Raw genomic sequence first — 68,722 nt, 5'->3', positions numbered from 1 at the left:
ACTACTACAAGCAAGAGGACGAAAAAAAATTGAGAGAAAAGAGGGTTTCAAAGTTGTAAGAGTATAAAAGAATTAGGGCTCGACCAAGTTCTTCTCTCAGCAAGTTTCAGACCCAAATAAGCTTCCCTTCATCCTTGTGGGGATCTCAGGAGCACAACCATTGCTTTGGTGAAGTTCCATGCACCCAGAATCGCGTCCTTCATTCCACTACGGTTTGCATTAAGCTTTCAATCTCAAACTATCAATTCACGTGATATAGATCATTTTTGTGTATTCATTCATGATCATGAGGTTGTTTAGGGTCGATTTGACGTTTCGTTTTTGAGTTTTGACGCAGGGACGTGAATTTGCCATTACTAGGGCATTGAGGTCGGGAAGAGCGAAACTCGTACCTACATGGCTTGTCATGAAAAACTAATGCGCCCATTGATTTCGTAGCATATGTTTTAGGTGATCTGGGCTGTTTCCCGTTTCTTTTATGAGTGTTTTGCAGGTTCTGATGACCTTGGCTCGTCGGAGATGGTGATCGGAGGTCACTGTTCCGGTGGCCAGAGTTTTATTATTTTCTCTTGACCATTGCGTGGCACCATGAAGCGACAGGATTGGTTGGTCAGCGGAACTTGACTCTCTCCCTTCTTTCGATTGGCTCATTCACGAAACCGGGGGCCCACTGTTGACTTATTCGGTGCACAGCTCTTCATGTATATAAGATGGACTCTCGTATCTACGCCGCTAGATCTCTGTACACTCCAGATCAGAAAGACCAGGATTACGCGCCTACCGAAGGCTGCATGAAGCTCTACCACACTAGATTTTCGCCATGGGCACATTGTATTAGCTCTCTGGGTTTTCTCTTGTTGGGCCTGATTTTTTGTTCTTCACATCCTCTTTCAAAATTGCACTCCCAGGTTTGTTTGAATTTATTTATTTCATTTTTTTCTTTTTATTTTTCTTTTTATTAATTTGTTTAAAATTATTATTTTTTTAATTAAAATCAACCATTAAAAATACAAAAAAAAAATTATATTTAGGTATTAATTTAGTAATTAGGTTTTTATTTTAACTTTGATTTAATTTTAGGTATTAACTTAGTAATTAGGTTTTTATTTTGGTAATAATTTTTAAACTTAGATTTCCATCTCACTTATTTTCGAACATCAATTTGTTTCCAATCCCGATTCTCTTCTCATCTCAAAATCCATTGAATGTCGCATGTATGTTTGTCTAATTATTTAATTTCCGCCATTTAAATATTAGAAGGTGCATAGGTCGCAATTATTCATTTTTTTATGTAATAGTAATTAGGACCTTTTATTTTCCGCCTTTACTTTCCGCACCTCCCTGACAGGTTTTTATTGTAATCCCCTAATCCCGAAGCCCTGTAATAGCGTAGAATTTAATTTCCGCACTTTATTTTCCTGTAAATATATTAACTGCGTGGTTAGTAAAATAGGGAGTGACAACTAATAATTGAACGTAGCGCATAAACTGCAAAGATAAATATTCGAACTGAACTCACGTGATTGGTGCACACACACACCTTTAAGGTAACCACTCTTATGCTGCCTTCTCGATCAAATAGTCAAGTCCCTTCGAGTGTAGGGATACCTTAGCTTGTTGCCTTCGATTCAAAATCACCATGTCCCTCCGATAAAAGATCATAGTCCCTTTCGAGTTGCCTACGATAAATATGATCTCGTCCCTCGATTAAATGGTGATAGTTCCTTCGATTGCTAAGTTATCCTTACTGTTGCCTAAATGACTATTATATCCTTCCCTTAGACTACCTGCCCTCTTTATGGTAGGGACAGTCTTGTGGCGAACGATTATTCTCAATGAACCTTCGATGACCCGCATATCCAGTTGAAAGATTTCCTACCCTCTCATGGTATGGATAGACTATTTCACCTGAAAGACTCAAAGAACGAGAAAGACAATCTTAGGGTAGGTGTTCTTAAATGCTTGCTCACATTCAAACTTTCAAATTACTTTTCATACACCTCTTTTAAAAATACTTTCAAACAAGGCTACGCTTATTTACAAGCTAAAGTCCTTAAACAAAGTTTTTACTATTCACACACTACACTTCAAACATTTCAAACATACAAAGTGAGCTAAGAAATTAAGAGCACATAGATAACCATGGATACAAAGGGTGCTTACACCTCCCCTTTGTATAACCTACCCCCCGAACTCAATCTCTTTCAAAGGTCTTTCCTGTTTTTTTTGCCTTTCTTATTGGATAAAATAAAAGTCGGTGGCGACTCTTGCTTAACCGCGACATTTCAAAAAGTCAGTTCTCCCACCGTATTACAGAATTGGCGACTCTGCTGGGGATAAAATATGTATATATAAACTCTAGAATGGATCAAGAGCCATTGGATAAAATAGAGTTAGAGACAAGTATTCTCCCTAACCATTAGATCTCTCTCTCTCTCTCTCTCACGTGCAAAGTCATACATATGAAAATGATCTATGCGGAACTAAGTTTAATAAAACAGATTAAAAATGATCAAAATCTTAAATAAAATACCCGGTTAAACAGACTATGACAGGTAAAATATGATCGTAAATAGCGTAAAAAAAAAATAAAACGAGCTTACCGGCAAGATCTACCTGTAACATAGATTAATAAAATAGTCTGATACATGTTAAAACTCGAAATATTTTGCCTGCTAATTTTTTTGCACAATGTCGAATTTCTTCAACCAATTAGCCTAGTAAACTCATATTTAAATTTGGATAAAATAAGAATATTTTGCATAGATAGTTAGAATTATTAGAACATTGTGCCAATCTTACTAAAGTTCTGGTAGCACTCTGACATGGTCTCAATAACTCGTGTTATTTAAAAACAATTATTTGAGTTAGCAATTGAAGAACCTCTAACTCCCTTATTAATCCAAAACTCTGATACTTATAGTTACTTTAAAATTATAAGTCTTACATTACTACCCTCCTAAAAGAAGTTTCGTCCTCAAAACTTAAGGCAAGTGTAACAACTCAACTCGTTATTACTAACGTCGTTACTAACACGATTGTGCACCTATCACAACCCTCTTCAAAGTTGCAATGACTCAGACTCTATACGTAAGGCTAAACATCACACTATGTTCTAGACTCAAAATTAATCTTACAAGAGAACATTCACAAACGATAAGTCATCTTGAATCCTAGGTCTATGCTCAAACTTTCAAAGTCACATTCTCATCTCCACGTCACAACTAATTCCACTAGGGTTCACGTGAAGTGGTGACCGACTATCCTTCAGATAGAATTCCAGTTTTCTTTACATACTATAGAGCTGGCAAGATCTGTTTGTTCCATTCAACACGCTTCCGTCTACTATCAACAAGAGATTAAGGGTGATCAGTTCCTCAATTTGTCAATAGGTAGGCGACAACCATGGTGGTGGAATAAACTATCATTACCTAAATACAATAGTGTCCTTTGCAGCTTGTTCTCAAATTCACACGAGGCACCAAGGTATGATAATCCATTCAAGGTTTACTTAAATATTTCCTCTACTTGCTACTACTTTGATCTAGTTTATGAGACGCAATCGTCTAAAACACAATACATATACTCATTTACATTCACTTAGCACGGAACATATGTTGAGTATCGTCCAATCAATTAAACGCTAATACACGGAGTAAAATAAAAAAAATTAGCTCCAAATGAATCGGCCATCCATGTAGAGAACTTCACAACTTTGCCAACATCCATAAATCCAGAGTTATTCATTTCATCTCATAATTGTGGTGATCTGTATATGCTCACATTTGAATCTCCTTCCAAATGACAATCTTAATAATACCATTCCAACATCCGGTTGGTGATTGAAACTCCCCAAGTTTTCTCTCACATGCCAAAACTATGCCATCTACAAAACACAAATTCTCTTTACACAAGTCTTAAACTATTGCATCGCACTCTAACACAACTACCTTATTTCCAAATCATTACCTAGCTTATCTTTGAGTTCCTTAACATTAGATGTTCCTATTTGTTGAGCATCACTATTGGCACATCACGTCTTTCGTGTTATCCCAAACATGCTTTCAATCTCTATTAAGTTTCTTTCCTCTTACCATTAAATTCTCTTTTTCTCAAAAGAGCTTGTTGCCCTAACAATTCTTAACTAACATAAGTCACATCTCCTACACTTTTTCCCTTAGAAATTTACCATATTGATTTCGAATGTAAGTTTCCTTCTAGTCATAAATACAATACTCATTATCCTTGTGATAAAATATTTATAACTGCGAGATTAGTCTCTTTCCACTTATACCACTTCTTAAATATCGACGTTAAGTCCGAGCGCAACCACCTCATCATCTATAGCATACATTCTTGATGTAATGCTCATTCTCCTTCTCATTTCCTATTGAGGTATATCATTGTAGTCCTTCTCATAAATCCTTTTAACTTTGACCAATTAAACAAAGAGGTTGTCAACCTCTCTTATAAAATGTGAGTTACCTTCCCACTTCCTTGCATGTGCACCACTTCAACCTTCCTTTGTGACAGACTACCTTTTCGATATCTCAAACTCCAAAGACCCTTATACTAGATCGATCATCTTCGATCTTCTAGCAATTCGCAACTTCCAAATTTCATCGACCAACCACATAGAGTTGTTTCCCCAACATATCATGACCACTATCTTGTCAATTACAAACAACATCTTTAATTATCATGAGTATCCAAAGATCGTAATATTATTTTATAACACAACTCAATATTTTTCGCATAAGTTCTTGCTAATCATCTTGACACGTCTATTCACTTATTGGTTTTATTATTCATTTCTAACTTTTACTAAGGTACCAACCAACATATTTCTTGCGATCTAACACTCTAAAGAAATATTCCTCCAAATTCCTAGTAAATATCCAAACATTGTCGTTCATGACTTGAATAATTTAACCCTTGCTCATTTCAACTCTTATGATAACTTAAATTCATGGTGTTACTTGTACCTTCATCTCATATACCCCTTTTTACTCACTATAGCCCAAACTATGTATAAATCATCACTTATCCAGGTAATACTTTGTATCCTACCTTTAATCATCACATGATTCATCCTTAATACATTTAATTACATATCTAACATGAGAAACCAACTTTAACCTTTCAAGTACCTGCCAAAAGTATAACCGCTGTCTAACTTCCCTGGTTCGATCACTTTTAACGCTCAATTCCTATTTTCTTCCTAGAGAACACGCTCCATTGATATCCAAGTATTTTAATTATTTCCAAGACATCCATATCTGGTATTCAATTCCAAAGTGATAACATCTTCTTAATAGTCAATAAGCTTCATCTCATCTCATTCTGATCTCACTAGAATGAACATCCAATAACTTTTCTCAAAAGCCCCCCCACCCCCCAAATAAGGTTCTTACTCGTAATCATTTGTAATTTTAACTTCCACTTGTCTCCATTCAACATCTCTGAGTGACGAGAACAAACACGACTTCTAATCCATATAGTTACTAAAGAAATACCTTGTAGTTCTTACTCGATTCCATTTTGTCCCTTCTAAACCAACACATCCAAAGAATTTAGAGACACATATCGACCAAAGTCGATTGATGCTCTAGGGTTATAACTATCCTTCTTATTGAAGTACTATAAGGTACATTAACTTCAGTTAAGAAACAATCGATTACCTAAGCATATATCATGCTTGACTCAAGACACAAAGCACATAACACATAACATATAGGACTCCAAACATTTACTCCCACTAAACCCGACACTTGATCAACTTAGGACACCCGACTCACAGCCCCATGAAAATCTACCATCGAGCTCTGATACCACAGTGTAACACTTCGATTTTTAACAGCGAGAGTGTATTTTTTTTAAAAAAAAAATTAACAAAGTCTTTGAAATAAAACATCTATGATCATTTTTAAAATAAATCAGAGTAGAGTTTTTTTAAGACAATGATCATAACACAAGGCCTCTTTTATAAATTGTTTTCTGAATTAAAGGTTTAAGAACACAGATTAAACATATTGTCTAAAAGAACACAATGACAACCTGTCTATATCTTTTCCATAACTAGGACCAAAGAAATGCCCAAGATTATAAAATATTAGACCACTTGAATATACTTTCTTACAAAGTATTTGACAACAAGTGAAGGTCAATACCACTAAAACATTTAAGCATTCAGCTTGAACAACAAACTTCCCAATAACAAACCTGGACAACATTCTGAAACATAACTCTAAGCTGATTTTGAATTCCAAGCCAAGGATGACTTAGTACAAATGACTCACTATGACATTGAGTCTTGATGTTTTCAATCACCAAAGTCATTCACATCTTGCAAGTCTTCACCACACCTGGATACCCTAATTATCATGATTCCTAATAACCTGGGGGCGTTCAGCCCATTCAATAATAATAGTAGAGGGTCACGATCTAAAAATAGCATACATGAAAGAATACACACATGCAAGTAAAACATGATATACAACGGTCACGATATTTATTTTAACAAATAGAGTAATGCGCAAATATCCTAATGCAAACTCTACATGGGTGTGATCCCCCTAACCGGGTTCCTCACATGCATGAATTCCGGAATTTAACCTCTCCGCAGAGAGTCGTGGCCTCTTTCCACTAAAGGTGCAGTATTTTCCACTGACACCGACTCAATAAAATCCCGCAGGATTAGGTGGGCTCAATCCACTAGAGTCCTCACCTGGTGCAGTCCACTCGACATACACGTAACTATGATATGCATAAGTATACACTTTCTCTACATATAGTAATGCAACAACTTATATAATCTTCACATATGTAATCATAACCACAAGTCAATTCATGTATTCAATGAATCATATGAAAGTATGTTCACAAGTTTAGCATCACAGCATAAACACATATTCATAATTGGGCACACAACATTAAACATTCTCAGTCGGGCACACAATTGTCATAAAACCCCCTTATTGGGTACACCATCATTCATACCAACACATATGCATTCAATCACATATAATATCGTTAGAAAGTGCCCTTACCTTAGCAAGCTCTCCACACGTTGAACTTACGTTACGCGAGTTCAACCTGTCTCTCGACAAAGTCTCCTATCCGATTCATGCTTTCAACCTTTTAAAATACACCACTTATTTAAGTTAATACAAACCCGAATACATCAACAACTAGGGCTTTGTCTTGGCCACTTATCCAATAATTTAATGTTTGGTTTTCTCATAGTTTCACTAACCTGATTAGGTTCCTCAACTTGTGAAATTCTAGTTTAGACACTTAGGAAATAATGAACTTCAAAAAAAATCTTTTCAAAACTCCAAATACATTTAAAACAAGTTCTATCAATTTTAAAACAAAGTGTTTTAAGCAAAAACTCACAATAAATATTATTCAAGGAAAGTACCTTCGATAATCCATTTTAGTCGACAAAAAATATATTTTCAATTAAAGAAATGACCATAAAACAATTTAAAAATTAAAACGACTATAACACGTGAAATCTTTGTCTGGTCATAACGAACCATATGTCCATTTTGATCATTTCGAAAAAACAGATCTAGTGGTTCACTTCTAATGAAAAGTTATCAATTTTAAAATAACTTAAATACCCTTTTAAATTTCGGTTGGTGGGCAAAATTACTCTTACACAGTTTTTCCCCAAAAATCAACTTTAATTAAAATATTTATGACCAATTTCACATGTCAGGTTAATCTTAGAATTTAAGACTTGTTTATGAAATTAAAATGTCATAATTCAGATATGATATAAAGTGATTTTTATAATTTTAGAAAACTTTTCAACAGTAACTAACACGAAGGCCTATTTTTTTTATGTAGTTTAAAAGTAGTCATAATAAAATTTGAATCACAACATAAATATAAAAATTAATTGTAATTGTATAGAATATAACTTCTTATAAACACAACAATTTAACAATAGAAAGTTCAAATCTAAAAGTAGTTTTACATAGTATGTGTTTACACATGTCATTATGCATATATGTAAAGTGCTAAGTAGATCAATATCTACTTAGAAGTTTATTATGTTAAATCAAAGTGATTAACAATATCTTATTTTATAACCATTAATAACTATTAGTTTACACAAAGAATAAAATTTATTTATTTATTAGTAGCAATTTGGTTTCAAGGCTTGGTGTTTAGTCCAAATCTCCAAATTAGAAATTCTGTAAGAATATTATTTCTTATTGTAATTTAGATTAAATCATTATATTAATTGATACTTTTAAATAAATAATGTCAAAGTCTTGAGTAGTTCCAGGAAAGTTCAAAACTGTCTCAACATATAAGTTTCATCATTTTCTTGCAAGATCATAAGTGACAAACAAGAGTTTATATTACTAATAAATAGGAGGAAAAGAACACATACCTAAATAATTTGTGAGCTTTCAAACTGATTTAAATGGTATAAAAGAGAAGAGAGAATGTGAAAGAGTTTTATGTTGTTGTTCTGCCGAGAGAGAGTAAGAGTTGTGTGTGGTGTGAACTGTGGTTTATCTAATGATATGTATATATAAACTCTAGCATGGATCAAGAGCCATTGGATAAAATAGTGTTAGAGATAAGTATGCTCCCTAACCATTAGATCTCTCTCTCTCTCTCTCTCTCTCTCTCTCTCTCTCTCTCTTTCTCTCTCTCTCTCTCTCTCTCTCTGTCTCTCTCTCTCTCTCTCTCTCTCTCTCTCTCACACACACACACACACACACACACACGCAAAGTCATGATTACAAGAAAGAAATATCATGATATTTGTAGTTCCTAACAATTAAATGATTAATTAATCATTCTAATGCCAAACTTGCACAATTAAGTAACTTGGGCTTCAAGATGATAGAAGTATACTACATGAAATGAAAGGAAATACTATTTTACACGAATTTAATTATAGGAAAGGGAACCAAAACGAATAACAGTCGAGCGCGCATTTTATAAAAAAATAAAAATAAACATATGAAAATGATCTATGCGGAACTAAGTTTAATAAAACAGATTAAAAATGATCAAAATCTTAAATAAAATACCCGGTTAAACAAACTATGACAGGTAAAATATGATCGTAATTAGCGTCAAAAAAAATAAAACGAGCTTACCGACATGATCTACCTGTAACATAGATTAATAAAATAGTTTGATACATGTTAAAACTCGAAATATTTTGCCTGCTAATTTATTTGCACAGTGTCGAATTTCTTCGACCAGTTAGCCTAGTAAACTCATATTTAAATTTGGATAAAATAAGAATATTTTGCTTAGATAGTTAGAATTATTAGAACATTGTGCCAATCTTACTAAAGTTCTGGTAGCACTCTGACATGGTCTCAATAACTCATGTTATTTAAAAACAATTATTTGAGTTAGCAATTGAAGAACCTCTAACTCCCTTATTAATCCAAAACTCTGATACTTATAGTTACTTTAAAATTATGGGTCTTACATAACTCCTGTCCATTGACCGTATTGCTCGTCCTTTGATAAAAATATATATCATTAAAGAATGCCTATTATTGAAGAGTAATTCAATATTCAGAAGATGGACTGATCTTCTGATGGTTACTCAGAAGATAGTATTGACCAGAAGATGTTATCTGGGTCCCATTAGCTTAGCTGTTTAGTAGTAAGGGTACTTTAGTATTTTTGTAGTACTGTACTGTTTGTACCTTAGACTTGTTCACTAAGTTTACTGTTTTAGGGCTTATGTGGCAAGATTTTCTTTTCTTATAAATAGCCTTGTAATAGCTATCATTAATAGTAGAATACAACATTTATTCTCTCATCTCTTTTGCGCCGTTATTCTATTATTCTCTTTGCAACCATCTTTATTCAATGTGCACCAACAATTGGTATCTAGAGCTTCGGTTCCAAACACAGGGAAACACGAGTGAACGTGAGTTTGTGTGACTGTGTGATTGATTTTGTTTCTGGGAAACAAAGTTGTGTTGAATCACATTTTTCTTGATTGTTTGTGGGTTGGGAAACACTGTGTGAGTGTGAGTGAAATCTGTTTTTGTCTGTACAAGTTTAAAGATGAGTGGAAGCAACTTGAATACCAAACTTCTAGTTCTTGATGGTAAAAACTGGAATAGATGGATAATTCAAATGCGTGTATTATTTGGTGCTCAAGATGTTCTAGATCTTGTCACTGGAGGATATATTCCGGTTGCAGCGGATGCAACGGAAGAACAAAGAGAAGCGCAGAGAGAGACGAAGAAGAGAGACCAAAAGGCGTTGTTCTTCATCCATCAGTGTGTGGATGCGAATGTGTTTGAGAAGATTGCTGATTCTATGACGTCAAAGGAGGCGTGGGATATACTGGTCAGGTGTTACGGTGGTGACGTATCAGTGAAGAAGGTGAAGCTTCAATCCCTGAGAAAGCAATATGAGAATATCAACATGAAGAACAATGAGAAAGTCTCTGAGTATATCTCTAGAGTGATTGTGATCACTAATGAGATGAAGGCTTGTGGAGAAACTCTTTCTGAACAAGTAATCATAGAGAAGATATTGAGGTCACTTACTCCTCAATTTGATTATATTGTTGTATCCATTGAACATTCTAAAGATCTGGAAACCATGAGAATAGAAGAGTTACAAAGCAGTTTAGAAGCACAAGAGTTGCGTCTGACTGAGAGAACTTCTGAGAGAGAAGTTGAGCAAGCTCTGAAGGCTTCTTTTGTCAAGAAGGACCAGAAGCATAGACGTGGTGATAGATTCCAGAAGGAAGCCTCAACTTCTGATGAGAAGAGATATCAGAAGGGAAAGGATAAGAAGAAAGTTCAATGTTACTGTTGCAAACAGTTTGGCCATTTTGCTAGAGACTGTTTGGCAAACAAAGGAAGGAGATCAGAAGAAGCAAATATAGCCAGAGGAAGATCAGATGATGAACCTGTGCTATTGATGGCTTCAGAGTCGGACAAAAGATGTTCGTCAGAATGGTGGTATATGGACACTGGGTGTTCAAATCACTTGACTGGAAACAAACGATGGCTGATAGACTTTGACTCTGAAAGGAGGACAAAGATCAGATGTGCTGATGATAAGTACCTATATGCAGAAGGTATGGGAAATGTCAAAGCCAAAGTGAAGAATGGAAAGACTGTTCTGATCAAGGATGTTTGGTATGTTCCTGGAATCAGAAGCAATCTGATGAGTGTGGGTCAGCTCATTGAGAAAGGTTTCTCAGTTGTTATGAAGAACAACCTCTTGAAGTTGTATGATTCCAGAAGTTGATTATGCAATCTGAACAGGGAATCAACAGAACATTCAAGGTGAATGTAGAAACATCTGAAACAGAGTGTCTGAGTGCTAAAGGCTCAGAAGGTGATAGTAACCTGTGGCACAAGAGGTTGGGGCACTTGAACTATAGAAGTCTGGGGCATCTAAGTTCTAAGAAGCTCGTACATGGCATTCCTAAGATTGTAAAGCCTGAGAAGTCATGTGAGGTATGCATGAAAGGCAAACAACCCAGATTGCCATTTGTATCAAAAGTTGCTCCAAGAGCAAAGCATGCTCTGGGAGTAGTGCACTCTGATGTGTGTGGACCATTTCCAGAACCTTCACTTGGAGGAAATAGGTATTTTGTGTCTTTTGTGGATGAGTTCACAAGAATGACGTGGGTAACTCTCATTAAGTTTAAGAATGAGGTGTTTACAGAATTCCAGAAGTTCAAGGTGGAGGCTGAGAAGCAGAGTGGTCAGAAGATAAAGATTCTCAGAACGGATGGTGGAGGCGAGTATAACTCTACAGAATTCCAGAAGTTCTGTGATGATAATGGAATTGAGCATGAAGTTACTGCTCCTTATACTCCTCAACACAATGGTCTTGCTGAACGTAGAAACCGTACTTTGCTTGATATGACGAGAAGTATGCTTAAAGAGAAGAAGCTTCCTCATAATCTATGGGGAGAAGCTGTTGCTACTGCAGCATATATGCTCAACAGGTGTCCAACGAAGAGGCTGAAGGAAATTGTTCCTTTAGAGAAGTGGACTAAAGAGAAACAGAGTGTTAGTCATCTGAAGGTTTTTGCTTCTGTGTGTTACAAACACGTTCCAGAAGCTAGAAGGAAGAAGCTGGATGATAGAAGCAAAGTGATGTTATTGGTGGGGTACCACAGTACAGGTGCATACAAGCTCTATTGTCCAGAGACTAACAAAGTTGAAGTCAGCAGAGACGTCATTGTGAAGGAATCAGAAGTTTGGGATTGGAGAAAGTCTCAACCAACTTCTGATGTAGAGATAACTTTTGAAGAAAAGTTAGAGTCAGAAGATGAAGAATCTTCTGAAGACGAGTCAGAAGATGAAGCATCTTCTGAAGATGAGTCAGATGGAGAATCTGATTCTGATCCAGATTCTGATGATGATCCAGAGTCTGGTGGTAGTCATGATTCTGGAAGGGAAAACTCTGAAGACATAGGGTCTGGAGGACAAGCTTCTGGAGATGATCATGGAGGTGGTGACTCTGGAGTAGCTGACTCTGAAGTAGCTCAGCGACCACAAAGAGTCAGAACTATACCAAGAAGGTTTGAAGATTTTGACATGTTGCAAGACACAGAAGTTGACTCATAAGGAGAGGTCATTCAGTGCGCCATGTTAGTAGATTCTGAACCAGTGATTATAGAAGAAGCGCTCAAGAAGAAGGTCTGGCTGAATGCCATGAAAGAAGAACTTGAGGCTATAGAAAGAAACAAAACTTGGAAGCTGACAGAACTTCCAAAGAAGAAGAAAGCCATGAGTATAGAAGAAGCGTTCAAGAAGAAGGTCTGGCTGAATGCCATGAAAGAAGAACTTGAGGCTATAGAAAGAAACAAAACTTGGAAGCTGACAGAACTTCCAAAGAAGAAGAAAGCCATCAGCGTCAGATGGGTTTTCAAAGTAAAGCTGAAGCCAGATGGATCAGTTGGTAAACACAAAGCAAGGCTAGTGGCTAGAGGTTTTCTTCAGAAACCTGGACTAGATTACTTTGAGGTGTTTGCTCCTGTAGCTAGACATGAAACAATCAGACTGGTGATTGCGTTAGCTGCGAACAGAGGTTGGTCCTTGATGCATCTGGATGTAAAGTCTGCATTTCTGAACGGTCCATTATAAGAGGAGGTATACGTGTCACAACCCCCTGGCTTTGTGAAAAAGAATAAGGAAGGGATGGTGTACAAATTACACAAAGCTCTGTATGGATTGAAGCAAGCGCCCAGAGCTTGGAATTTGAAAATTGATTCATTTTTCAAGAAGCAAGGGTTTGAGAAGTGTGAGATGGAATATGGAGTTTATGTGCAACATTCTGGAAGCAATATGATTCTGTTGTGTCTTTATGTTGATGACATATTGCTTACGGGGAGTTGTCCAGAAGATCTGATGAAGTTCAAGAAGGTGCTGATGAATGAGTTTGAGATTACAGACCTTGGGAAAATGTCATATTTTCTAGGGATGGAGATTCTGTACTTAGAAGATGGTATCATTCTGCATCAGTTGAAGTATGAGTTAGAACTTCTGAAGAAATTCAAGTTGGAGAATTGCAAAGCTGCTGTTACACTGTCAGAAGTGAATCAGAAGTTGGACTCTGATTCTGAAGGTGAAGATGTTGATGCTACGGTATTCAAACAGCTGGTTGGTTCTCTAAGGTATTTGTGTAATACCAGGCCTGATATATGCTATGCAGTTGGATTGGTTAGTAGGTTCATGAGTAAACCTAAGTGGTCTCATTACCAAGCTGCTGTCAGAGTCTTGAGATATGTCAAGGGAACTCTGAAGTTTGGCATATTGTTTCCTTCTGGGAGAAAGGAAGAATCAGAGTTATTGAGTTATTCTGATTCTGATTGGTGTGGAGACAGAGTTGATAGAAGGAGTACTTATGGATATTTGTTCATGTTTCTGGGAGGCCCTATCTCTTGGAGTTCCAAGAAGCAACCTGTTGTTGCTTTATCAACCTGTGAAGCTGAGTACATCGCAGGCGCTGTAGCTGCATGTCAAGCTGTGTGGCTTCTGAATCTATTAGAAGACCTGAAGATTATGGTGAAGAAGCCTCTGAAGCTGATGATTGATAACAAGTCTGCAATCAATCTTGCCAAGAATCCGGTGTTACACGGAAGAAGCAAGCATATTGAGACTAAGTATCATTTCTTGAGAAGCCAAGTCTAGAATGGAACATTAGAAGTTGTGCACTGTAGCACTCAGAAGCAAGTGGCAGATGTTCTGACGAAGGCGATCAAGACGGATCAATTTCTGCTCTTGAGGGATGGAATTGGCGTTGTCAGTTTTGATTGAAGAATATGAATTAAGGGATGGTATTGAAGAGTAATTCAATATTCAGAAGATGGACTGATCTTTTGATGGTTACTCAGAATATAGTATTGACCAGAAGATGTTATCTGGGTCCCATTAGCTTAGCTGTTTAGTAGTAAGGGTACTTTAGTATTTTTGTAGTACTGTACTGTTTGTACCTTAGACTTGTTCACTAAGTTTACTGTTTTAGGGCTTATGTGGCAAGATTTTCTTTTCTTATAAATAACCTTGTAATAGCTACCATTAATAGTAGAATACAACATTTATTCTCTCATCTCTTTTGCGCCGTTATTCTATTATTCTCTTTGTCACCATCTTTATTCATTGTGCACCAACACCTATTATCATTATATTTGAAAAATAAGAAGTTGAGAAAGAAAATTATATCATATTAAATGAATAAGTAGTATTAAAAAATTAATCAATTATAATATATAATATAATATATTAAAATATTTATTCGATTTTATTCTATTTGATTCAATTTTAAATAATTATTTTAAAAGATGTCGAATGAATTTTCCTAAATAACATCTAAACGCATTTAATAATATTTAATTTTATATAATTTAATTTTTTTTATTTTTTAAGTAATTTATAATTTTATTTTGATTAGTTAAAATTAGGAAATTAAAACAACTAGTTTTTTTATTCTTCTCCAAACAAAAAAAAAAAAAACAGCTAGTTTCCACCGACAAAAACATAACAGATGGTTTCCTATGCATATGGGATCTTGATTTATGATTAATTTGTTTGTTTTCAATTTAAAGGAATTACTTGTTTTGTTGTTAATTTGTTAAGATTAAGGTTTTCAATAAAATTAAAAAAACCAAGTGTTTGATGAACAATCTTATCTTTTTTTGCTATTTGCACCGGTGTCGACCCACCACAGGTGGGCCACTAATCCGGCTCGTGCGGAGAGGCATGCGCACTGGCCAAGCAAGATTGTTCCGCCTGGGAATCAAACTCGGTATTCCCCGAGTAAGTCCTTGGACGGGGCTCCTTGCCAATGGAGCTCAACCGCTTGGTTGATGAACAATCTTATCTCAATCATTTATTTTTAACCTATTTGAGTGTAATGTTTGATCTTATAATAAAATAAAGTGATTTGTATTCAATTAATGTGCCAATTTCAATAATTTATTATTTTGTCACTTCACATTAATAAACTTACTTTTTTTAAGTACGTACATTAAATAATAAATTGAAAAAATCACATATACCACGAATAATGGCAATTGTATCCATTTTTAGTGAATATCATTAAAATTATCCATAATAAATAAGATAAAAACTTGTAAAAATGAGTATGGATACGGACGTAGATAATTACCTATTAAATAAATTGATATGGATTCATGTATGAGTACCTTAGTACCCGCCCATATCCGGATAGTGTATATTTTAATTTATATCTTCATATAAAAAATGTATGTTTATATCTTTAAAAATTACATTACAATTAAATTATTAATCATTTTAATATAAGTGTTCATTTATTTCATGATGTAATAATAAAATTATTGAATTTTTTTATTAACTTGGTTAAAAAAATTAAAATCATAAGATATTTTTCGATTGATAGATTTATGTCTATTAGAAGTGCAGATAACAGGTACTTAGAGCATCTCCAATGGTGCTACTTATTTTTGGGTTCTTTGTGGGACCCATATTGCCACATCAGTTTGAAACAACTCATTCAATATTTTACTGGTGCAACTCTAAAGAACTCATATTGGGTCCCACAATTTTATCTTTTATATTAATATTTTATGGTATTCAATTGTAATACTTTATTCATTCAATTATTTATACATATATTTTAATGAAAAATGATTCAATGCAACGTAGTAGTATGAAGGAACGGTTGACCAGGTGGCAATTTTTTTTCCATTTTTCAATGCTACATTCACACTCCAAGCTGGCGAACCATGAGAAAAAACTGGCGGCGCTGGAGATGGTCTTAGAGCATCTCCAATGGTGGTATTTTTCAATGAGTTCTCCTACTAGACATCAATGTAATAATTAAATATTGAATCAAAATGCCATGTCATAGTAGAGTTGCATTGCAATGCAACTAGTAAAAAATTGTGGTACCCAATCAAATTAATTTATGAGGTAAAGTTGTAGGACCCATTTGAATTACACTAATAAAATAAATATTAAATAAATTATTTTGAGATGATATGGCTGGTGGGACCCATAAAGAACTCAAAAATAGATTGCATCATTGAAGATGGTCTTAAATATTCAAAGAGTAAGAGTATAAAAGATACCCATACTCTATCAATATCCTACCTATTGTCATCCTTATATACCACCCTAAGAAAATTTAGATATGATTTTTATGTGTGATTTTTATTATTTTTATTATTTTTTAATAAAAATATGATAAATGTACTTAAATATCGTTTAGGGAGTGAAAATAAAAGGACATTAAATGTAAGCTAAAAAAATCCAAAGCCACCGGATGATTTCAAGTTCGAAATTAAATGTTATCAATATTGATATAGAAAAACACTCTCACCACTTCTTTGATTTAAAATAATGTATGCAAAAAAAAATTATTTAGTCGTTTATCCAAGCATATCTATAACTACTTTTTAGTATTAAAGTGTGCCATTAAAATTCTATTGTCATATTGGGTTTGGGAAGCTTTGTTGTTTCATCATATTCCCTCCATGCCTCCACATGGTTAGTTAAATTCATCCTTTATCTTGAAATATAATTTTCTTCATTTTTCCTTCAAGCAAAAGTTCCTTAAATGCTGAAGTGGGAAGTAAGGTGTTGGTTTCATGGCAGCAGTTAGGAAGGGCCAGAGGTGAAGTAAGAATAGATATATCATAACAATTAATTAAAGTGTACCAGTCCACCTAAAAAAAATAGTATACGCCATTACCCACTAAGTCTTGTCACATGAACAACTTTCAATTCATTGCAACCAAACACTTATAGCATAGTGGCAGTTACATTAAATAAAACATTATTGTGATGAATGTATATACACTTAACAGACACCTATCCTATTCCTATCCTTGTATAAAGGAGGTTGATAATGGTTATCATGTCGGCTTTCCACACACTACACATGTATGAGTAATTTCATTCGTCTTAATCTTCTAATAATAACCACCAAGTAGAATAAGATGACACTCATTGGTTGGTTGCCCTTCACTGGTCCATTTTTCCTGCACAGGAAAGTATCTCAAACACCTAGTGGCCTTTTTATCCATCACCATCAATACCTGTAAAACCACAACAACCATTCATAATCATGCTTTAGAAAATATTATTTCATTGACCAATTTATTAATATCATAAGATAATATATTTTTGTTTCAATGAATTGATTCTTTACTAGGACCTAGACTTTTTTTTAATTAGTACATATTCGAGTTTTCAAACACCCAGTAACCCTTTGACTTTGCTTATTGAATTACTCTTTGGAAACGTTTTATACATAGATATATAAAACTCCTAATCTTTTGTTTTTTTCCTTAAAAAATAATAAATGAGGTCCTAAGCGAAGATATATAATAAGATTTTCAATAATCTTCAAACACAAACAATGCTAGCAGCTATAAATTATTTGTAATGTCCCTATCTTATAACCACAAAAGTCAAGATTTGGCTTGAAACTCTGCTACGTTTGGGCAGCAGATGAAGGAAACGTGCATTAAACTATTTTGCTGGTAAACAAAACTACACTCCACAAGAATCCATACAAGGGAAAAGGAAAAAGAATCTTTCATTGTTTCCAACTAGGTTTTAAGGAAAAAGGAAATATATGGATGTTAGCTTACACCATAAACATGCACCCTATTTTAAGATTATTATTATTCTATTAATTATAAAAATACAAAAACATAAGGTTTTGGAAATACCTCTTGAACAGATTGAGTAAAGAAGCAGTTTAGCCTCATGTTGAGTAAAATACAAAGGGAACTGCGGAGAAAGGAAAGAAAATATTCGTGATTAGCAATGATTGATACAGAAATAAAGAAAACAGACATGTAATAAAAGAAGTTTGAAACAGCTGAGAAGACTAAAATGATTAATCTATTGGCAAAACATGATTGGCAGCATGCAACAAGATAAAAGTAAAGAAGTCCAGCATGCTAAAAAAAACCCTCAATCTTGCTAATGAAACAGGAAAAAAAATAAAAATATTGTCTTAGCATTTAGATATGAACAGGTCACAGGTAATGTTGATGCCATAATGTAGTTAAATTGTTGGCATGGTCGAGAAGAAGATCTCGCCTCCACTAGGTAAATTGGACATTATGTGTAAGAGGAAACCGCACAAGAGGGTGCCTTACTTGCCAGATATCTAAAGGAGAAAGATAGTTAGTTAATTGGCATGATTGATTGTTTTCAAAACAACAAGGACTATCATTTTGTTACCAAAGCTAATTGCTTTAGTATTTCCCTAGACAATGGCATGTTTTCTTTTCGAACGCTCTCATTGTGTTCTTTTTTCCCAGTACACTAATGATTAATCATACATACAGAAAAATAATGTTATAAAAATTTTAATAATGAGAATAAAGCTTTCCAGAAAATACCCCTTCTTAATAGTAATGCTACAGATATCATAATAATGAGAATAAAGCTTTACGGAGTAAGAACATTAGAATAAAGCTAAAATAAGCACAAATCGATACATATGGAATTTTTGGCTGTTAAGAATCTTTAGGGAGCAGGAAATTGAAAGCTTACCAAGGAGAAAAATGATAATCATTAGAGCAAGTGTAACTTTAAGAGAACGGCCACGCCGCAAACGCAAGGGACTTTGAAGCTTTCTTTGGCATAAACCAATGCGACCAAAAAGCTGCAGAGTACATAAATACGTAAGCATTTCCTTGTAAAGACGTGTTACATAAACAATGTGATTGGTAGGCGAGGCAAAGACAGAAAAAACAAATTCCTATCTTCTTTTACACGTCTCTTTCTAAAAATTGTTCATAGATCTAACCTGATTGAACATATGAACGGCTCGCATGGCCTGAGGATATTCTTCAAATTTTTGTTTCCAAAAGAGAGGTTTGATTCCTTTATCTTTAGGGGTGGCATCAACGGTCCGTGTGAGTTTATTCCTCTGCTCATCTTCATCAGCAATTACAATTCTTAAAGCAGCATAATTTGGTGGAGGGCTCCATGTCTTCCTTGTACTAGTTGTTACATCTGTTTGAGAAACAACATCATCACTATTTCTCGAAATTTCTTCTGCTTTTATTTCTATTGCACAATCTCTGCCCTTGTTAAAAGCAATAACATCCATAGACGCCTTTTCATTTGTAGAACTATCCCAGCTGCAAAAAGCATTTACATTTGCATTTACAATTTTATCTTCTTTGTTGACTTGTTTCTGCCCAGGTGAGATTTTTCTTGGAGAAACATCCATGCATTCATTTTTAGTGCTCTGGATCGTCTCGCAGGTTCCAGATAGAAACGCGGCAAAATCATCTCGCTCTTCTTCATCAAGATTTACCCACCGAAGAGGTTGCTTACCTTCCTCAATATAAAACTCCCTCAAAGTTACTTCAACCTGGGAAATTTGGCTTTCGATGGCAGAAATAAACTGCCTGTGCCTTGTGGCTCTATGGTCATCACCAAGATGTCGGTAGCTTAGCCTAACAGCTTTCTCAAATTCTTCCAACTATTTCACAACATTCAAAACCAAAAATCAACAAAAAGAAATAGAATAAGCAAATGAATATTCGAAGAGGGACACTCGGCTTAAAGCGATTAAACGACAAACAAAAAGGAAAGAGGTGGCTTATCTAAGAATCTACAATAATAAAACATAGACATTCGAGGAAAAATCAAAAACATATAAAGTAGTATATTAACATTAACATACCTGCCATTTTGCGGTACCTAAAGCAGTTTGAAGCTCCCTGCCCAATTCATTTAAATCAACAGTATTTGACCTTTCTCTTCTCTCTCTTAACCATGCTCTATATGCTGATTCCATTCTGGATAAACAAACAAATGAAACTATTATAAGACAGTAAACCTTCAGGCATGAACGAGCACTGAACACATGATCATTCTACCTCCTAAATACACAATCACTCAAGCAATATGACTACTCTTCATGTGATCTCTTTAAAAGTATAAACTTAGCATTAGTTTCAAGGTTTTAAAAAACGGTCCGTTGATGCAAAAACGGCTGCAACATAAAGGTACCGATCCTAATACCGTTAACCGTTTTTATGATAAAGAACAAACTGGTTAATTCACACCGCGACAAGTGATGACTGTATTCCGTGTTGCAACACCTGTATCAACGGAAATCGCGCAAAAGTCTATATGCAACACCGATATTTAAAACCTTTCAAACTTTGAAATAAGAGATAACCGTAATTTAAATTTCATAAGAAACCATTTGCATGCACTAAAGGGGGAAAAACTATCACAAATAAAAAAAAAAATTACGAACACAGTTTATGAACTCGAAGTTCAAACCTAAATTCACTACCATCAGTGTTAAAAAAATGCCGTAGCTTCTTCAAAAAAATCACAGTACCATAACAAAATATTCAAATACACCAACATCGATCCATAATTTAACACCACAAGTTTCGAATAATTAAGTAACTAAGTCAATTCTAAATCAATTCGAAATCACCGTAAAACGAAAAGTGTGAATCGTAAAGAGGAATCGAAAAACGTACATATCAGCTGATTCCTGCACCTCCTCCGCTGCAGAGAAGAAAGTATCTTTCCGCCATAGATCGAAACTATTAGCTACCAGCATCTTGAGAAGAAATAGCTAACAACACAAAAACGAAACCGAGAAAACCTAAAATGAAAAAAGAATAAGAAAAAAAACTCCAAATCGTTCCAAGATTGAAGAAGAAAACTCGCAAACGAAGCTAGCTATAACACGTGAAGAACAACGAGAGCAGTTAGTTAGGTTCTTTCTCTCTCTCTACAGCGAAACAAAGCAAACGAAGAATGAAGAGAGAGAAAGAAACCTTCAGAGAAAGACGTTTAAGCGAACCCTTCTCTCTTATGGAACCACTTCACCTTTTTCGGTTGGTTTTGATTCGGTGGGGTAATACTCACAGTAACTAAAATACTCGAACTGTATAATATTTGCCACGTGTGGGGTTTGATTATATAGGAATTATGATGTGACTGTTTGGTTTTTAGTTGAGGGTGTATGGTAAGGGTTTGTGGGTGTTTACAGAGGAGTGGAAAAAGTGGAAGAAGAATGATGGTAAGGGAGAGAAGCGTCGGCGGTTGGAGAAAGAAAAGGACAAGAAGAGGCCAGTGCGTTTAGAGTTGTTGCCTCATTGATTTATCAAAGCATTTGCAATGCTGTTTTTTTTTTTTTTCTTGTGGATAATATTTCAATTATATAATGCTCTGTATATTTTTGTTTTATTGTTTTTCTAAATGTATTATGGTACTCCAGATATTCTTCTGCCATTTCTAACGCAGGATATATCTGGCAGGGAGTGAAATTAATTGAAATTTGATTAAAAATATATTTAATTTCAGATTAGTTTGAATTCTTTTGAATATTTTATTTTTGTGTTTTGCTTTTTAATTATTCAAATTCAATATATTTGATTGGTTCTAAAAATATTAAAAAATCCAATCATTTATTAATAGTTTGACTGAATAATTATTTAAAAGTTTAAATATATCATTTTAAAATATATATTATTTATAATTATTTATATGACTATATAGGAGGATGAATCAAATTACAATAAATTACACAACCTTTTATAATCAATTATTACTAAAATAATCTCCTCTCACTTTGGTGATAAATAACTTTTTTAATAACTTTTTTAATTATATTAATTTTTAAATTACCAATTTATATATAATAATAATTTATTTATAATAATATATAAATATGAAAATTATGCGGACTCAAGCGTTGCACCGCTAGATGACACACGTGCGGACACAATTCATGTTAATTACATGATTTTTCTTAATACTTCTTAATAATATGACTTTAATATTTCTTTAAAAAAATACTAGTAAGATACTCGTGCAGGGGCACGGGTAAATTTATATTATATTGTATAAAATGTATTTAGACACATGTAAATTTGAAATGAGTTGACTTAATTATAAATGAACAATAATCATATAAATTCAATTGTATAAAAACTCATAAAAATTCTCATGAGATGAAGAAAAAAATGAAATTTTAACTTTCAAAGAAAAATCTCTCAAATAAAGGTTATTGTTAATTAAAATAAAATAAATATTGTGTTGATAATGACCCGTGAGAAATAAAAAATTATTTGATGCGATATAAAATGTAGTTAGATAAAATAAAAAATTTAAAATAATTTACTTAATTATAAAATAAACAATAATCATATAAATTTAATTGTATTAAATAATCATACAAAAAGAAGAAGAAAAAAAAGGAAACGTGAGATGGAGAAAGAAAAAAATTAATATTTAAAATAAAAAATTTCTCTCTCAAACTAAGACAATGATTAATTAAAATAAAATAGATATTGTGTTGATAGTAACCGTGAGATAAATAAAAATACGTTATTATTATTTTTAGTGATAATAAATAAATAGAGAAAAAAATTAAAATATAAGTAAGAAAATATGTAAAAATAAATGTGAGAGAAATTTGAAATTTTAGTTAAGAGATAGAATATGTATGCCAGGGGAAATTGATCAATTAGGTCAATAAATAAATAACACTTGTAAGACAATGTGATATTTGAATTGAGACGTTTCTTATTTATTTATAAGCCCCTTTCATAGTGTAATAATTTTGAACAGAAGGGATAATTTAGGCAAAATATACAATTTAATCTTTTATAGTTTTTTTTTAAGCAGATGATTTTTAATAAAATAATAAAATTTAACTTTTTAATGCATTGAATAAATGATATATCTAATTTATATATATAGTTTAAATACATCATCTATTAAATGAATGTAAAAAATCAAATTTGCTTATAAAAGAGATTGAGGGAGTACTTTCATTCAATTTTAAACAAATTTTACTATATATTTTTTATTTTATTATTAAGTAAAATTATGTTGTTTTTACTTAAAGCACGCTATAAAATTGATGAGCGTTTAAATACAGTACAATAAATATAAAGTAAACAGTAAAATTGATTAATTTTCTATATTTTTAAATATTTTTCAAACAAATTTTACTTTTTATATATATTTTATAAAAAAATTAAAAAGAACTATTTTATGTTCTTTTTACTTAAAGCACGATATAAAATTGATGAGTGTTTAAATACAGTACAATAAATATAAAGTAAACAGTAAAATTGATTAATTTTCTATCATTTTTAAATATTTTTCAAACAAATTTTAATTTTTATATTTTTTTATAAAAAAATTAAAAAGAAACTACTTTTATGTATAAAAATTTATAATTTTTTTAAAATGAGGGATCAAATTATATAAAGAGGGATCAAATTACACCCGAAAAGTTACACCACGAGTTACACTCGCTCGCAACTTCATTTCGGATAAATATTTTTTAAAATCAACCGTTGGATTGAAACATACTATCATATAGATCATACCTATAAATTTTGATATTAGTCTATAATGATTTACTATGTCATTGAATTGCATCAAAATTAACGTTATATAAAAGTTCATTTTAACGTTAATCTTTGAATATCTTATGGTATAGTAAATCATTATAGATTAATGTCAAACTTTATATGTATTATTTATATGATAGTATGTTTCGATCCAACAGTTGATTTTAAAAAATATTTATTCAAAATGAAATTACGAGCTAGTGTAACTCGTGGTGTAACTCTTCGGGTGGCACCACCTCATGCACAATCCATTCTTTCTCACATAATATATTGAAGTCTTTCGACACATATTCTCCACCACCATCAGTTCTCAGAACCTTGAGCTTTCGTCCATTTTATCTTTCGACCATCGATTTAAACTTGACAAATACCTCGATCATTTCACTTTTCTTCTAGATCAGGTAAGTTCATAGTTTTCTACCGAAATCATCTATGAATATAACAAAGTATTTGTTACCTCCATTCGAATCAACCTGGATAGGACCACATACATCAGGGTATATGATTTCGAGAATAGCCTTCGACTTACTTCCTGCATCCTTGCTGAAGTTATTCTTGTGTTGCTTCGCCTGCACACATTCCTCACATACCTCGTTTGGAATGTCGATTTCTGGCAGTCCTGAAAACATATTCTTTCTTTTCAAGTCTTTGATGTCTTTGAAGTTGAGATGACCTAGTTGATAGTGTCACATCCATTCATCTATGCTAGCTACGGTCGAAAGACGCTTGTGCTCCATCACATCGAGTTCGATCTTGAAGGTTCTATTTTGAGACATAGGAGCCTTCAAGATTAACCTTCCACCTGCATCGACGACTCTCATCATCTTGTCTTTGATCGACACTTTGTAGTTCTTTTCGATCAACTGCCCAATGCTGAGCAAGTTGCTCTTCGTGCCTGGTATGTACAACACATTGAAAATTACTGACCTTTTTCCATCCTTCCTCATAATTAGAACGTCTCCAATACCTTCAGCTACTAGAGTATTGTCATTTGTGAATTTCACCATGTTCTTCATTGAGGGCTTTATGTTGACAAACCAATATTTACTTCCAAACATGTGTGATGAGCATCCTGAATCCAAGTACCATTGGTCCTTGAATTTATCTTCATCTTTTGTTGTAACCATCAGCATCATCTCTTCTTCTTCTTCTTCTTTTGCAAACTCTGCATCACTTTCCTGATCCTTATTCTTTTCTGGACACTTTGTAGAATAGTGACCATACTTCTGACAATTGAAACACTGAATGTGACCCTTGTAAGGCTTTCGACCACCGCCTCTTCCTTTACCTACAGCACCACATCTTTGGTTGTTTTGGTATACGGGTTTTCTCTGATTCGACCAGCTTCCTTCTTACTGACTTCGACCAGTCGAATTGTTGTAGCCACCTCTACCTTTATTTCCATTCCAACTTCCTTTGACTTTTTTTTCGTTTGTCGACTGAGCCTGCAAAGCCACACCACTCTTCAACTTGCCTGCAGCTCTTTCAACCATTCGTTGTTCATGAGATTCAAGTGTCCCTTGAAACTCTTCTTTTGTTAATTTTGACAAATACTTCAACTCTTCTATGGATACCACCACGTAGTCGAACTTAGGGCCCGAAGACCTCAAGATCTTCGAAATAACAGCTCTTGTTGTTATTGCTTCTCCACATATATTGATTTGATTCACTAGTTTCGTAACCCTGGTGAGGAGTTCAGTTATGCTTTCACTATCTTCCATCTGAAGCAATTCGTACGTTCTTTTGTGAGTTTGTAACCTCACCTTTATCACCTTCTCAGCACCTCCAAAAGACTTTTCAAGAATCTCTCAAGCTTCTTTTGCAGATTCGGAATCACTAACATTTTCACAGTTGTATGGACTCAGACATTTATGAGTTATAAAGAATGCTTTATAAATCTTCTCCTCTAACTCTTCGTGTTCTTCTATTTCTTCTTTTGAAGCGTCTTCTTCAAGCTCTTATAATCCATCCTTTACAAGATCCCAAAGACCTTGACACCTGAATATAACTTTCATCTGTTTGCACCAATTCTCATAGTTATCTACTTTCAGAATTGGTGGAGTTGCTGGATAATTTCCATTCCCATAATTCACCATCATCGTGATTTTCTTCTTCTTCCCTTGATTGATAGATCGAAACTCTTGATACCGGATATTAGAAATCCACTAAAATCTATGATGAATTTCTATCAATCTTGATGAACAAGATTGTTATCACCACACAATAACAATGAAAAGAGAAAAGAAATTTAAAGAAGAAAAGATATTAGGATTTCTGCAGAGTAACTCTATGCCCACAAATTGTGGAAAACTTTATTATTCACTTGCAACTGCAAATTCTGTGAATATAACTCAATTGACTTGATTACAAAATAATGAGGGTTACTCCCTATTTATAAATTTAGGTTAACTTGCTTCCTAAGCCAAAACCCAAAACTATAAAAGCCCGAAATACCTATTTTAAAACTAAATCAAATCTAATATAGTTTAAATCTAAATTAAATCTATTTAGATCTAAAATAAATTTGTGTTTAACAAAGTGTTTCCACACTTCTAAACAAAATCAAATCTTTTCGACACTACTTCGACACAAGGAATTACTTTCAACAGCCCAAACATAACATTCCAAACATAAATTAAAAAATCTTAAGATTTAGGGGGTTGTTATTTCCACCCTTAAGTCTTCTCCCGCACCAACATGTAAAATCATATCTGCACCTAACGTTCGGAGATGCATCTCCGAACACACTTTTTTCGTTTTTTGGATTTTTAGAGGTATGGAAGAAGACACAAGGGTGGAAAGACAACCCCCAAGATTTATCACCACGTCTATCTTCTCTCAGTTTTTTTATTTATTTTCTCTCTTCAAATGGCTTGCATTTTGGTTTCTCCTACTATCCTTCTTATTTTTTAGACTTTCAATTATTTATTCCAGCCATTTCATTTATATATTATAACAATTGTTGTTTCCGTTTCATTTTTATGTTGGTTCACTTTTGATTTTATTGTTGGTTCTTATGTATATATAGAGGTTGAACCACGTCAAACCAGTAAATTGTTGGTATTCCAGATTTTGGACGATTTTTGTCTGATTCGGCAGTTTCCTAGCTAGTTTTTAGCAAATCAGTTTTTAAATTTAATTAAACTAGTGTTTATGGTGTGTTTGATTTGGAGTAAATGGAGGGGAGCGGAGGGGAGAAAATATTTTTAATTGAAAATGTTTGGTTCAAATTTTATGAGGGGAGAGAAGGAGAGCAAAATTTCTCCAAAACACACTTTTTGCATCCTCCCAGATTAGGGAATTTTGAAGGGAGAAAATATGAATTTTAATATTTAGAAAACTATTATATTTCTTAAAATATTCAAGTTTATTTTAATATTTTAAAATTATTTATTTTTATATACTAAAATATTACTTATGTAAGATCATAAGGATACAAATATAAATTATTAATAAAATATCTCATTTTCCCGCGTGAACTAGATCTATTTTTAACTGAAATTCCTCTCTTTTCCTCTCCTCTTTCAAAATTAAAAAAATCTCTTCCATCTTCTCTCTTTACATTCTCTTTAAAATCCCTCATCTTCACTCATTTGAACCAAACAGAACCTGAATCTAATTTCTGGTCAAGTCGGTTTAACAGATTGGTCCGGTTTAATTTTTATTACACTGCTACTAGAGAATCTCTTAATAGACCCTATATACCTGAAAAACATCCTATGCAATTCCTAAAAAGTCCATCAATTTTCGAAGATGTATCTCTGAACGCACATGTTTTTGCTTAACATTAGTTTGTTCCGAAGATACATTTACGTAAGGCTTTCGAATACATATCTCTGTATCTTATGCAGACAACAAACACATATTATTTTATGAATGATTCCTATATCAACTAGTTATAAGGTATTCTAAGACTCGACTATAATTTAGTAATAAAATAAACGCAGATTTAAATGAATAATTCCTGCTAAGTTTTACCTCTCTGTCCTAGATATATTTAGCAACTTGGTTTGGGTAAAGAGGCAACAATGATAAGCCTGACGAACCTCATTCAAAACCATGAGGTACCTCAAGTGCGGCCTCATCTTCTTGGACCTAGGATGCCTCACGTATCCACTGGGACTGGGATGCCTGTGATGCATCAGGTGTCCACTGGGATTGGGATGCATGTGCCACCTAAGACTATGATGCCTTAGGTGTCGTCGGTGTCTCATGGGATTGGGATGCCTCAGATGCCTCCGGTGTCTCCTAAGCTTGTGATGCGTCTCTTGTCTCAGGTACCTGAATAGGTGAACTCATGCGTTTACGTGAAGATGGAGGCGAGGAGGCATGAGCAGGGGACCCTCCCTTGCTACGGGAGGACAGAGAAGAAGGCGAGAGACATGAGCCTTGGAACCTGACGCCGCCTCCGCATCAACCTATCTGGAGATAAAAGGAGCTTGGGATGGTTGACTTTTTTCCCTTCGAACGGATGCATGTTGTGCAACGCTGTCGTGTCTCAATCTAGGTGGTCTTTCAGCCACAATTACTGTAAATAGACAAGATAAGTGTTACACCGTGAGCTCATTACAACAAAAAATATAAAACATTGCAAAGAGATTGCTAACGTATATGCATCTATGATTTTTGGGTAAACGTCGAAAATTTTCAGAGATGCATCTCCGAAAATTCCTGCAACTCCAAGCACCGTCAATGGCGGATTGCATACCCATAAAACATCAAAAATAATTCATTGATCATAAAAACTACTTAACTAAATCGTTCATCAGTATTTCTAAGCTATCAAACACTAAAAATCTTTTGATTTCATAACCTAAAAGTCAACTTCTACACAACTTTACATAAACTCAATAAACTTTAAAAAAAAAACTTACAATTTGTCTCTTCAAGTTGATTCTTCTTGCTCAATGATGTTTGAACACTCATATTTGATGAAGTTTGATGAAGATTGAATGTGTTATGAGTGAGTTTCATATATTCGGGGTTGGGGAGTGTTTGTAAAAATGGATTTTGAAAGAGTATGAAGTTTAGTGCGTCCAAAAATGCATCTACGTAAGACTTACATAGTTGTATCTTCAATAAATTATTTTCACTGATTCAAGATTTTGTTCAGTAATTTATTGAATTTTAGTGCGTCCGGAAAAATATCTCTGAAACCTAAAGGCATAAATGTATTTTCGCACCCTAGGCTAGAAAAGCATGTGATGCATTAAGTAATTGTCTTGCTCCCAACCATTCATTTCAAAGGTTATACAACGAATCTTATAAGTAAAGGTAAACGTAGTGAACATGCTTTTCTCTAGACGAATAGCAGGCATTTTAAATGGTAGGTTTATACTAAATTGTAGAGTAGAAACTTTTCAAAAGAATACATGGCATCAATTGCTACAGCAAACAAAAGATCTGGAACCAATCATTTTTCAACCCCATCAAAAGGATATTCTGAGCTGCCCTATGCCACTAACAAGCCAAGGCCCATAGAGCAATGACGGCAAAACTTCATTAGGAATCTAATCAACAACAACCAAATTTTATCCCACCGCTAAATGAGGTCTACTCTGAAGTTAATCATCAACATATCAAAATCTAACCTATGGTCCAAATTACATGCTACAGCTAAGAGTAATTAGCCTATGATGTCCTCAGCCATACACTTCTGTAGTTCATTCTTCAACATGTTGACCCCAGAACTGCATGAAGTTGAAACAGAATGGGCAATTCGTCTTTGTAGATTTTTAAAATCCATTGCTAATTTTTCATCCCAATTGTAGTTTTCTCTGAAAACCACAAAAAAATCATGTCAGCAAAAGAAAAATCATGATTTATGCCAGTAAACCAACTAGAGCTGGAGTTCCATTAGTCTAGTAAAATCAATTGCTGCATTAACTTGGTTGTTTGGATAAAAAGTTTGGTGGATATGTAAACTAGAATTGATTTTAAGAGAAATAAGTTTTTTAACTTTTATGCGGGTAGAGTCGATTCTAAGGATACTAAATTATTTATTTTACACCTCAAGTGATAATCCAAACAATTTTTTTCTTTCTAAAATCACTTAAAAAAATCATTACAAAACACAGATCAACTCTTTTACCCTCCACTTTTTTAAAATCAATTATTTTAACATCAATTATATTAAAATAAAATAAAATAAAGCAAATGGACTCTAACACCTTCACCTGTCATCGAGATCGATATCACCCATATTGTCCACCATGTCATCAAAGATGTCTTTAAGATCTCCAAGAACTTCCAGCTCATTTTCCAAGTTTCCTTGCAACTGTGGCAGAAATACATTTTGTAGATTAAAATTCAGGGGACTATGAAATATTAAAAACTTTATATCATAAAATAAAAGTAACATTTAAAACACTGTAGGAATTTTGCCTAAAACGTGTTCAAATCATAAAATAAAAGTAACATTTAAAACACTGTAGGAATTTTGCCTAAAACGTGTTCAAATCATAAAATAAAAGTAACATTTAAAACACTGTAGGAATTTTGCCTAAAACGTGTTCAAATCATAAAATAAAAGTAACATTTAAAACACTGTAGGAATTTTGCCTAAAACGTGTTCAAATCATAAAATAAAAGTAACATTTAAAACACTGTAGGAATTTTGCCTAAAACGTGTTCAAATAAGCATTTAAGGGCATTTAATTTAATATTTTCTCTCTCTGCAGAAGTTCAAACAAATTAAACTATGCATTGCATAAAAAAACTTTCAGATTGAAAACAAATTAAGAGTGAAAACTTTAGGTGAATTTCATAACAGCAGAATCCTAATGATATGTTAAATATAAAGGCTTGAAAACAAATTAAAATTGCAGGGTGAAAGAAGAGTACGAATGTCTTTGTTTGCAGCATGGGACTTCGAGATCTCCGGAGATGATCCAATAATGGAGAGGGAAGGCCATAATGGAATATGCTGTGATTGTTGGAGAGCCAAGTACCACGCACCATGTGACTTGTCCAGTTGGACACAGGCTTATGCTCAATAGAATCAACATCAGAACTATCAATGTCTGCAAATGACAGTTAGGACATCTATTTGACAGACAGCACCAGCTCATCAAACTTACAACAAAAAGGCACATTAAACTCTGCAAGGGATGTTACTTGAGAACTGAGATTTGTAAGGTTAGAAAGAAATAGGGCGATAATGTTACCTAAAGGAATAACATCATACGGGTTGTCTCCTTGAGGTAAGAAACCGTAAAACGTAATAAAATGAGAGCTGGAGAAGTTCCCGTAGCTTAAGCAGCATTCTTCTCCAGATCTGCATGGTCTTGATAGACAAAATTTCAATGAATTTGTTGAAGGATCTACTTTGCCATAGTGCATAATATGTGGGTGCAGCTGTTGTCAGAACCAAAAGTGAAGTAAGAAAAGTAAGATATAGAGGTCCCAAATCCCAATTGCTGCCTGGTTATAGTGCAAATTCTCATGCAACTGGCGAACATGAAAAATAATGGAGGTATAATCAACCATATTATAAACCAGAAAATCATCTTTAGGTAGTATAAACCAGGCAAACAATTGTAAATTTCATCGCTTAATACACAGAACAGCTCACTTCAGTACAGAAATTAGCAAACAATTTGTAAATTTCATCAGGCATAGTGGGTGCCATCAACTTGCATTTATGATCTTAAATCTAAAAATGCAGAAAACTAGGTAATGCCAGCCTAGTCCAAGAAGAATATGCTATTCTTGAAAAGGTAATTAACAGACATATTATTTTGAATTTCTATTATCTTTACCTTCCCTATTGGAAGTGATAAAAACACTTTTATCAAAATATTAAAAATGAAGACAGGAGAGAAAAAAATGAAAGAGGGAGGAGGGAGGGGAAAAAAATGAAAGACAGTAGGGAGAGAAAAAATAATAATGAGAATTTACGTACAATCATAATGATATCAATGCAAAAAGGAGAGTTTACTTACTGAGTGATTAAGAAAACCAGCAAGAGGGATCAAACATGTCCTCAGCTTTCCATCTGAATACATTATCTTCATGCTATTGGAATACCAAAGCTCACAAGCCCATAGAAATTTCTCCCACGTGTACAGCTCTGGAGGAAATATATCAGGAAAACCATTGCACAGAGCAGGAACCAACTCATCATACTGAGCATGCAGATGCTGCCATAAAAAAGAAAGAACACATAAATACCATTCGTTAAATGCGGGTAGGGATGTTCATGGACAGGTTTTTCCAAAATCCAAACCAAATCCATCTTCTATCCATTTATATGGTTTGGATGTTAAATTCAACCACTTTTTCTCTTTGGATTCAGTTCAAAATGGGTTTACAAACAGTTAAGGCATGGAACGAAATTTAAAACCGGCTTTGTAGAAACCTTATAGCTCCAAGAATTTGAGAAAGCTCCAAAATTTACCACATGACAGATGATCAAACGCATCAGTGAAACGTTGAAAATAACCGTACACAAACATGTTTGTCATCCTATTATTTCCACATCCAACCAAAGCTTTTTTTACTTTATATTAATTGGTCATGTGAATTGAACCAAACACAACACCTACATTGCTTGTTTCTCCCGCACACAGGCACATATGAATTAATAATAAGTCTATTTCACCATCACTGGAATCATATCACATTATCAAGAACAAAACTAAGCATTAAATCATGGAAAAAAATATAAATATAGAACCGTGGCTATAGGTCTCTCCTTGCAGCATCATGTAATCACAAGTTACATGTAGTTTTTAACTTTTCACTTTTTAATATCACATGCATTGTTTCATTTTGAGTCTTGACATGATGTGATGCCATTCAAAATGAAAAATTATTCAAATCCTATTATCCTTAAAAATAAAATAGGGCGGCTCATTTTAATTGAATATGTAGCTCAACCATAACCATATCCAAATTTGGATAAATGTAATTATATTTATAATCCAATTCATATCAAGCTCTTGTAGGATACCCATATCTATGTATTTTGATATCCAAAACCAAAAAGAGGAACCACACAATAATCGTTGTCTTTCTTCATTGCTGACTTTAATTCTCTTGCTTGATATCAGTTATACTACTAACTGCTGCAATCTTTCCAATTTAATAATAATATATTATAATAATATCTTTCTTTTCTTTTATGCAGCAGCCTCTAGTACTATAAGTAGAAGTAATCAGTAATAAGCATGTACAAAGACGTGAATATCATCATCTCTGAGTAATTGACAGTTCGACACTTCATGAAAGAGAATACATAATAGCGCAAGTGCTGCTAGTTATTATCCATTAGGATAAATTACATTTCCATTCCCTAACAGATTAGTATAAGCTCTGTTTTAATGTGAGCAAGCCTCTTTGAATTGGCTTTTATCTCTCTGCAACTCTCGGCATCATTAGTAGTTAGTTTTAAACTTCAACAATGGAACTCTACAAGGTGAAACAAATTTCACCTTCTAAAGTTCCAATTTCCAAAATTAAGGTATTCAAAATTAGCTATAGATGACATTGAGGCATTAAGAGAGAGAAAACAATGTTAGACTGTAAGATGTAATTAGTCCTTCTAAATAAGACAGGGACCTAGAAAAATACTAGCATGAAAACAAACATAACATGTGGCTTTACAAACAACCAAATCACAATTTTTTATTAATTAAAAAACAAAAATAATTTTTTCTCTCTCCTACTCAATCACAACCACCCCATGAATCCAATTAAAAAAATTTAAATTTTAAATAAATTTAAAATTTTCTCTCTTCTTATTTGTTGCACTAAAGATTTAAGTTCGTATCCATGCAAGTTTTTCTCAGGGACCTATGGGTTATGGCCTTATGGGTCCACCACGCTTCCGCTGTGCCACTCTGATTTAAAATTTGCATAATAGTTAATATCAGACTAATGAATTTGAGACATATCATTGATACCTAAGCAAATGATGGAAAGACATTGAAGGAAATCATGTTACAAATGATGGAATTAGGTACCAGCAATAAGAGTCGAGCAGCAGGGAAGAACCTTAAATGAACCATTATTTAAACAAGTTATATGCATTAGTGACACACTGTTTAAAATTTAAAATTCATAGTTATTAAGGGCAGGTACACATTGTGTTAGGATAAAGAATAAAGGGGGATTAGAATAGTTAGAATTACTAAGGTTGTGTTAGGATAAAGAATAAAGGGGGTTAGAGTAGTTAGGATTACTTAGGGTAGATGGTTAGTTAGAGTAGAGGGTATATCATCTATAAATAGAAAATATAAGGATAGAAAAAGGAAGTTCTATACATTTGGTAGCTCGTGAGTGAAAGGAGAAATCCTTAGAGGAGAAACTCCTCATGCATTCTATAGAATGGTCCTCTCTATCTATCTCTTTCTCTTTCTCTCTCCACTGTTTCTACCAGTTTTTCATTTCAATCACTCCAGGTTCCTTAAAAAGATCAATAACTGTGGGAAATCTTGCAGTATTTAAAGAATTAATTTAGAAAACATAGAATATCTTCCTATTTATGTACAAATTAATATGATTAGGAAATCTCATTAATTTTAGAGATATGCAATTAGAACTGCATAATTACTATTTCCTTAAATAGTATAGGAATTCTGTATATATATATCCTTGTACCTTTCAATGTTTAATATACAAGAAATAATTTACTTTTTCACATGGTATCAAGAGCATCCGTTCTGGGTGCCTCTTTCCGCTGCGATACCTAAAAACACCAGCCTTCCTTGCTGGTGCTATTTTCGTGTGCATTCATAGCACATTTTTTCTTTGACTGCTATTGCAGTTTCCATTGGTTTAAAAAAAAGTCTTTTGAACCACTTTTTTTCTCGATCCTACAATGTCGGGATCTGATACCGACTCTGAAAAACCCACAAAAGTTGGGACAGAAGATGTCAAATCCCAGAACTCTGGAGAGCTGCAGAATATCCATTCTGCCTACAAATTGAATGGAAAAAATTATCTCAAATGGTCTCAACTCATTCGTACAATTCTGAAAGGAAAAGGTAAAGTGAAGCATCTAACAGATCTTGCACCTAAGGAGGAGGATCCCATCTTCACCAAATGGGATGAAGAAGACTCCATGATTATGGCATGGTTGTGGAGTTCCATGGTTCCAGAGATAAGTGACACCTGCATGTTTCTCAGTACAGCAAAGGAGATTTGGGATGCTATAAATGAAACATACTCCAAGGCCAAAGATGCTGCCCAAGTATATGAAGTGAAGGTGAAAACTATGGCAGCAAAACAAGGTAATAGAACAGTCACCGAATATGCTAATCAGCTCAAGGCATTATGGATGGAACTTGACCATTATAGGGTCATAAAAACCAAGTGTTCTGCTGATGCAGCAACTTTGAAGGAGTATATTGAACAAGACAGGGTGTATGATTTTCTGGTTGGTTTAAACTCTGATTTTGACCAAGTCAGAATTCAAATCTTAGGGAAACAAAAAGTTTCCAACTTTAATGAAGTGGTATCTATTGTGAGAAGTGAAGAGAGCAGAAGGAGTCTAATGTTAGACACTCCAATAGTTGAGAATTCAGCCATGCTAGCTAACTTCAGCAAAGGAGAAGGGGCAGACAAGAGTGTTGACAAAAGGAATGGAGAACCAACAAACATGGAAAAGAAAGGGGATGAAATGTGGTGTACTTTTTGTAATAAGCCTCGCCATACTAGAGAGAAATGCTGGAAACTACATGGGAGACCTCAAAACCGAGATAGAGAGTGGGGGTCTAAAGGGAATTTCCCAAGAAAAGCAGGACATGCTCATGTTGCTGCTGTTGGCAAAAGTGAAGGGAATAAACCAGCTGAAATGACCCATTTCAATTCGGAAGAAATTGAAAAGATGAAGAGTTTTTTGAGCAAATTGGAAAAACCGGCTGCTGCCTCATGTTCATTGGCATATTCTGGTAAGCTTTTATCTTTTAATTACGGCAAGTTACCATTTTCTTTTGGACTAAATGCCTCAGGTACACCCTCTAAAACTTTTTGGATACTAGACTCCGGAGCCACCGATCACATGACACCTTTAGCTAGACATTTTTCAACCTATTCCCCATGCCCCAGCAATAAGAAAATTGCCACTGCTGATGGCACTCTTATAACAGTTGCTGGTCAAGGAGATGTCCAAATTAACCATTCAATAACCCTAAAAAATGTTCTCCATGTCCCAAAATTATCTATGAGCCTGGCCTCAATACAAAAACTTACACAAGATTTGTCATGTAATGTTATTTTTCATAATAATGATTGTTTGTTGCAGGACAAGATTTCGGGGAGGACGATTGGACATGCTAGAGAATGTAATGGCCTTTATTATCTAGAAGAACCTAACTTGTCTTCTGGAAAAGACTTGCCTTATTCACTTGTATCAGTGATGACAAATAAAGAAAAAATCCTACTATACCATTGTCGCTTAGGACATCCTTCATTTCAAGTCATAAAGTTGTTATTTCCCTTTCTATTCTCTAAGTTAGATGTTGAGAGTCTTCATTGTGAGGTGTGTGAGCTTGCTAAACACAAGCGTGTGTCCTTTCCAATAAGTAATAAAATGAGTATTTTTCCTTTCTATCTTGTTCATACTGATGTTTGGGGTCCCTCTAATGTGCTAAATGTGTCTGGTGCTAGGTGGTTTATAACTTTTATAGATGATTGCACCCGTGTTACATGGGTTTTTTTGCTTAAACACAAATCAGAGGTCAGCTCAACCTTTTTGAATTTTTACTCCATGATAAAAAATCAATTTGGTGTTAACATCAAGAGACTTCGATCAGATAATGCCAAAGACTATTTCAATAATGCACTTAATTCTTTTTGTCAAAAAGAGGGCATTATCCATGAGTCTTCTTGTGTTAAAACACCACAACAAAATGGAGTGGCAGAAAGGAAAAATGGACACATCCTCAATCAAACCCGGGCTCTTTTATTTCAAAATAATGTCCCTAAAACTTTTTGGGGAGAAGCTGTCCTCACTGCAACCCACCTTATTAATAGGCTACCTACTAGAGTTTTAGAATCAAAGAGTCCTATGAATGTCTTATCCTACTTTTATCCAAATCTGTCCACAACAAATGATCTTAAACCAAGAATATTTGGGTGTGCTTCCTTTGTTCATACTCATAGTTCAGAAAGGGGAAAACTTGACCCTAGAGCTCTTAAGTGTGTCTTTGTAGGATACTCTTCCACTCAAAAGGGATATAAATGTTATCATCCACCTTCGAAAAAATTCTATGTCTCTAGAGATGTTACTTTCAATGAATATGAGAGCTATTTTTGTAACTCTCATCTTCAGGGGGAGAACTTTAAAGAAGATGAGGGATTCTTCTTTCCTGATTTGTCATCAGAACCTGCTGACCATCCTGGACAGGTTGTGCAGCCCGAGCATCCTAAACAGGTTGTGCAGCCTGGGCAGCATGTTGAACCTGAAAATGTTGATGTTAGATTTGGAAAAAATTTGGTGTACTCTAGAAAATCAAAGGCTGTTTCAGACACTATGCATGTTGAAGAGTCCACCCAAAATCAAGATCCTAACAAGGTAACCTTTTCTAATTCTCTATTAATTCCTAACCCACCAACTGAACTTGCAGAAACTGAGAAAGTAAATGAAGATGACTTGCCTATAGCCATTAGGAAAAAAACCAGAGAGTGTACCAAACATCCACTTTACCCTCTTTCAAATTACTTATCCTTTAGAAACTTCTCACCTTCCCATAAAGCCTTCCTTACTAACCTAAATAACACCTCTACACCTACTACCCTATCTGAGGCATTATCTGATAGAAAATGGAAGCAGGCCATGAATTTAGAAATGGAAGCTTTAGAAAAGAATGATACATGGGAGTTAGTGACTTTACCAATAGGGAAGAAACCAGTTGGATGCAGGTGGGTGTATACAATAAAATACAAAGCTGATGGCTCAATTGAAAGACATAAGGCAAGGTTAGTGGCTAAGGGATTCACACAAACTTATGGAGTTGACTACTTGGAAACATTTGCCCCGGTTGCCAAAATGAACACGGTAAGAGTAATTTTATCCCTTGCAGCAAATTATGGTTGGGACTTGCAACAGTTTGATGTAAAAAATGCATTTTTACACGGGGAACTTGAAGAGGAAATTTATATGCAGTTGCCACCAGGATATGATGGAAAGGGTGCTCCGAACACAGTGTGTAAACTAAAAAAGGCCTTGTATGGGCTGAAACAGTCCCCACGAGCATGGTTTGGCAGGTTTACCAAAGTTATGACAAATTTGGGTTATAGACAAAGTCAAGGTGATCATACCTTGTTTATCAAACACTCAAAGTCGGGGGAAGTGACCGTGTTACTGGTTTATGTTGATGATATTATATTAACAGGAGATGATGTAAAGGAGCAAGAAAGGTTGAGTCAATGCTTGGCAAATGAATTTGAAATCAAGACTTTGGGCAAGTTGAAATATTTTTTGGGAATTGAGGTAGCCCACTCCAAGAAGGGGATTTTCATATCTCAGCAAAAGTATGTGATAGATCTTCTTAAAGAGACCGGAAAATCAGCATGCAAGCCTGCCAACACTCCAGTCGATCCGAACCAAAAGCTTGGGAATTCAGAAGAAGACATTGAAGTAGACAAAGAGATGTATCAAAGACTGGTGGGCAGACTTATATACTTATCTCACACCAGGCCAGATATTGCCTATGCAGTGAGTTTAGTCAGCCAGTTTATGCATAACCCAAAGGAGAATCATTTGCAAGCTGCACTCAGAATTGTTCACTACCTTAAAGGAACCCCAGGAAGAGGAATTCTATTCAAACGTAATGGAAATGTTAGGCTTGAAGCCTATACAGATGCTGACTATGCAGGGTCAATTGTGGATAGAAGATCAACAACAGGTTATTGTACCTTTCTTGGGGGAAATCTTGTAACTTGGAAAAGTAAAAAGCAAAGTGTTGTGGCAAGGTCTAGTGCTGAAGCAGAATTTCGAGCCATGGCACAAGGTATATGTGAGCTCCTTTGGCTGAAAATCATCCTAGAAGATTTAAAGATAAAATGGGAAGAACCAATGAAGCTTTATTGTGACAATAAATCAGCAATTAGCATAGCTCATAATCCAGTTCAACACGATAGAACCAAACATATTGAAGTTGACAGACACTTCATCAAAGAAAAACTTGACAGTGGCTTGATATGCACACCATATGTGTCATCTCAAAATCAGCTTGCAGATTTTCTAACTAAGGGACTCAACAGCCACAATTTTGAAAGAATCTTGTCCAAGCTAGGAATGGATAACACCTATTCACCAGCTTGAGGGGGAGTGTGGGAAATCTTGCAGTATTTAAAGAATTAATTTAGAAAACATAGAATATCTTCCTATTTATGTACAAATTAATATGATTAGGAAATCTCATTAATTTTAGAGATATGCAATTAGAACTGCATAATTACTATTTCCTTAAATAGTATAGGAATTCTGTATATATATATCCTTGTACCTTTCAATGTTTAATATACAAGAAATAATTTACTTTTTCACAATAACCTAAATACTAAATAAACTAATCAGTGAAGTTTAATAGGTTTACTACATCTCAAAGGAAGGCAGAACTTTCAATCTAAAAATAAGAAAAAGGTCAGAACCTGGGCATAACTTACCTCTCTTGCTTGCATTATCTCTTCAAACAGCAAGGTTCCATCTAACATTGTAATCGCTTCAATCCCAAAACTCAATCCTGCAAATTAAATATCAGAGATATTTGACAAACATGTGAACAAAATATAATAAATGTCACAGTGGATAGTTATTTCATAGGTATATGCTATATACCTTAATGTTACACCTTTCTTTCCCTCGGCCTATCTAATTAGCCTAGATACCTGGTTAACCTTGTTCTTGATATATCATTTGGGCACTCAATGGTTGCAATACAGTTGGACATAGATTTCAGAACACACCAGGAGATAATGGACAAATAGTTCATTAATATAATTTGATAAGAATGAGCTTATTAATAATTGAGCATATAATATCAAACAGTCAGATCAATCCAAGAAATACTGGCTAATAGACACGTCATCTGAAGCACAAATCTCAACCTCATCATAGTCTTGTACTTTGTGTTCAATTATCACTTAGTTCTTCTATTTTGCAGATGACATGATTTCCATAGTTAAAGTTACCTTATCAAACAACCAAGACCCCCTTTTTTTCTATATGTTAATACTTTCTGATCCATCAGTCTTGATAGACTTTCCATAATCATGAGATAGTCAAGTTGTTTTTGTTATAATATCCTTGAAAGTGCATCTATAAACCCATATTGTGTGACTGAATAAACCATTAATTAAAACTTGATTGGATCACTTGCATCTCACAAAGTATTTCATCAAGTATCATGAAACAAGCAAGGCTTGTCTGTCACAAAGTCTCCTTTACCATGAAGCAAGCAACTTCACAAAGATAAGGTCTCTACAGAAACCTACAAATTATGACAAAGTATCCAATTCCTCAAACTTAACAGCAAAGCCATACAACTCTAGTATGCAAGGCTAGAAAAACCACACTAAAGCATAAAAACTGTACTTCGCTCATAACTCTTGCTTCCCCTAACAACTAAAACAGGGAAAACAAAACCACCAAATAGACGTGCAGATGTTAACCATAGAGATCAGATCATAAAACGAACCAAAGATACAGGCCTAAACATAAAAAGAGTTGTTTTCATAAATGTATCTTGCAAAGTTATTAGTTAAAACAAATCCATATGGTTGATGACGATACGGAAAATAGGGTAAATTCAAGATACATAAAAAGTAATTACCCTAGGAAACCTATATAATAGGGTATCCTGAATTTAGAGTTACTTTAGTATGTTCATAGTCCTAGCACAAGTTTATTCTTCAAGTATATAGGTTGTCCTGTGCATCACAATGACTTGCAAGTTGCAATACTAGTGATTAAAATAAAATTTGCATCTATGTATGTGCATACGCATAAAGCATGCCATAGTCAAGTAAGCTAACCTGTATTAAATTTTTCTGGAAGTGTGTCAAAGTAAAATTTGAATTTTGAATCACAGTTGTATTTCTCTTTCATACTCCATAATAGCAATATTGTCTCCGATGATATGCCATCAACCTCTTTTAAGAGACGATACTGAATTGGGTAAGGACAATTATTAGTTACTAAAAATACAATGTAGTGAACATTATGATATTTGTCCTTTTAAATTTATTTTAAGCAAAGTTATTGAATATCGGCCACGGCAAATATCAGTGACAGTTTTTGAGCTCGCCACAGCAATAAATATTGGCCGATATTGCGGGTTTATCCGCCATAATCCACTATGATGGTGCCACAAAGCGGCCAGTATGACGGTATTTTGGCTCTCCTTCATGGACTTCCGTCAACAACACTGATTTTAAGAAAATAATGTTGCTTGGGATGTATATGCATATGTATATCCATACTAAATCAAAGGGGTCATTTTTCAATTATGTTGTAAATCGTCCCAAGTTCCAACAAAGAAAGAGTGGTTGCTCCTATTTGGTAAGGACAGATACTTTAAGTTGCATCCTATGGGACATTTATATTTGTAAAATAGAAGATAAGTGAGATGCAGTATAAAAAAGGTATTTATATTCAATTCAACTAAAACAATATAGCCTCATTTTAAATAAAATACTCTTTTTTTAAAGGGCACATACCATATCAGTTTCAAGCATAAGCTCCTCGGAAATGATAAGGGACACAGGAATTTCTATAGCAATATCTCCAACTTTTAGATCTTTTCCTCCTATCATTCCCCGTCCTGCTCCTTCAACATCTGTGTAGATTAAGGTGAGAAGAAATCTGTAATACATATCTTAAAGATAATACTTGAGCAAATGAAAGAAAAACATTCTCAAATCAGAAACCAATTGAAAGACACAGAACTACAATGAAACTTACAAGCTATCTTTAATTGTGTCTTTACGCCATGGCTGTTACCCCACTCGATCACCTGTTCTTCTTTCTCACAAATGTGGTGCTTCTCAATTACTCCCTTTATATTTTTTTGGTCCGCAAAATCAGAAATTAAATCAAGAATCGTTTGACGTAACCCTTGCAGGATATTTGTATGGGAATGTGTACAACTAGAAAGTAATTTTTCAGTGACCGAAACAATTGAATTGAGAGCCTCCAACTCATTCCTGGGACTGTAAAACTCCACTGATGCATCGTCTTCAGCAAAATAGAGTTCCAGCTGAAGCCCGGTAAAATAAGTTCACTCATGAGTACTTGATGTCCCAAAAGAAAGAGAGTATAATTTGATTGCATATTATTTGAAGAGTAAAAAGAATTTTTTAACACAACCCTTAACTAGAGTTTTTCCTTAGAATGATACTGAGTATCTGTCAGTCAGAGAGAAGAAAAGAAAGTAACCTCATTCAACTGTATGATTCTTGCAATCTGAAGTAAGATCTTTACGGTATCATTCATCCTAGGAGGTTCTGAAGCGCGCCTGAGAAATATCCGTTCCTCGGCACTAAACCCCTTACACTGTAGTAGTTTCTGATAAAAAACAATCCAGATTAGTCATTACAGTAGTAATGGTTTGACACTTAATTCAATAAATCATGAAAAGTTAAGGGAATCCCCGACAGATATAAACCAGAGGCAGATATTAGCATAGCTTGGTCATTGCGAAAACATATTGCCTTGAATAACATCGGAGTAGTATGCTTCTCTTAACCGCTTAATTTTTCTCGTATTTGAAACACGTTAATTTGAACAGTTAAAGAATTTTTCGGTATAAATTCTAAAGGAAATTTTTATAACACAAATTCGCTATAAGCTACAAAGATTAGAAAGGAAAAAAAAAAAAAAAACTTAAACACAGATTAAAAAAACTCAATTATCTTATATTTACCTTCTTTTCATCAAAGAAAGGATCATTGTCAGATAACTGAAGAACAATTGAGCACTCCTCATCAGTATCCATGACTTCAACTGCAGTCAACAATTTGAGGTCAGACAATAATCACAAGTCAATAATACAACCATAATAATTCTTATACCAACAAAGACATCGGAAACACGACATTGACACTGACATGTCGACACCTATAATAATTTGAAAAAATAAATAAATTAAATGTAATTACAATTGTTGGTGTCAGTTTCGACACCGATACTGACACACATTTTTCAGAGGTGTCAGTGCTACATGCTACAGAGCTAATTAGTAATCATTGTTGCTGATTTATCATTAACAACTCTAATACGAAATCAGAAATATCATATCTCAATCAAATCATTTTACATTCCAACAAATTCTTGCATATACAAACCCTAGGCAATGACATTCTACTACGTAATTAACACACTAACAGTGAATTGAATTGAAATGAATATTCATATATGCAAGAAGCGAAATACAAATTGAATTTCTGCAATTCTTGTGAAGAACTCATTCCATAGATACAGTATAATGAATGCGCATTCTCTTTGAAATGAGATGAGATTATAATTGAGATAAAACGAAGACGAAATGAGATTAGAATTGAAGAAAAAGAAAGTACCACAACACGGTAAGCTTCAAAAGAAGTTGCGGCGATTACTTCAGAGAAGCTCTGGAGAGAGAAAGGTTCACTTCGGCGTTCTATCGGAGCTGAAGCCGCCGGAAAAGAAAGTGAGAAAGAATTTGAGCGGCAAAAAAAGAGTTTGTTCGGAGCTTGCCCTCACGGCCTCCGAAATTTTAATACTTCATTTTAAAATTTATTTAAATTTATTATTTAATTATTTTTTGAGAAAAGAAATCATGCGTCTAAAATAGTTTTAGACTGTCAACTAATCACAACCATACAGTGTAAATTTTTCCAATACAAACCAGTTACGCTTAAATTTTAAAATTATTTTGTTCACATGTTAAATTATTGGTCTTTTATTTAATGATAATGTAAAATTAATTTGAAAAAACCATCAACAGATGAATATTATGTATATTACTTTTGTATTTTAAATTATTTAGATGACATGTCAATTAATTGTATACAATGCATATTAATTAAACTCATAAAAAAATTATTACCATATATAATCCAACGTTTACCAAAATATTTTAAATACAATCCTTTAAGATGGGCCTATCTATATGTTTGTGGGCTGATGAGCCTATCAAGTTTGACCAGGTTTGTTTTAGAATTACTACTTGCACCTAACTTTTTTACTATTTTCATTTTTCTAAGTATAAAATAATTTGAGATTTTTTCGACTCGTGTGAATCCTTTTTTTGAGAGTATATTTTAATAAATTTGAGCATATAGAATACTAGATTGAAAAACTCTCAACTAATTTTATTTAATTATAGTCATGCAAATAACTGCGAGAGTAAGTTAACTTATTTTGAAAATTTTAAGTTTTATAAAGATTATTGTAGTGTTATAATTGTAAAGGACCTCGCCTAAGGCGATGAGTTTATACCGTCCAAAGAAAGGCGACTGGTGAAAGTCGTCAAAAGGGATGTATCGCCTCGCCCCATGGAGTTTCTTATCGACTCGTTATGAGAAATGTGGGATAGGAAGTTTCTTGGATACAGAGAAGGTCAATGTCATTATTAACCCATTTCTCTCTTGAAAATAGGTGATTGACGATCTACTATTGACTGGGTGGTGTCATACCCCAATTTTTGACCCTAAGATCATACATCATTTGCATTCAAGAGCACCATTGTGAAGCTTTATCTTTGATACTGTGATTATCTCTCAGGGGAATTATCGAGCATTTATAGCCTTTTATTTGTTTATACTAACAAAAAAAAAATCAAAAAATATGTATTTTGTCTCTTTTGTTCATATTTTACAAGTAAAAGATCGGGCAGAAATCAAAACAGTGCAAGAAAACGGATTTTTGAAGATTTCACTATGGAAATCAATTTACCCATGAGGGAAATCGATTTCCCTGGGGCGAAATTCAAAAAATATAAGGAGGGAAGCATGACATCATTTTGGCACCAATTTTCTTTGATCATTTTTGTCATTTTACCAATTTTCCACCTCACCAAAATTAACTCATTCATTAAACCCTCTTTAACCCCATTTTACCACTTTTTACCATTTAATTGCCACTTTAATCACCAATTAAACACAAGTTAATCACCAAACACAAAAAAACCAATTTGCCACTACTCTTGCTCCAATTCTATAAATAGAGCCCTCTACTCTCTCATTTCTGAAGCTTTTGATAGCCAAAAAAGTTCTTGCAAATTCATTTCTCAAGCTTGGAGAGCCAAAAAATTGCTTGCAAATTCATTTCTCACCCTTTCCAAAACCCTCACCCAAAGTTCATTTTCATAAGATTAGTAAGGTTCACATTGAATCTTGCTAATTTTGAACTAAGCCTCCTACATTTCACTCTTTTCTTTGATTGTTCATCTCCATACTTGAAGGATCTACACTTTGTGCTTGTTCTTGAAGCTACTTCAACACTTTAATTCAAGAATTGGTAAATTTCTCAATTCTAAGATGTAGATCTTTGTTGCTTGTGTTCAATGCATCTTTGATGCTATATTGGTGCTATTTGATGGTGATTTGATGGAAAATTCGTGCTCCAATGGATATGTGATCATAAGGTGTTTGTATGTTTGCTTAAGTCAAGTTTTATGCCTCCTAATGCTGATTTTTTGAATGTTGCGTGCAGGAAATCGATTTCCCTCTGTAGGAAATCGATTTCCACCTTATTTTTTTTCAAAAATTTGAACTCTGGACTCAGGAAATCGATTTCCTACAGAGGTAAATCGATTTCCTGCTGGCAGAATGTGTTTTTTTGCCTTTTTTATGCTTGTTTTGGCTTCCTACTTCCTCCACTTCATTAATATCATTGGATTTAGGATGTTGATAGGTTTGAAATGACCTAATCCATAATATTAGATGAATGATATTAATGATAGTGTGAGTTGATTATCTTTTTGTGAATTTTATTCTTATTCCTCCATTTCATTAATATCATTGGATCTAGGATGTTGATAGGTTTGAAAGAACCAAATCCATAATATTAGATGAATGATATTAATGATAGTGTGAGTTGATTATCTTTATGCATTTTATCTTCTCCTTCTCCTTTTTTTCTTTTGATCGATGAAAGTCTTAATACTTTGAGAATTCTTATGGATTCTTAGTAAAGACTAGATCGTTACCTATTTTCTTTTCGTGCGGTATTGCTTTCGGAAGGCGATCTACATATCGTTCTTCTCGCATGCATTAGCACATAAAGTTTTGACCGGCCTCGTTGTAGGGTGATTTCTACATAAATCACTTGGCGATCTGCTTAACATAGCGCAATATTTCGTGTCCCGAATAAAAAAGATCAAATATGGAAGAGAATTGTATGCGGTTGATTTAAGACTTGTGGAGGTTTTTATCGTGTAGTCGCTATGATTCTATCAAGCTTCTGATAAACCCCATTGAATTTAAATCCGAGTACATCATTCACTCACCATAGATCTTCCTACTAACTTTGATAACATACTTGACAAGTTTCAAGATGGTTATCTTTAACATTTAACAACTAACTTTAATTTCCGCACCTTTACTATACCGCTCTTTATATTACCGCTCTTTATATTCCTCGCTTTATCGCTTTACTTTATCATTTCATCATATTTACTTTCCGTCATTTTCTCTTTGTCCACTTGGACATATGTTTATGCTTCTATTATTTTTCTTTTGTCCACTTGGACCATACTTTATTTTTCCGCTAAAACACTAATAAATAACCAAAATCTAAAAAATACATAAGGCTCTCTTTGGACTATCGGTTACTATCCCTAGCGCTTTGGAGATTTGGACTTATGGACCTAGTACCTCTGGACTCATTCTATTACTACCCTGTGATTGTTCTGTCTGTCTGGCATTGTCTTGTTGTATGTTTATGTGTTCAGGTACTTCCTTGAAAGCCCTTGATGGTTAATTCCAAGGCATTGATATAAGGATTTTACCCGAAAACAGCCGTTACTCTGCCCGATTTTCGTCGGAATCTTAATGTTCTTAATGAAAAAATGGTGCTAAGACAATAAGTTCATCTGGATCCCCAAGTGTTAATGTGTTGGTACTGATAAATCCAAAGGATGGGAAAACTACCTTGGCTCTTAATGTCAAGTGTTGGCTTCTTATTCGGTTAGACCGTTTCTTTCCTTAGCTTTTATTTTATGCATTAGGTTAGCCTCTTCATCTCCTCCCATTCTTAAATTTTCAAAATCTTCTCCCTTTTTCCAAAATATTCTTATGTTTGCAAACCTTTTCAAAACTTTTTTTTCTTTTCTTAAAAATATCTTTCGCCCTTAGTGGCTTTTCTTCAAAAGTTTAGACACCGTTAATTGTCGAAACGAGTGGTTATACCCCACGATTTTGAAATTGATTGATAATAACAAAATCTTTTCCGCGTGAGAGAGCTAGTGACATACTCGTTGATTTTATCCGAGTTGGCGCCCTTCTTTCATTTGCGATGCAAAGAACTTGTTTGTTCTCATGCTCAAGATCAATGGCTGAGTATTTCTCTCTAACGACAACAAAGTGTTTATTCGTTTTAAATTGTTTTTCCCTTAAAGCGGAACTACATTAGCTCTGACTTCTCCATTGCACCAAGGAGGTATGTAGGCCCAAAGCTTAACGCTTTGCCGAGCTTATTTTAAAAATAAAACAAACCCTTTTTAGCACACACACACACAGATTTTCAAAAAGGTTCCTGTGGAGTACCACAGATATGAGGGGTGCTTAAAACCTTCCCCTCATATAATCAACACCCGTACCTGAGATCTCTTTCTTGTTTTAAAAACAAAACTTTGGTTTTTACGTTCTTTTCCCTTTTCCTTTGGAAAAAATAAAGTGCGGTGGCGATTTCAAACGGAATATTGATTCGAGTCAATCTAATGGCTTCGATATCAGATTTTCCCCGCTACAGAAAAATGGCGACTTCACTGGGGATCCAGTTTTAAGTGTGTGAAGCCTATTTTTGTTTATCTGTGTGTTTTTATCTGTATATATTGTTGTGTGCTTTGTTTGTTTATTTTCTTTTTTTTTTCTTTTTGGTGCTCGATGGTTCCTCTGTGATGAGATAAAGTTCTAACCCGAACTTTTGTGAGTAACTTGAGATAGGAGGTGGTAAGACCAATAGTCGCATGTCAGGAGCAATCCTTAACATGAGCGTCATATGGTGGAACCCCAATCAGTGGAGGCCTCCTGGAAGGTAGTAGAGGTTGTTACGAATCATCGTGATAACGCTATTACTTTCAATAGTGAGTGTCCGTAGAAGCTGAATGACCTAGAACCCTTTTAACCCATCTAAGCCTTTTTAGGATGTAGTGCAAAAACAAGATCAAGTACCAATTTGAGCTTGTTGTCATGCGATACTACGCTCAGACGAGGTCTTTTTAGGCATATTATTGGCGCCCATGAGCAATTGTGTGTGCCGGTAGTATCCGATAGAAGATTGAAAACTCTGGGAACCTTTGTAGAACCCGATTGGCAGGTACAAAATTCCCTAGTTCATACCTTTGTGGGTGGTTCTTAACCTTGACTCCATGCTCGTGACGTCGAACCTTTGAACCTTTGTTTGTGCGACCATGTGTGATCTTGATTGTGATTGATGCATAAACCATGCATCCATGCATTCATTTGATTTCCAAGGAACTCATAGGTCTTTCTTTGTAAACATCATAAGTTTCATCAAACTCAATGGATCTTGGGTGTTGATGGGGTGAAAATTCTAATCCACCAAAATGGATGATTGATCTTGATGATAACTTGATCAAAGTTTTGATCCAATATAGGATTTACCTCCTTCATGTTTTGATGTTTACAAAGTAATAACTTGAATTCTTTGAAAATCAAATAAAAAAAAAAAACAGCAATCGCATCATTTGCATACATACATCCAGGTTGTCCAAGAAACTTATCCTTGTCTATCTCCATCTTCAGAGTTGTCTGTCTACAGTCAAGTTGATTCCTCGACACATTGAACTAGAAGCATGTATCTGAAGAGTATGGAAGAACTTCAACAAGACCAAGAGTTGGTGAGATCAAAGATGCTTTCTTTCAAGGATATGGGTCCTAATGTCGTCACTAATCCTTTGCCAGATCAAAGTGGCTGAAGATAAGTCAAAGCCCAATTTTCCTAAAGCCAAGTGTTTCAGACAAGATAGCTCATCTTTGTTGCTGATTAGTCACTAGGCCTTGATTCTGTGCTGTTTGTATTTCCTTTATTGTGCTGTTTACTTTTAGACTTTATTTGTTTATGAATGGTGATTTTAATGAAATGAGCATTGCATATTTTGAATTCATTTTCATCTACACTGTTTATGTTCATGCTTTCTTTTACAAAACTTTTTCTTCCATCTGCTATTCTCTATCAAACTTGTGTTTTATGCAAAGATTGGAGGGAGGATGATGACAACGAAATACCCAAGTTGTTGAATTGTATGCTTTCGAATAAAACTTTGCTGATGATGTACAGACATTGTTTCAATTCCCAAACACTGGAGAAATAAGGAAGTTAATCCCTTGTCAACCCCTCTGAGCCTTCGAAGTTGGAGTTTCTTTCTGTATGAAAAAACCCGCATTTTTAACCTGGGGCAGGGTAGTTCTCAGTTAATTTGGCTGTGCATTCTATTTTAAGAGAATCATTCAGTACACCTTTCAACAAGTGCTTCAATCGCAAGCTTTCCTCCGCATACATCAAAGAAATGTTGGAGATGTCAATTAAAAGCCAATGATGGTTCATCTTAATCATTAAGCAAGGCAGTCACTATCTTTCAAAAAAAAAATGTATCAAAAATGTATACAAAGAAAAGCCTGCTAAGTCAAAACCAAAAAATGACTTAGGCAAGAATCAAGGCATCCCGCTGACTGTAAGTTCAAAAATAAACAGTTCAGGCAAAAGTTAGGGATATATAAAAAGAAAAGATGAAAAAAGAGAAGTCAATAAATTCCCCAAACAACAAAATGTTGTGATATCAAAAGGAAGAAGTGATCGCCATCTCAAAAGTTCTCTTTGCTTGTGAAATATCATCATTATCAAAGGTGCAATTCCAAAAGTCTCTTGGAACCTGAATGCATAAGTTGAATTAACTGAGTTTTAGGACTGGAGATCATCACGAAGGGGGTGGGTACAATCAAGTTTTGAGCCTTATATCCTTTGTTTCTGAAACCGTGAACCTGGCCACGTTACAACCTTTAAAAGACCTAATTGAGGCAAGGTTTGTTTGAAAGCATACTACAACAAGGTTGCGTAAGCTGACTCCCATGAGATTTTCCAATCATTTTCTTTGATATCATATCTTTGCTTTATCTTTCACTTTGAATGTCTTAACCTTTATGTTTTGACCAGTGATTCCATTTGCTTTACATCAATAACATCTTTCCAAAAATGATTTTGATTTCAAAAATATTCTTTGAGCATTGCATTAAAATTACCATTCTTGAATGAACATTTTATTTGCAAGTAAGCATTCATTTTTCAGGAATTTCAAACAGTCGGGAAACTTGACCAGTGATCCTATCAGGGGCATGTTATTTCAAGATCCTGTTGTTCAGATGTTCAGTCAAGATTTGTTGATCAGAATATCCTTTCAAGACTTATACTAGGGCAAGCCATCCCAACATGCCTTTCAAGAACTGAAGCCATGAACAGTTAACTTGCAACAATTAGTGAATCAGGGGCAATCTTCTTCAGCAATCCCCAAGCAGTTTTATCAGCCCTTCTCAAAGGATCATCGTTTTGATACAGTTACCGGTGTAATAGAAGTATGTCCAAGCATCTTCTTCGTAAGCAGAATGGGCAGAGTTCCCGTGTTGAGGAATCGAGTTCCTTTCGTGCCTCACAAAAGAGTCTCCCTCAGTTGTAACAAACAATTGCATTGCATTGATCATATATCATGCATAGAAAAATTAAACATCATGCATTGAAACAAATTTCATACTCATTTGCATTTTTCGAGGTTCTGTTGCTATCAACATCTTCACCTTGAGATCAAAGTCCAACTTACTTGGCACCTATCCAAAACAGATACTTGTTTGTCTTGCCCGTCTAGTGTTGTTCCTAGATGTATCTTTTCTTCTTTTAGTGTCATTCCTGAAAGATTTACACCATGCTTTATCTTGGCTCCCTTCAATCATGTCTTATCTTGATTGTCTTTGATCATGCTTTATCCTGATCACTTACACCATGTTTTATCTTGTTTCCCTTCAATCATGTTTTATCTTGATTGTCTCTAATCATGCTTTATCCTGATCACTGTCGATCGTGTTTTATCTTGGTTACCTTCAATCATGTTTTATCTTGATTGTCATTTGATGTTGCCTCGTCCATGCTTTATCTTGAACGTCTCTGATACATTCTTCCCAAAGTTCAAATCATGCTTTACCTTGATTATCCCTTAATGACATCCAATCATGTTTTACCTTGATGGACCTGTGATGATTATCCAATCATGTTTTACCTTGATTATCCCTTAATGACATCCAATCATGTTTTACCTTGATGGACCTGTGATGATTATCCAATCATGTTTTACCTTGATTGTCTGTTGATGATTATCCAATCATGTTTTACCTTGATTATCCTTTGACGATATCCAATCATGTTTTACCTTGATTGTCATTCGATGTTGCCCAATCACGTTTTACCTTGGTTGTCATTTGATGTTGTCCAATCATGTTTTACGTTGATATTCATTTGATGTAGCCACATTCATGTAGGCCTCAGATACTCTCTTCTCGAAGTTCAATCATGTTTTATCTTGAAAGCTTCTGTTGACTTTCTCTTTCTCCTGTGGAATCCAAGTTTTATCCCTGGATAACACATACCTTTTCCCCCAGTGGAATCCTTTCTTATCTCCCCAGTGGTGTTATACTCCTCTTTATTCCATAATCATACTTGATGCATCCATTAGCATCGCATTATACCTTAGGTTCAAAAACTGTGTGTTTTATATTTAAGTCTCTTCAATTACGTCGAGTTGAGGATTTTAACCCTCTATCTCCGGAAAGAAGAAACTTAAATAGGGGCATCTGTCATACCCCAATTTTTGACCCTAAGATCATACATCATTTGCATTCAAGAGCACCATTGTGAAGCTTTATCTTTGATACTGTGATTATCTCTGAGGGGAATTATCGAGCATTTATAGCCTTTTATTTGTTTATACTAACCAAAAAAAATCAAAAAATATGTATTTTGTCTCTTTTGTTCATATTTTACAGGTAAAAGATCGGGCAGAAATCAAAACAGTGCAAGAAAACGGATTTTTGAAGATTTCACTATGGAAATCGATTTACCCATGAGGGAAATCGATTTCCCTGGGGCGAAATTCAAAAAATATAAGGAGGGAAGCATGACATCATTTTGGCACCAATTTTCTTTGATCATTTTTGTCATTTTACCAATTTTCCACCTCACCAAAATTAACTCATTCATTAAACCCTCTTTAACCCCATTTTACCACTTTTTACCATTTAATTGCCACTTTAATCACCAATTAAACACAAGTTAATCACCAAACACAAAAAGACCAATTTGCCACTACTCTTGCTCCAATTCTATAAATAGAGCCCTCTACTCTCTCATTTCTGAAGCTTTTGATAGCCAAAAAAGTTCTTGCAAATTCATTTCTCAAGCTTGGAGAGCCAAAAAATTGCTTGCAAATTCATTTCTCACCCTTTCCAAAACCCTCACCCAAAGTTCATTTTCATAAGATTAGTAAGGTTCACATTGAATCTTGCTAATTTTGAACTAAGCCTCCTACATTTCACTCTTTTCTTTGATTGTTCATCTCCATACTTGAAGGATCTACACTTTGTGCTTGTTCTTGAAGCTACTTCAACACTTTAATTCAAGAATTGGTAAATTTCTCAATTCTAAGATGTAGATCTTTGTTGCTTGTGTTCAATGCATCTTTGATGCTATATTGGTGCTATTTGATGGTGATTTGATGGAAAATTCGTGCTCCAATGGATATGTGATCATAAGGTGTTTGTATGTTTGCTTAAGTCAAGTTGTATGCCTCCTAATGCTGATTTTTTGAATGCTGCGTGCAGGAAATCGATTTCCCTCTGTAGGAAATCGATTTCCACCTTATTTTTTTTTCAAAAATTTGAACTCTGGACTCAGGAAATCGATTTCCTACAGAGGTAAATCGATTTCCTGCTGGCAGAATGTGTTTTTTTGCCTTTTTTATGCTTGTTTTGGCTTCCTACTTCCTCCACTTCATTAATATCATTGGATCTAGGATGTTGATAGGTTTGAAATGACCTAATCCATAATATTAGATGAATGATATTAATGATAGTGTGAGTTGATTATCTTTTTGTGAATTTTATTCTTATTCCTCCATTTCATTAATATCATTGGATCTAGGATGTTGATAGGTTTGAAAGAACCAAATCCATAATATTAGATGAATGATATTAATGATAGTGTGAGTTGATTATCTTTATGCATTTTATCTTCTCCTTCTCCTTTTTTTCTTTTGATCGATGAAAGTCTTAATACTTTGAGAATTCTTATGGATTCTTAGTAAAGACTAGATCGTTACCTATTTTCTTTTCGTGCGGTATTGCTTTCGGAAGGCGATCTATATATCGTTCTTCTCGCATGCATTAGCACATAAAGTTTTGACCGGCCTCGTTGTAGGGTGATTTCTACATAAATCACTTGGCGATCTGCTTAACATAGCGCAATATTTCGTGTCCCGAATAAAAAAGATCAAATATGGAAGAGAATTGTATGCGGTTGATTTAAGACTTGTGGAGGTTTTTATCGTGTAGTCGCTATGATTCTATCAAGCTTCTGATAAACCCCATTGAATTTAAATCCGAGTACATCATTCACTCACCATACATCTTCCTACTAACTTTGATAACATACTTGACAAGTTTCAAGATGGTTATCTTTAACATTTAACAACTAACTTTAATTTCCGCACCTTTACTATACCGCTCTTTATATTACCGCTCTTTATATTCCTCGCTTTATCGCTTTACTTTATCATTTCATCATATTTACTTTCCGTCATTTTCTCTTTGTCCACTTGGACATATGTTTATGCTTCTATTATTTTTCTTTTGTCCACTTGGACCATACTTTATTTTTCCGCTAAAACACTAATAAATAACCAAAATCTAAAAAATACATAAGGCTCTCTTTGGACTATCGGTTACTATCCCTAGCGCTTTGGAGATTTGGACTTATGGACCTAGTACCTCTGGACTCATTCTATTACTACCCTGTGATTGTTCTGTCTGTCTGGCATTGTCTTGTTGTATGTTTATGTGTTCAGGTACTTCCTTGAAAGCCCTTGATGGTTAATTCAAGGGCATTGATATAAGGATTTTACCCGAAAACAGCCGTTACTCTGCCCGATTTTCGTCGGAATCTTAATGTTCTTAATGAAAAAATGGTGCTAAGACAATAAGTTCATCTGGATCCCCAAGTGTTAATGTGTTGGTACTGATAAATCCAAAGGATGGGAAAACTACCTTGGCTCTTAATGTCAAGTGTTGGCTTCTTATTCGGTTAGACCGTTTCTTTCCTTAGCTTTTATTTTATGCATTAGGTTAGCCTCTTCATCTCCTCCCATTCTTAAATTTTCAAAATCTTCTCCCTTTTTCCAAAATATTCTTATGTTTGCAAACCTTTTCAAAACTTTTTTTTCTTTTCTTAAAAATATCTTTCGCCCTTAGTGGCTTTTCTTCAAAAGTTTAGACACCGTTAATTGTCGAAACGAGTGGTTATACCCCACGATTTTGAAATTGATTGATAATAACAAGATCTTTTCCGCGTGAGAGAGCTAGTGGCATACTCGTTGATTTTATCCGAGTTGGCGCCCTTCTTTCATTTGCGATGCAAAGAACTTGTTTGTTCTCATGCTCAAGATCAATGGCTGAGTATTTCTCTCTAACGACAACAAAGTGTTTATTCGTTTTAAATTGTTTTTCCCTTAAAGCGGAATTACATTAGCTCTGACTTCTCCATTGCACCGAGGAGGTATGTAGGCCCAAAGCTTAACGCTTTGCCGAGCTTATTTTAAAAATAAAACAAACCCTTTTTAGCACACACACACACAGATTTTCAAAAAGGTTCCTGTGGAGTACCACAGATATGAGGGGTGCTTAAAACCTTCCCCTCATATAATCAACACCCGTACCTGAGATCTCTTTCTTGTTTTAAAAACAAAACTTTGGTTTTTACGTTCTTTTCCCTTTTCCTTTGGAAAAAATAAAGCGCGGTGGCGATTTCAAACGGAATATTGATTCGAGTCAATCTAATGGCTTCGATATCAGATTTTCCCCGCTACAGGTGGGCAGCGACAATTTTCATGGAAACTCTAGGCTCATACGGCCTCTATAAATATCTCACCCCTTAAGGGGGAAATGACAAACTCTCAATCCATACATACATTTCTTAGCATCTTGAAGAGCATAACACTAACGACCATTTAAACACCATTATCATCAGCGATTGTACGCCCGCTACCAAACACTACTGGCCATTAGCAGGGGCCCTCACCACACATGAGAATGTCCCCGAAACAACCCCAAAACAACACAATACAAGGCTTATCGCCATCATGGGTAGGCCTTTATTGGAAAAATGAGTTATATACCTATAAAGGCCTCTGAGTCTCTATGCTCTTGTAGGGGAACACGTGCACTTATACTTTTTAACCAGTATAATTGCGCCAACTGTGGGGTCCTGATAAAACTAACTTGGGCAACATCTCCGCTCCAACCCTTCCACCCCACTTCTGAAGATGTATGACAAGGTTCTACACTGCGGAGCAAACACCGTCGCGAGTGGTATCTCCATGAGGGACAACTCTAGGGTCGCCTAGAGAAGATACGAGAAATAAATGTTCGCAGCAAACATTATATCCCCTGGAAGGTTGGCAACCTAGACTATGCGCAAAGACTCAAGCCCATAAAAGACTTGAAGGAAGTCTAGATAGGTCCCCACGCCCATCAGGTTACGAAGATAGGCAATTCCTTTTCTGCAGGGGAGGAACAGGAACTAGTCGACCAACTTATAAAGAACGTCGACTGATAACTCAAAAAAGTATCGTATTTTTTATTCAACTCACATGCATTTTATCGTCATTTCATATGTCTCTTTAAAGTATCATGTTGATATTTTATGCTTAGGTGTGCAGAAAAAATGGGAGAAAATGGCAAAAGCGGGAAGAAAAATGGAGCTTACTGGTGTCATGACGAATTAAGTCCTTTGCGTGACTATCATCACCCCAGGTCGTCACCAAAAAGTCAAAGAAAATGAAGAAATGGTTCCTGGGCAAGCTAACGACCAGGTCGCCAAGAAGGTGATGGTCGTCACCACCCAAGCAGGCTGACGAGCAGGTCGACAAGCAGGTGACGGTTGTCAAGGTCCTTGAATCTAATTTTCTCGTCCTTTTTGTTTTAGTGGTTTTTTAGTCCTTATTTTTACTCCACTACCTTGGCACGATTTTGGGAGTTCTCTAGCACGGACTAGAGCATATAAAAACACATTTCATTTGAGAATTTAGTATCCAAGCTTAGTATTATCTTAGGTAGAAAAAAACACTTTTTGTAAAGCAGTTAATTTCTCACATCGGGGAGTAATTGCAACTTTTAGTTTTAAGTTTGGAGCAAATCAGAGTTTCTAATGATTGTAGTTGCACTAATCCACCGACATTAATTTTCTGCAAGTTTATTTCAAGTTTTTTGTACCGGATTCGAGTTTCCATTTGAATTTGGGTTATTATAATATTGCATTTTTAATTCAAATTCTTGTCTTCTTTTACTTTTTTCGTTACTTGTATGCTTTTGGTAGTATCCATTTATTTAAAGTTCAGTAACATAATAAAAGAAATTATATACTGCATACTTAATGTAATGAACATGCCTAACTAAACCCGTTAAATTTGGAATGTGAGGATCTTCATACCAATGGTGCTCTAATTAAGTCGTTAAAATTTATAATTAATCAGGGAATTGTTTCTGGCCTAAATATTTTATATTTTTTAACTTAAAGTTTACTGCAAAAGCAGAAACGTAGAGATACCAGTTTCAATTCGAAAGAACGAAACCTTTATCTGACCGTAGGAAAATTTAGTTTTTGGTTTCAAACACTACGAAAGCAATTTTTAGTCAATTAGGAAAACTTTAGTTTTCAAAAAGGCAATTTTAACAGTATAAGCGAACACGCGAAAGCGAGCATTTATACACTTAAAGTCAAGTAATGGATGTGCGAAAGCAGGTAGTATCTTTAAAATAACTTTTCTATCTTAAGTAACTTTTAAAGTCATTAAAAGTGATTAATTTTTAAAAAGAGTTTTGCATTATAACACGTTGGACACGCGAAAGCAGATAGTTGAATTGTAGGCTAAAACTCGATATCGGTTAAGCAAAGGCAAACGGTTCCTTAAAAATTGATTATTTTTCTACAAGAAAATATTATCTCATTTTAATTAGACTTAACGATTTTGCAAGCGCTAACAGTTGATGAGAACCACATAGCGATCTCTCGTTTCATAATTAATTCAAAACAACTTATTTCCATTTCTTTCCAAACTAAAACATTTAGTCGCCGCCTTAGATAAAGAAAGTAACGATAGAAGACAGTGCTTCATATTGGCCTCTGTGGGGTCGATAATTATTATACTATAACGGATATTTTCTTGCACTTCTGGACCTATCATCGACCTATTTGCCTGAGCCCCCTAAGACATGTCTGGTATATACACCAAATTAGTATGTCATTGCCTTTCCATCCAACCCTATGCCAAATCGGTATCACAGAACAAGTCATACATGCATTTCTTAACACCCTGAAGAGCACAACGCTCACAACCATTTCAACACCATTATCACCGACGATTGTACTCCCGTTATAGGACACCGCTAGTCGTCATCAGGGGCCGTTACCTTACGTGAGAAGGTCCCCTAGACAACTCCAAAACACCACCATGTAAGGTTTCTCACTACCGTGGGCAAGCCCTCACTATCAAAACAAGTTCTATACCTACTAAGGCCTATGTGTCTCATTGTCCTTGTAGGAGAAACACACACATTTGTACTTTTTGACTTGTACAATTATTATTTGTCTTAATTCTATTTTTAAGATTTTATCAAACTTTTTTACAATTCCAACAAAATTTGAAAGTATGGATGTGTGCTAATAAATTGTCCTTAAATTGAGATTGATGGTTACACATATGTGATTGGTGATTGATGAAATAATTTACCTATGGATAACACTTATGCATCTATGTATATGCATGCATGTAAGTTATATAAATAAGTATAGCTAATAATGACACTTTTAAAGATTATCATACCAAGAATATGAAAATATTATTGACCACTAGTTTCTTGTTAAGAATTTGAATATTGTATCGTAAAAAATACAACTACTAATGAAAATGCTAAGTAATAATCCAAGAGCTTTGCAGCCCCTAGGAGGGGCTACGACCATATGTATCCTTTCAAGAGATATCTCCTCGCCCCAAGTATCTTCCTCTCATTGAAATAAAGGAAACATGGGAAAAGACGTTTTTTTGGTAGAGAGAAGTCAAAATTAGTAGTTGGTTTATGTCTTTCTAGGAAATAGGGATTCAACGGTCCTATTTATCCTGATTTTGGTAATAAAAAAACCCTCTAATGCTAAACTAGAAAATCCTAGGACATACTGCTAAAATCTTAACAAATTTTGGTGTTAATTTGTGGCAATGTGAATGTTATACTATCAAGAAATTCGATGGTTGTTGTAATCTTTGAACTAAACAAATAACTTAGGATAAAGAACACAAGTAAAGAAGTAAAAGAATTTAAAAAGAGACTTGGAGGAAAAGTTTTATATTAAATAATAGTAAATTGCTTGGAATTTATAAATGGAACGCACATACATTATCCGGAAATCACTCTTTTCTCACTTTGACACAAATACTTTGAGTTTCTATAGCAATGTAACACGTACGGACCCCTAAAACTGAAAACAAATGTTATTTATATAGAAATCATAAAATAGCTGTCTACAACGGTCGACTACGCAAAATATGCCACGTTTCCAATCCATGCAAATTTCATTCTGCAAGCTTTTACGTGTCCCTAAAAAACTGTCTACCCTTATCCATTTAAAACTTGCCTAGACTATGCTTCAGATCACAAAGAGAACTCAAATTTTGCTAAGTTTTTTAGAACTACATGACCCTGGTTTCCATAGTGAAAAGAATTCGACCAAAGTCATTGATTTCTCGTCTAGCCGTTCGACGAGAACAATTGTACTAACTTATCACAAAGGCCGACCAAGAACTTTTTCGACTCACATAAGAAAACAATCAAAATCCAATTTTTAGGACCATGACCTTTATGCCATATCATAAACTTCTATCGAAAGTTCTAAGGTAACAGGTCCACCATTGACTGAGTGGGCGATGATCCTTCCCAAGAAAACCCTAGGCCTCTATAAATACTTCTCCCATTACTGGATAAAGGATATATCTTACATTAATCCCTTAATAAAACTTCGATCACTTAAACCCCCAACAACACAACCTTAACCATTCATTCTTTTAATACCCTACAATAGGACTATTATATTCATACAATTGATCTCACTTACCCAAACACCAACACACAACCAACACAATCCCATACCACTTTTACATCGATGAATGATAATCTCTTGACTTTTGACTTTAAGGGTTCACATGCATCACAATATGACCATGATTCATCATTGGAAACTATATCGTCTCCTCTAACTCATCCGACTCAAGAATTTGGTCGTGACAAGCATTAGCCCAAACGTCACTATGTATACCACCAATCACCTATTTCGACAACCTCAACCTAAATCTCAACTATTACAAAGATGATGTTTTTAATTTTTATCTTAATATATTTATCATATTTAGATATAAATTTTATCATGACTATTAACTGTGTTTTATCTATTTTAAAATATCTTTTACGTTTTTAAAAGGAAAAAATAATTTATAATTTATAAAAAATATTTCTAAAAAAATATTTGATCATTTAAATTATTATTTTGTTATTATATCAGTTAAAAAATTATTTATAGCATGTTTGGATGTGTGATTGTTCACCATCGACGTGCGTTTAGAGATTCTTTGGCCGTGAAAACGAAAACCTACTAAGTATGTGTTTGGTTACGCGTTTGGTAATATAAACTTACGTCTGCTACATATTTCAAGACACAAAAACGTGAAAAAGATGAAGCTAGAATTTGGAGTGTTAAGGATGATGGATTTAACAGTTTTAAATAGATACAAATTATAACATATTGTTATATTAAATAACAATCAACAATGATAAGAACGGTGTACCTTGTAGGATTTGAGAGAGTGCCGTCAGAAAAGTGATATGAGAGGATTACTACCCTCATTGCCGTCTAGGTTTTTCACAGTATGTTAATCGTCTAATGGGGCAACGCTTAAATAACTAAACGACTGAGGGCAAGGACCTTTCATTGGGCTTAACTGAATGGTCCAACCCATCCAGTCGATTCAGACACAAAACCCAATCAAATAATTCATATATAATTAGTATTTAATATCAATTGACCATAATATAATTTACTAATAATTAATTGTGTCAATCCATATTTGATTAATTAAAATAATTAATCTAACAATCTCCCACTTGGATGACACTAATTAATTATTCTAATATTAGTTTTAATATTAGAATATCAATAATGGCCAAAACACTAATCAATCAAAAAGATAAGTAAGCTTCAACAGTGCAGAAATTGTATCCGATAGGGAAAACAAATCATACATATTAAAGACTCACATTTATATAAACAATGATGAATTTAGAATAACATATTTAAGTCAAGAGAAATGTGTTATAAAGAATGGCCCAAGCATATGAATATGCTAATAATAAACTCCCACTAACCCAAAATATCCACTACTAGAAATTTGGCCTACGACCACGCTAAAATTGTCCACAACTCAGAAACTGTGGCCACATATATGATTTGGCCATGGTTATCAAAGCGTAAAATTATGTTATAAAATATTGAATCCGGAGTATGAAACTGTGGCCTTTACTTCAATTGCCACGGTTATAGAACTGCGGATATTTTAAGGCGCAAAGAAAAACCGCGGCCTTATAATTTTGACTAAAAATTGTGGACCAAGTCCAAAAATTTAGTGCCCGCCATGTTTTCCCTCTTTTCTTTTTGTTTCCCTCTTTCTTTTGTTTTATATTTTATTTTTTGTTAAGATTAAAAAGAAAGAAAAAAAACTAAAACAAATAAACATAAAAGAGGATTAGGGTTAAGTCACCTTTGGGATTCTCTGCTAAACCCTAAAAGAAACACTCAACCGCTTCAAAGAAACACTCAGCCGCTTCTCCTCTCCCTCTCATCACTCGCCTCTCTTCCTCTCCTTCAAACCTAAACCTAACCTCAGAGTCCCAAGGATGGCGCGGCGAATAGAGAACAAGAGGTAGACACCAAAATGAGAAAGCAAATCTGAATCTTACAAATCTCCTTCTAACCCAAAGGCTACCAAGTCCGTTCCTCGAAGAAGCCCTAAATCAGACTTCGGGAGATCCAGAAAGGGATCAGTGGCTTCCGTTTTGGAAGAAGCTAAAGAGCTTCAAGACTCCGTCGCTGGTCACATCTCTAAATCCTTGAGCGATGAACATCCTCTCCGCCAACGTGCTCTTGCTCTCGACTCCAAAATCCTTTCACTTCGTTTTTCTCTCGATTCTCTCCTCAACAATAAACTCATTAATCACTCCCTAGCCGATAAGGTATTGTTTCTGTTAATTTTGAATTTCGATTTTGAATTTCAGTTTTATTTGATGGATCTATTTTTGTTTGTTGCAGTTAGATGAAGATTTGCAGAGAGACAGATGTATTGTTGTTGATGGCGATGCTTCTTCGCTTCTTCCAGGACATGCTCACGGTTAGTTTGCTAATCAGTTTCTTAATTACTTTCACTAATTTGATTTATTGATTGATTAATTTTGGTTAATTTTAGTGTGTGAGGGTTTTAGGGAAGTTTCTGAGGATGTTTTTGGGGCCTATTAATGTTCGTGCATCTTGGAAAGATGTGCAGCTTAAGGTCAAAGACGTGCATCTCGCCGTATCCGTAGTTTCAAGGTAAAATTGGTTAAACTATCTTTTGTTCTACATATATGTAAATTTAGTTTTTTTGGGATTTAATTTTTTATTATGTTATGGGTTTGCTTGTTCTAGATATCTAACTTTCATGTAATGGAGATGTTAAGATCCAAACTGGTACGCTGAGTGTTTTTATAAAACCAGAAGGAGTTTGCGCCAGAGTTTCTATTGGACAGGGCTTTTTCTTATCACTTTTTAAGGACAACAATAACCACCATTCGAAAGAGGCCCTTCATCATGCTAAGTTTAAGTTCCCCGGTCGTCAAAAGATAATGGTTAGTAGAAAATGACTAGTATTTATTCTATTGACAGCTACCTATACACCTTTATAGATTTACAGTAGAAAACTACTTTGGTCTATTACTTTAGTATTTTCTAATTTATCCTGATTCCACCTTGTCTTGGATTCCCCTAAAATTGCAAATACTTTTTCTTGATCAAGGTAGTTCTTTCATAAAGGAAAAAAATTCAGCTTAAGAGACGAACACACATACATTGAGGTACAGAGCAGTTTATGTCCTATATCTTCACTTATGTAGATTTCTTATTTATGAATCATGATAAATTAAATTAACAAAAGATTTTTCAGCTTTAGAGCTTATATTACATGCTATCTAATAACTAGTTCACAAAGAATTGAATATAGAAACATTCACTTTTGCAATGCATATATAAGTAGTAATGCTAAATTGGAAAATAGAGCCATTAATTTGTATTTGTATTTTTTTGGTTTCTGTTAATGAGTTGCTCATTTTTTTAAAATAGATTGAAGTAGCAGTATTGGAAGATGGTAAAGGTTTAAGCAACTGGGAGTATTCAGTCATACAATAGGTTAATTTTACTAATTATTTCATTATGTAACTTAGCTTAATGTCGAAAAATGAATGATAATAATTACAATACAATTGAATGCATGATCTCCCACAAACTATCCAATGGTCAGCCACATCTTACTCACATACGCGGTTCAACCACCAATCCTATTTAGGTGGTGAATGCGGGTCACTTTCAAGGTACAATTCATATTTCATTCAAATTCTATTTCTCACTCCCTACTACTTGAATGTTGAAGTATTAATATTGTAGGTCAGCCTTCATTCAACTATATCAGAAATCCAGAACCACCCCAACTCCTTGTTGATCTCAGAGCAGAACAGTACTAAATAAAAAAATAGGTAGTGAAATAATTGTCTTTTCATACTTTTGAAAGCTACTATATAACAAGTATGTGTTCTACAATCTGAGTAAAAATGTTCATCTTATTCTACTTTAATATTGGTTGGAAACTTGACTGCTGTTGGTATTTCTATGGGAGCTTTCTACAGCTTGGTGTGTAACAGGTTTGGTCATATATTGCAACCTCTGAGGTGAACTTACTGATCCAATAACTAGATTTCATTTAATAATATCTGCAAATCTCCCTCTCCTGAGTTGAACTTACTGATCCAATATATATATTTCATTTAATAACTAGAAAAACTTTAAGAGAAGCTATTAAGAAATATCTCAAAATTAATGATTTGGATATAAGCATGGTTCGGGATACAACATTATCGGAAAAGTTGTTCCATGTAATCGATTCGATTCCACTTAGTGGGATAGGGCTTGGTTGTTTCTGTTATACTTGAAGGTTATCTTCTGTTGTTATTCTTTTCATTCTTAAATGTCTTTTGCTTTCATTTACTACTTGTGCACATCTCATGAGAGATTCAGATACTACTAGTATTGCATTTTTTTCTTTTAATGTTACTTATTACTAAGGATATTTGGAGTTTGGACATGGTTTTATAGGATCCTATTGAAACTGAATATCTGACTCTGTCCTTTGACATCTTGGTTGCACTTGCTTGTATCTCTATTATTCTAGAAACATGTGCTGGTTTGCTTTTATAAATTTAGAATTTAAGGTTTAACTAGAAACATGTTCTGGTTTGCCTTATAGGTTTATAACTGCTGCTTTATCATTCAGCTACCTTTGGAATGATCAAATGGCATCACAATTTGCCTTAGAGATTAAGGTATATTGAGAGCCTCAACAGTCTGGAGATTGGCAGGTGCTACTTGAATGAACTCGACGAATCTTGTTTCATTAGGATTCGAATTACGGCTACAACTTGATTGGACTTGGTGGGTTGATTTATGTTTTGCTATGAAATTGTTTCCCATACATGAATACAAGGCATATAGGTATGCATTTTGTGTAAGCATCTGTTTGTTTGAAAATTCAAAAAATCTCAAGGAAATATCAACATGATATTAGAATGTCTCTTTCAGTGTGGGTCAACATGTCATAATCCAGCATTCCTCAATCCTCACGGTCCCTTATTTTATTTGTTTTGACACTCCCTGACCATGTGTTGAGACAACAGATTGAGAAGGGTAAACTTCATTTTTGGAACTTGAAATTTTAAGTGTTTGGCAATTTGAAATTCAAGATATATTACATGTTGGATTATTTTATTTAATGCATTAAATTTAGCTTATATGAATGATAGTTTGGGGAAATTTCTACAGCTTGGTGTGTAACAGGTTTGGTCATATATTGCATTCAATTTTGGTTTTGTTGTAGAATTTGTCTAAAACAGCAGTTTATATTATTAATATAGAATTAACACACTAGTACATTAGAGAAAATTTATAACTACTGTTTGAATTTTTGACATATTCAAATACATGTTCATTTTATCATGTGGATCAACTTGTTTTTGAAGAGTTGATGCGGGAGAGGTTTCCCAAATTGGGTTTGTATAGCGTTCTAAATAATTTTCATGTCTTTGAACTCACCAAGTGAAGTTTGTTTCTAGAGTATCATCCTTAATTGTTAATTTTTATGTTTTATCTATTGAATACTATAGCTTAGTCTTATTTCTTATGAGCATTTGTATTCTTCCTCATGATTTATTTTAAACTAGATGCTTAAGTAATCAATATCTTCATGAGACTTACTTGCACTGTGTCCTGTAGGTCCAGCATTGATAACAACAAAGGATGCTGGAGATGCAGTAGCTTTACTTCAGTCATTAACCGGCTCCACTTAAAGCTACATCAAATTCTTGGAGAGGAAAGAGGAAAGATTCAGCTCATGTGTACTTCTTTTTATTTTCAAATGTTCAGTTTCTAGGTAGAGTTTGTTTGGTGGTGCAAATTGTAAGAGGAAAGATAGAGTTAGTTTTGTCAATGGATTTTTGTTGTTTTTAAGTGTTTAATTTAACTCTTGTTTTGAATCCCATGGTTTTGAATTTGGGAAGACATCAAAACTTAATTATCTATATTTTATCGAACTTATTAGTGGGTACGTAACGTCACTTCTTAATGAATATTTTGTTTTTGACGTAAATGTTAATTTGCTTGTAATTAGATTCTAATCATTAATGTCTAAAAAATTAGTTCTATAATGCCATTTTTATGTAATGGCACAGAAATAAACCGTGGCAAGATTAATGGTTTAGAACATACAAAATATAATCACAGTTTTAAATAGGTGGTCATAACCAAACCGTGGCTATATCTTGAACTAATACTGTGTCGTAAATGTTAAAATGAAACCGTGGCTTTACCATATAGCCACAGTTTTTAAGTCATGGCAAGTACAAACCGCGGCCTTAATCAAGCTACCTAAACCGTGGCCTAAAAAAGCCACGGTTGTAAAAAAGACGTGGTCTATACCAAAAAACCGTGGACTTTACTTTAGGCCACGGCCGTATACTCCACAGTTGGATTTCTGTGGCCAAACTGTGGCCTAAGCGTTACGCCACGGTTATTTTGCATATAGCCTCGGTTTTCTGGGCGTGGTAGGAGGCCTTTTTTCCTGTAGTGATCATAAGACTTATTCATGTGTATAAGTCTTTGGTTAGTGATTATACTAATGAGTTTTAAATTATAGGTCATAGAATATCCACATAGGTCTACAAATAGTAATCACATATAGGCATATCATATTACGAGTGTAATTACATTTAATCATAAGTACCTTCATAATACAATATCATACTCGATAGGAGTATTGATATAGTAACACAATATTATTGCATGCTAAAGAATTATTGTGTCTTTTCAATAGCAACCTAAACATCAAATGATATTTCATGAGATTAAGAGAATAATATTTATCTCAGTATAATAGAATAAGACCTCTTAGAGTATATTTTGAAGTCTTTTTAGAATATGGCAAAAATTTCCAGATTATATGATTGTGTACACATGCACTCCCTTAATCCAACATAAAAAAATATGATATACATTTATCGGTTCCCACTAGTATTAAATACTCTGATTATACAATGGAGTACTAATTTTATTTTTAGTGCAAAATCATACAGAGAAGTGGTTGTATAATATATCAACATTAGAGTTTTACAAACTCAACCATATTTTGCACATAAACATAATATATCATTATAGATATAATTTCACATGAAACACTATGAAGTTCATATAAAAGATTTACCATCATTTGAGTGACATCAAATCCCTATAATTTTAAATATAGGATTATATACAATATCTTAATAACTTACTCAAAACTCAAATGCTACAAATATAACTACACACATTTGAAAAACATATTATGTTACACGTAGCGGAAAATATGAGACTTAATTTTAACTATTATTGAGGATATAACACAAATAGTCATAAATTTTTATTAATAACATAAGACTATAATATCCTCAATATAGATCTCCATAAAATAATATTATATAAATAATACTTGTTTTTCATTTCTATACAATTGACATGATAAATTCTCCCACTTGATAGAGAATAATAGTTGAATTATTAAATCGAAAATTTGAAGGGTTAAATATGTTTTTGGTCCCTGTAAATAACCCAAAATCTTGTTTTAGTCCCTATAACATTTTCGTTCAAAGAATGATCCTCATAAAGTTTTCCGTCTCCAATTTTGGTCCCTGCCGTCAACTTTCATTAACGGAAGCTGACGTGGCACGCCACGTGGAAGACAGCCGGGCAAAATTTTAAAACGTATTAGATTGAGGGGGTTTTAAACCTCCGCTAAATAAACCCAGAAAATTTTAAAAACAAAGTTCTCACAGACATTTCATCAAACACCTTAGATGCACCATTTAAAATTGTAAATTCATTAACAAAATCCATTAAATGCTTTTCAAATTAGATAACTGGTATGCATAATGAGCCTTGAGCATCATTGATAGGTAAGGTTCGCTGTTTGGCTCATAAAATCCATGCAACATCTTCACTAGAATGCTTTTTGAATCAGCTCCACTTAAACTTTCTAGAACATCCAAAGCCGCCTCCCTGTCAGTCAACATCTTCCCTAGCAACTGCAATTGATCCTCTTGCAATGCCAAAAGCGCCTCATCCTTTACTCCTAATGTGGACAGCAGGGATATAATCTCTCGATTAAGAAAGCACGGCATTGACTCACTGCATTTGGTTATGCAAAGCATACTGTTTTTGGATTCAAGAGTGAAAGAACAATGTGAGATGAGGAAGAGAAGTTTACTCCTTATATTATGGTCCAATGCATGCAGCATGCAGTTATTTTTAAATGAAGAATCCTATGTTTTCAAGTGAATTTGAAGGATAAGAGAATATGAAAATATATTATTCAATAGATGCTTTAGAAAACAGTAAAACAAAAAGAAAAAATATGGATTCTAAAGGAATTATATTATGCAAAGCATACTGTTTTTGGATTTGAACTTCAGCATATTATTACGCAATGATAACTTCCTAAAAGAATGGGGATCAACAGCAATGACACCTTTATATCCACCATACCGAATTTGAAATGCTGAAGGAATCCGGTTTTGGTCCAATTTTAGCTTTTGAGCAAGTTGCCGTGTAAAAGTTTGGGAAATCTTTCCAATACCATTTGAGAAACAGTAGTTTATACCATCAGAGGTGATTTCAATATCTGGAATTAAATCCACATCTTAAGGGGCCAGTTCAAAAGTTTGCCTGGAAGAACTGAACAACTGACCCATTCGTGCAGCACATTTAGAAACACTACGGATATTGTTGAAGCTTCCCATCCATTCTCTGATATCTGCTGCTTTCACTTTGTCATTAGAAGCAAATAACCAAACAGAGTTTGACCGCAGTTGACTAGCAGAGAAAGCGAGAAACTCAAATCGTTTTGATCCAATTAAAACGCCATCTCGAAGAATATTCAATACCCGCTTATATATTTCAGTTTTAAAAGGCTTTGCGAAGATTCCCCTTTGCAAACTAGTTGATATTGCATTAGTTGGAAGCTTACTCCAATCCTCCTCAACAAATGTAATCCTCATGAAGTCTGAAGCATATGTTGCAAAATGTTTTACCATATGGAAACTCCGTGACTCTATAGTTCATTTTCATATATATAAACCAAAGATACATTCTATTTAAGGTTCTTATATAACCTTTGTGTCCCCAGCATGATGAATTCAATCTTGTATATAGTTATTGACCCATTCTGAATTCTACGGATGGTCCAAATATATTATTCAACTTATAGTTACTCAAGAACTTGTGTGGTTATATAATAAAGACATATAGCAATATCTTGCAGCATCTAAGAATGTCTATAATATTTCCACCTGATGAGGATGGTCCATACATCGAAATAGAACTTGATCCTGCTGGAGTTAGCACCACAGTTCACAATGATGGTAACAACAATAATAGTTGCATGCATGAACATGATGATGTAGAAGTGGAACACAGGGAAGAGTGCAACT

At 34.3% G+C, this 68,722-nt stretch overlaps 2 protein-coding genes and 1 long non-coding RNA gene across 17 annotated transcripts; 1 reads left to right on the top strand and 2 right to left on the bottom strand.

Annotated features, from left to right (window-relative positions):
• Positions 1-17,221: 17,221 nt before the first annotated feature.
• On the bottom strand, positions 17,222-21,620 carry LOC131628441 (uncharacterized). 2 transcript variants are annotated; one of them, XM_058899288.1, is made up of 7 exons: positions 21,296-21,620; positions 20,993-21,090; positions 20,176-20,290; positions 19,288-19,971; positions 19,032-19,143; positions 18,197-18,257; positions 17,222-17,557 (listed from the first exon to the last, which is right to left on the bottom strand). In XM_058899288.1, the coding sequence occupies exons 2-6, from the start codon at positions 21,073-21,075 to the stop codon at positions 18,232-18,234; spliced, it is 1,020 nt and encodes a 339-aa protein (XP_058755271.1). In that variant the 5' UTR covers positions 21,076-21,090; positions 21,296-21,620; the 3' UTR covers positions 17,222-17,557; positions 18,197-18,231. The 2 variants fall into 2 exon arrangements, with proteins under 2 accessions (XP_058755271.1, XP_058755263.1); XM_058899280.1 differs by having other exon boundaries at positions 20,993-21,120; positions 21,296-21,619.
• A 7,624-nt stretch (positions 21,621-29,244) lies between these two features.
• On the bottom strand, positions 29,245-43,569 carry LOC131628432 (uncharacterized). The gene is made up of 12 exons (XM_058899268.1): positions 43,412-43,569; positions 42,760-42,839; positions 42,273-42,401; positions 41,799-42,093; positions 41,555-41,673; positions 40,871-41,003; positions 39,503-39,579; positions 31,831-32,028; positions 31,054-31,243; positions 30,731-30,909; positions 30,064-30,164; positions 29,245-29,664 (listed from the first exon to the last, which is right to left on the bottom strand). Exons 2-12 carry the CDS (start codon positions 42,829-42,831, stop codon positions 29,514-29,516), a joined length of 1,644 nt encoding a protein of 547 aa, XP_058755251.1. The 5' UTR covers positions 42,832-42,839; positions 43,412-43,569; the 3' UTR covers positions 29,245-29,513.
• An 18,012-nt stretch (positions 43,570-61,581) lies between these two features.
• On the top strand, positions 61,582-65,296 carry LOC131628393 (uncharacterized). 14 transcript variants are annotated; one of them, XR_009291795.1, is made up of 10 exons: positions 61,582-61,642; positions 61,719-61,797; positions 61,873-61,994; positions 62,091-62,290; positions 62,458-62,515; positions 62,781-63,028; positions 63,102-63,190; positions 63,341-63,382; positions 63,985-64,142; positions 64,980-65,296. It is a non-coding gene; the product is annotated as an uncharacterized LOC131628393 (long non-coding RNA). The 14 variants fall into 14 exon arrangements; XR_009291793.1 differs by having other exon boundaries at positions 63,958-64,142; XR_009291789.1 differs by having other exon boundaries at positions 62,781-62,846; positions 62,959-63,028; positions 63,107-64,142.
• Positions 65,297-68,722: the final 3,426 nt, after the last annotated feature.

Source organism: Vicia villosa, linkage group LG1, assembly GCF_029867415.1.
Source record: "Vicia villosa cultivar HV-30 ecotype Madison, WI linkage group LG1, Vvil1.0, whole genome shotgun sequence".
NCBI classification, from domain to species: domain Eukaryota; kingdom Viridiplantae; phylum Streptophyta; class Magnoliopsida; order Fabales; family Fabaceae; genus Vicia; species Vicia villosa.
Note: the sequence above shows the minus strand (reverse complement) of the source record. Positions and strands in the feature narration are given on the sequence as shown.

Excerpts from the sequence above, each read along its gene's own strand:
- LOC131628432 (XM_058899268.1), bottom strand. The coding sequence starts at position 42,831 with ATGGATACTGATGAGGAGTGCTCAATTGTTCTTCAGTTATCTGACAAT. Across the intron at positions 42,094-42,272 it reads GAATCATACAGTTGAATGAG|CTGGAACTCTATTTTGCTGA; the intron begins GTTACTTTCTTT and ends ACCGGGCTTCAG. Across the intron at positions 30,910-31,053 it reads GTATGATGTTATTCCTTTAG|ACATTGATAGTTCTGATGTT; the intron begins GTAACATTATCG and ends TGTCATTTGCAG.
- LOC131628441 (XM_058899288.1), bottom strand. The coding sequence starts at position 21,075 with ATGCTGGTAGCTAATAGTTTCGATCTATGGCGGAAAGATACTTTCTTC. Across the intron at positions 20,291-20,992 it reads GTGCAGGAATCAGCTGATAT|AATGGAATCAGCATATAGAG; the intron begins GTACGTTTTTCG and ends TTGTTTATCCAG. Across the intron at positions 18,258-19,031 it reads GATTATCATTTTTCTCCTTG|TTCCCTTTGTATTTTACTCA; the intron begins GTAAGCTTTCAA and ends CTTTCTCCGCAG.